This window comes from Rhinopithecus roxellana, chromosome 4, assembly GCF_007565055.1.
Source record: "Rhinopithecus roxellana isolate Shanxi Qingling chromosome 4, ASM756505v1, whole genome shotgun sequence".
Lineage (NCBI taxonomy): Eukaryota > Metazoa > Chordata > Mammalia > Primates > Cercopithecidae > Rhinopithecus > Rhinopithecus roxellana.
In genome coordinates this window covers 24,348,378-24,409,325 of record NC_044552.1, presented here as the reverse complement: position 1 = coordinate 24,409,325, position 60,948 = coordinate 24,348,378, and the positions used below count along the sequence as shown (strand labels likewise).

The window sequence follows — 60,948 nt, the reverse complement described above, 5'->3', positions numbered from 1 at the left end:
GAAACATTCTAGAGGTCTCTCTGGGAGGCTGAGATCAAGGAGCTGAGACCAAAAGGAGAATGGGAGGGAGGAGACGATACAATAGAGTTGGAGCCGAGGCCCTTAGAGGTGGATAGATGGATTCCTGAGGGAGGAGGAAGGGGCTGAGGTTGCTGGAGCCTGGCAGCTTCCTCCGGAGCCATTGGCAGGACTTATGCAAACAGCTCTGGGTGGGAAGAGAGAACCAGGATATCCTCCTGTGTCCTTCCTCTTCTGCAGTCATCCTGGATGACTCCCAGATGGAATTTCTTGGATGTCATTGCTTGGAGGTCCCCTGCATGCCTGAAGAAGGACATGCTGGAGAGCAGGATGCCTGGATCCCATGGGTGAAGGGAAGTGCCCAGGAAAGAACGAAGTCCCAGGGGGAGCTTTTAGTGTGTGGGTGAGTGGGGAGGCTGGGGTAGTAGCTGACACTGTCCCAGCTGCATCCCAGGTTTGAAAGGCACCTCCTCCCCCAGCGCAGGCATCCTGCCTCCCAACCCTGTAATTACCATGCTTCCCAACGCGTGGTTTGCTCCCATTCTTTGGCTTCCAATAGTTGGAAGGGATGAAGGTGGACATCTCTGTGATTACAGAGATGCCAAGTGAGTATTGACTGCTCCAGGGTGTGGATGGAGGGTTGTGAAAACCAGGGTGGGGTGATGCAGGGCAGGGTCATGATAGGGAGAGCGGGCAGCTGCCTGGACAGGGGGACTAAAATAAGGGACGCCATCTTCAGAGGTGACACATTAGCCCAGGCCTTCCCAACAGGTTTGACCAGTTCTGTTCTGATGGTATTCCTGTGCCACTGGCCTGGCCCCTCCTCCCCTCCTCCCCTATAAAGCCTCTTGGGGTTCCCAGGCACCCAGACTCAGCCCACCCCAGCTTTGGGGGCCAGTACACAGCCATGATGCTCAACTGGAAGCTCCTTGGGATCTTGGTACTTTGCCTGCACGCCAGAGGTGAGGTGGGAACAGAGGCAGGGAGTGCAGTTTAGGGAGAGATGAGGGATGCTCAAGATGGGGGAGGTGAACTGGACACATGGGGTTGGGGATAGGAATTCAGGGGATGCAGAAGGTGCAGTCTGGCTCACCAGAAATGGCTTTCTGTACACAGTGGGTGGGGGACAGGAGTTCAGGGGTGCAGAAGGTGCGTTTGGCTCACCAGAAATGGCTTTCTGTACACAGTGGGTGGGGGACAGGAGTTCAGGGGTGCAGAAGGTGCGTTTGGCTCTCACCAGAAATGGTTTTGCTGGCTCCATGTGGCAAAGTCAGTCAGGATTAACTGCGTGGGGGACCGAGTTTCCTCGGAGCTGGAATTTGTGTTAAGGAGCTGGGGTCTGTGTGCCCGGGGGCCAAGGTGTAGCCCACTTTGGGTTGTAGATTGGCGTGAGGACAAAGTCAGTGGGGTACCCCAACCAGGGGTGGATGGAGCTTATTTGGAGAAGTCTGGTCAGTTTAAAGTGGGTCAAGTGAATGGTTCAGATCCATCGGGGGTAGGGGTTCATGACATTTTATCATCAGTTAAGTATTTACAAACGTACAGAGAGCTCTTTGAGAGGGACTTTTTTGGTCTGTTTGTGGGTCAGTTCAGGTTGTGTCCATCTAGAGAGGCTCCTCCTCCTGGGGCTGGGGCTGGGGCTGGGGTGGGGGAGAGAAGCCCTCACCACCTCTTACCTCCTTCCTCCTTTATAGGCATCTCAGGCAGCGAGGACCACCCCTCTCACCCACCCGCAGAGGACCGAGAGGAGGCAGGCTCCCCAACATTGCCTCAGGGCCCCCCAGTCCCCGGTGACCCTTGGCCAGGGGCACCCCCTCTCTTTGAAGACCCTCCGCCTCCCCGCCCCAGTCGTCCCTGGAGAGACCTGCCTGAAACTGGAGTCTGGCCCCCTGAACCGCCTAGAACGGATCCTCCTCAACCTTCCCGGCCTGATGACCCTTGGCCAGCGGGACCCCAGCCCCCAGAAAACCCCTGGCCTCCTGCCCCTGAGGTGGACCACCGACCTCAGGAGGAGCCAGACCTAGGACCCACCCCGGGAAGAGTACAGATAATGGGGTTCCCCCAGCCGTTCTGCTCCCAGGCATCTCCAGGCACCCACGCCCTCTCCACCCTGACTCCCCGTGAATTCTTCCCAATTTAGCCCGTCTCCTTAAACCTCTTCCTCATTCCCTCGGTTTTATTCTGAACCCAGAAGGTGGTGTTCTCAATATTTCCTGTCCCCTCCTGAGATCCGTACTTAGCCCTCACATTGCCCGTTTTTTCCTCTGACAGCCTAAGCGTACTCTCCTACCTCACCTCCGGGCCTCGGCCCCACCTACCTCCCTCCCCGTCTTCCTGCCCGCGCGATCGCTGGGGCAGGGCTGCGGTACTGTGTTCCCTTCTGCCACCTGGTGGCCGGCGGCAGGAATTATCAGTAGACAGCTGTTGCTTCCATGAAACGGAAAAATAAAAATCACGTTTTCTTAATTCTGAATCTAGGCTGCTTCTTTAACTAACATTTAGTGTTTTTTGTTGTTGTTTGTTTGTTTGTTTTTGAGATGGAGTCTCTATCTGTCGCCCAGGCTGGAGTACAGTGGCGCGATTTCGGTTTACTGCAAGCTCCGCCTCCCGTGTTCACGCCATTCTCCTGCCTCAGCCTCCGAGTAGCTGGGACTACAGGCGCCCGCCACGACGCTCAGCTAATTTTTTGTGTTTTTAGTAGAGGCGGGGTTTCACCGTGTTAGCCAGGATGATCTCGATCTCCTGACCTTGTGATCCACCCGCCTCGGCCTCCCAAAGTGCTGGGATTACAGGCATGAGCCACAGTGCCTGGCCTTTTTTTTTTTTTTTAGACGGAGTCTCACTCTATTGCCCAGGTTGGAGTGCAATGACACGATCTTGGCTCACTGCAACCTCCGCCTCCCAGGTTCAAGCCATTCTCTTGCCTCAGCCTTCTGAGTAACTGGGATTACAGGTGTGCACCACCATGCCGGGCTAATTTTTGTATTTTAGTAGAGACGGGGTTTCACCATGTTGGCCAGGCTGGTCTCGAACTCCTGACATCGTGATCCAGCCGCCTCGGCCTCCCAAAGTGCTGGGATTGCAGGCATGAGCCACCCCAGCCAACACTTACGTTTTTGACTATTTGGTTGCCCTCTTCACAGTCCTAAATTTACAGAGACCTGGAAGTAATCTGAGTTCCTATCTTGCCCATATCCAGTACGTAAGGCTATGAGGCTCAGCAGGAGGAGGGTTGGAAATATCACTATGCAAGTCACAGTAACATTCAGGCCCACATTTCTCCCTTTCTGGGAACACTATATTGAAGAATGGGAAGGCAAGTTTCATCTCTGTTTAATGACCTATGGCTTGGATACCCCTGGTGGCATATGAAAACCTTCCCAGGGGTGTGTTGACAGGACCAGCTTTAAGGGAATCATTTTCCAGATGAATATGTGCCCCTCCCTAGAAAGAATCTCCTGCCTGTCCTGGGCCTGACCAGAGCGCCCTTCCCAGAGCTGCCAAAGGTCAATGGGAAACAAATCAACCCTTCCCCACTTCCCATCTCATTAAGAGATGCATTTTCTTTCTTTCTTTCTTTCTTTTTTTTTGAGACGTATTCTCACTCTGTCGCCCAGGTTTGAGTGCAGTGGCCCGATCTTGACTCACTGCAACCTCTGGCTCCCAGGTTCAAGCAATTCTCCTGTCTCAGCCCTCCTGAGTAGCTGGGACTACAGGTGCCTGCCACCACGTCCGGCTAATTTTTTTATTTTTTATTTTTAGTAGAGACAGGGTTTCACCGTGTTGGTCAGGCTGGTCTTGAACTCCTGACCTCAGATGATTCCCCCACCTCGGCCTCCCAAAGTGCTGGGATTACAGGCGTGAACCACTGCGCCCTGCCTCATTCATTCATTCTCTTACTTCCTCAGTGTGTCCACGAATGCTGGGTGCCACAGGGAGAATATAAGAACATAAAGAGTAAAAATATGTAGTTTCTACTCGGAAACTTAAAATTGAGAGAGGCAGCATTTACAGTTAAGTTTAAATAACATCAAAGACAGTAAAAATGCATATGTCCTAATAATGACATGAGTAAGTACCAATGTAATAGCCTTGGCAGTAAACTGCTGTGAGTTCAGAAGAGTTACGGTAAGCTGGACTAGTCAGGGGAAGCTTCTGGGAGGAGGGCCCGGAGCCAGACCTGAGAGAAGAGTGGGCGGTGTGTCTGGAGGATGGTCCAGGAAGGGTGGACCTGGAGCCTCATGCAGGGCGCAGGTGCAGAAGCTGCCCCTGGATGATGTGCTCTCATGGCCAGACCCACCAGCTGTGGGGACCGGCCCTTGCGCCTATGTGCATCAGCCTTCGTCTGTGCTGTTCCCTATGTCTGGAATGTCCTTCCTCTCCCAAACCAGCTGTATTTCTCCTCAGGAACGCCTCTGCCTACACCACTCCCTCCCGCACCCCGCCCAACCCCTGACACCCTTCACCCCAGTCACACTATGGCAATGATTTATTCATGTCTGACTTTCCCAGGTCATGAACCTCGTGGAGCAGGGACTGTGTTCTATGCATTTCTTCTTGAACCCCTTTACCATTTTTGTGCCTATGGACTCCCAGAGTGCTAAATCACCCTCAACAGCCAAATTACCCACAACAGCCCCGCCTATGCCTCCACTGGGACCTTTTCCAGGGACAGAGAGCTGGAAGCACTTGGAAATTTTTCTCTCCCACATCCTCACATGCCACCACCCTCCCACTCCCCCAGCCCAACCCCAGGCCTTAACCAATGGTGCACAAATATGACGGTGTCAATACCCCAGTCCTCCTTGGGGTCTTAGCTTGGTTCCACTCATGTGCTTGGGTCCACTTTCCCACTCCCTTTCCACTCCTCCCCACCCTCATTACTTTTTTCTTTAGGACAGGGTCTCACTGTGTCACGCAGGCTAAAGTGCAGTGGCACGATCATAATGCATTACAGTGTCGACCTCCTGGGCTCAAGTGGTCCTCTTGCCTCAGCCTTCTGAGTAGCTGGTACTACAGATGCACTCCACTCACCGGGCTAATTTTTTAATTTCTTGTGGAAATGATGTCTTGCTATGTTGCCCAGGCTGGTCTGGAACTCCTGGACTCAAGCAATCCTCCTGCCTTGGCCTCCCAAAGCACTGGGATTACAGGTGTGAGCCATCATGCCCAGTCCCCTCATTACTTCTATTTATGTATTTATTTATTTATTCAATTTTTGAGACGGAGTCTCCCTCTCGTTGCCCAGACTGGAATGCAGTGGTGTGATCTCGGCTCACTGCAATCTCCGCCTCCTGGGTTCAAGCAATTCTCCTGCCTCAGCCTTCTGAGTAGCTGGGATTATAGGCATGCGCCACTACACCTGGCTAATTTTTGTATTTTTAGTAGAAATGGGGGTTTCATCATGTTGTCCAGGCTGGTCTCAAACTCCTGACCTCAGGTGATCTGCCCGCCTTGGCCTCCCAAAGTGCTGGGATTACAGGTGTGAGCCACTGTACCCAGCCTATTTATTTTTGAGACAGGTTTCACTCTGTTGCCCAGGCTGGAGTACAGTGGCACCATCACAGCTTACTGCAGCCTGGGCCCAAGCGATCTTCCCACCTAAGCCTCCCAAGTAGCTGGACCACAGGCACACGTCACCACATCTGGCTAATTATTTTGTAGAGATTGGGTCTTACTATATTACCCAACCTGGTCTCAAACTCCTGAGCGCAAGAAACCCTCCTGCCTCCGCCTCTCAAAGTGTTGGGATTACAGGCGTGAGCCACTGCACCCAACTTCTCATTAGTTTTAAATAAATTTCTTGTACTTGCATCTTTGTCTCAGGGTCTGCTTCTGGGGAATCCAACCTAGGATGCAAAATATTTGCTACACACTATTGCAACTACTTTCTACTGCATATGTGCCATAGGGCACTGTTGCCAAACGCTCTACAGCTTATGCTCTCATTTATTTTGCATAACAACGCTATCATGATCACTTCACAGAAGACAGAAACAGGCCTAGAGAGGTACAGTGACCCATGCAAGGTCACACAGGGGACAAATGGAAGAATCAGGATTTGAATTCAGGTCTGTGCTATGCTAACAACACTGATTTTAACCACTACATCATTCCAGCTATTTTTTGTTTGTTTGTTTGTTTAATTGTTTTTGAGATGGAGTCTTGCTCTTGTTGCCCAGGCTGGAGTGTGATGGCACCATCTTGGCTCACTGCAATCTCTGCCTCCTGGATTCAAGCAATTCTCCTGCCTCAGTCTCCCAAGTGACTGGGATTACAGGCGCCTGCTATGATGCCCGGCTAATTTTTGTAGTTTTTTAGTAGAGACAGGGTTTCTCCATGTTGTCCAGGCTGGTCTTGCACTCCTGACCTCATGATCCACCAGCTTTGGCCTCCCAAAGTGCTGGGATTACAGGTATGAGCCACTGCGCCTGGCCCATCCCAGCTCTTTATTAATCTGTGTAACCCTGACACAGAATACAGTGCCTGGGCCGTCATGCACACTTAATGTGTGTTTTGTGAAAGGCTAAATTATTTAATGACGGGCCCAGTTAACAAAGAGTAGATCAGAATGATTGGAGTAAAGTAACCCGGAGAAGAGAGAGACAAGTTGGAGAGAAAAGTCGGGGGAAAATTAGGGAAGATCTTGGTGCCACGTGTGGGAGCTCATATCTGAAAGTCTCCCTCCTCTATTAGAACTGTGCCTGGGCCCGGACAACATAGTGAGATCCTGTCTCTGAACAAACAAAATTAGTTAGCTGAACATGGTAGGGTGCACCTGTAATCCCAGCTATTCCAGAGGCGGAGGTGGAAGACTGCTTGAGCTCAGGAGGTCAAAACCAGCCTGGGAAACACAGCAAGACCCCATCTCTAAAAAAAATAAAAATTAAAAAAGGGCCAGGCACAGTGGCTCACACCTGTAATCCTAGCATTTTGGGAGGCCAAGGCAGGAGGATCGCCTGAGCTCAGGAGTTTGATACCAGTGTGGGCAACATAGTGTGACCTCACCTCTACAAAAAGAAATGTTTAACAATTAGCCAGGTCATGGTAGTGCATGCCTGTAGTCCCAGCTAATTTTTATAGTTTTTTTAGTAGAGACAGGGTTTCGCCATGTTGGCCAGGAAGATCACCTGACCATGAGAGGTTGAAGCTGCAGTAAGCCATGATCGTACCACTGCACTCCAGCTTGGATGACAGAGCGAGACCCTGCCTCAGGGAAAAAAAAAAAAAATGTGTCCAGTGTGGGGAGAAACACATACATCTCTGGGTATACTGTGTCAGAGAGCTATGGCTAGAAAGGAAGAAGGAAGTCTGGACCCCTCAAACTGACCCTCAAGCCAATAAGGTGGAGTTAGTTAGGAGGAAAACATTAATTAATTAATTTTTAAATTTTTTGAGACAGGGTCTTGCTCTGTTGCCCAGGCTGGAGTGCAGTGGTGCAATTACGGCTCACTGCAACCTTCACCTCCTGGACTCAAGGGATCCTCCTGCCTCAGCATTCTGAGTAGCTGGGACCACAGGCATGTGCCACCACATCCATTTAAGAGAAATTCTTTTTTTTGTTTTTTTTTTTTGTTTGCTTTTTTGAGACGGAGTCTCGCTCTGTCGCCCAGGCTGGAGTGCAGTGGCCGGATCTCAGCTCACTGCAAGCTCCGCCTCCCGGGTTTATGCCATTCTCCTGCCTCAGCCTCCTGAGTAGCTGGGACTACAGGTGCCCGCCACCTTGCCTGGCTAGTTTTTTGTATTTTTTAGTAGAGACGGGGTTTCACTGGGTTAGCCAGGATGGTCTCGATCTCCTGACCTTGTGATCCGCCCATCTCGGCCTCCCAAAGTGCTGGGATTACAGGCTTGAGCCACCGTGCCCGGCCAAGAGAAATTCTTAAAGAAGACAGAAAGTGCGGGAAAGGAACTGAGCCCCTCATGTTGCCTAGGGAAGAAGCTGGGGCTCTTGACAGCATGCCTGCCTTCTCTAATTCCACAGCACTGTGTGGGTTTCCATGCCCTTACTTCCTTGGAAAGTATGAGCTTCTTGAAGACAGTAATGGTGCCTTGTCTTTCTTTGTATCCCTTACTTCTCTCCTAGTACCTGGCCTAGAAGGCACTCAATAAAACAAATGATTAGCCCCATTTCACAGATGAGGAACCAACACTGAGAGAGGTAACTCACCTGTGCAAGTCATATCACAAGTGCCAAAGTCAAGACTGGATGCAGGACTGCCTGGCTGCAAACCAATTCTTTCCAGGCTGACGTGGCAGGTAGGTGAGTGGGAAAGAGAAGGGGGAGGCATGAGGCAACTGGAGATTTTAGTACCTATTAATAGGCAGTGGATCTTGGCACTCAGACAGGTTGTCTTCATTAGCTGGGGAGGAGACTGAGTGGGCCTGGATGGTATGGAGGTATTTGCACAGGGAAACCCATTGTGCTGGCTTCTCCATTCAGATTAGACAATGCTGGTTCCTCTCTACCTGCCTTGGCTAAGCTCACCTAGGAGTAAATGCAGCAGGGACACTGTCACATCTATGTCAACACAGAGTCATGGAATTAAATAACAGAATAGGATCACGGATTTACAGAACAATAGCCCAGAACCTTGGACATGACAGATAGTTATTAAATGCTTGGCCAAGAGAAAAAGAAAGAACCTAGATCTAGTATCATGGTAAAATCTATTATACAATCTGAGTTACCTTGAGAAAGCACCAGGCACAGCCCTCAGCCTTTGGGCAGCGAATGACGTCTTTGGACTAGACAGAAGAGATGGTTGTCTGCTCTGCTTTGAAGCTCTCTGGCCAGGGAAACTCCAAACCATTCATTTGTTCATCCATTTGCCCACACAATCAACAGTTTATTGAGCATCTGCTGTGTGGGGTGCTAGGTGATGGTGACAGTCCCAGGAAGCAGTTTCAGTCCTCCCTGCCCTCAAGGGGCTCTGTGTTTAGGAACGACAAACATATACATTATGGCAATAAAATTTGATAAAAAGTTAAAATTTGATAAAAAGTTAGAGAGGGGCACACCCTGACGTAGGAGCCCAGGAGGGACTCCTAACTTCTCTGCCAATTTCATATTTCAAAATCGTTTGACCTGAGACTCGCTTTGGTATAAACTTAAGCTTTCTTACTGTACATTTTTTTTCTCCTGCTAATCTTTAATGAAGTGCCCACCAGGTGCCTTGCACTGACTCAAAAAACTTGCTGAATTAAACCAAATGCACCTCCTGTGGGTTTTTCCCCCTAATATCCTCAGAGGCATTAATCAACTCCCTCCGGGAAATCCCCAGTCCCCACCCCATTCCCACCTTTCCTTTTGCAGCGTAATTCAACTCGTGCGATGGGGGCAGGCAGGATAGCATGGTAGTGAGATCAACAGATTATGACTTGGGTTCTTGTCCCTACTTTGCCGTTCGTTCTCTGTGTGACTTTGGGATGGGGCTTTAGGGGGATTTCTTTAATAACCTCTAAACTCGCAGGCAATGCTGAGAGCCAAGGTAGCAGCTCTCAGGTCTTGTTCCAAGAACTGCCACCAGAGGGCAGCCTAGAGACCCCTCTCAGGTGTTTTCCTCTAGAGCTCTTTCCCTCACTAATGTCATCCACTCCCTGGGGCCATCATCAAGGCACACAGGTGTCCCCTTAGCTGCCAAGGCAACCATTCTGAGGTGAGCCAGGCATGTGAGATGAGGCCAGACAGGGTCTGGAGCCCTCAGGAAAATTCAGGCACAGGCTGCTTGTCCAAGTGGACCTCATGATCATCATTTACACATTCTCTCCGTGATTATTTCATGAGCCGGTCTACAGGAGAGGATACCACAGCCAGTCAAAGGATCAGGGCCCTGCCCTCAGGGAGCTGCTTTCCAGTGGGGAAGGAGAGAGATACACAGATGCTTACAAGGTATCTGTAGCAGAATGTCACCTAGTGATGAATGGTGTGATGCAGCTTAGGCATAGCAAGGAAATAGGGATGGTCCAAACATGTGTGTGTATGTTTTGTTTTTTTTTTGTTTTTTTTTTTTGTTTTTTTTTTTTTTTTTTTGAGACGGAGTTTCGCTCTTGTTGCCCAGGCTAGAGTGCAGTGGTGTGATCTCAGCTCACTGCAACCTCCACCTCCCGGGTTCAAGTGATTCTCCTGCCTCAGCCTCCCAGGTAGCTGGAATTACAGGCATTCACCACCACGCCTGGCTAATTTTTGTATTTTTAGCACAGATGGGGTTTCGTCATGTTGGTCAGGCTGGGCTACGAGCGAAACTCCATCTCAAAATACTAATACTATTACTACTAATAATAATTCCTGTCTCCTAGGGTCATTGAGAGAATGGAGATCAGTCCTGCACGGGCAGATGTTGGCACCAAGCTGAATGTTACAGACTGCCAAGGAGTTGGTGCTGGTCTCTGGTGAAGATGTTCTAGTCTCAGGGCCCAAGAGAACAGAGTGGGACACGAGATGCCTCTCTAACAGGAGTCTGTGTTTGCTGGTCACCTCTGTGTGCTGGGTGATGCCTAGGTGCCAGGGAGACACTGGGCAGTAGGAGATGCTCCCTCCTGTGAGGAACTCTCACCAGAGGCACTCAGACAGCCCAGAACACAGGAGGGAAGATGGGCCGCAGCAGTCCCATTCCCAGGCGCTCCAAGGGCCAGCTCACCCTAGAAGTCCCTGCTGGTACAAGTCTTTCTGGCCTCTCCTCTCCTGAGAGCACGTTCAGACTGCACCTTGGCCCTCTCTTTCACCCTCTTGAGGGAGTTGGGACTCTAATTCTGGGTGACCAGTAACAATAAAAACCACTAATAGCCCTAGTGGAAAGAATGACTATTTAATAGGTGCACATAATGAGCAGACAAGGAGCGCTCTTTTCCCTCACACTCACTCTGCAGAACAGAGAGGGGAACAGTCTTGTTACTGTGAGAGCTAAACACAGCCTCTGTGGTCTCCCTCCTTGCAAGATAAGAGGGGTGGCCTCAGGGTGTGACTGAAACAGCCATGAAGGCTTCGGCCCAGGGACCAGGCACCGACTGTCCCTGCAGCTGACTCCCCGCTGCTTTTGGGAAGTGGGGGTGAAGGGAAAAGACTCGGGGGAAGATAGCTTGGTGGGAAGAACTCCACTTGCCGAATTCTTCCTTTTTCAGGATTCATTGCCCGAAGGTGCACCTGGCTCTGGCCCCAGTCCTTACTCCCATGTGCCAGCTGCAGTGCCCTGGGCCCCTCGGAGCTGGCAGGGCTGCTGGGAGGGTGAGGACAGGCATGGGAAGAGTGGAAAGTGGGGCCTGACCCAGCCAAGCTCCAGGAGGCTATTCCATAGAGGAGAGAGCCATGGACCAGCAGCCTAGCAGGGAAGAAAGAACGAAGGGTAGAGCCAAGCACTGCCCATACCTGGAATAATCTCAGGGAGAGGATGGTGTGGACAGACCCCAGGAATGGGCTTCTCAGCTAGGGGCAACTCGTTATGCTGCAGTGGGGGCACCTAACAGAACCCCCTAGGGTTTTTTTTAAAGTATACAGCACGATCCTGCCCACCCCTGGCATCAGATTAATGCCATGTCCAGGGGAAACCCCAGTATGTCCTCATCACAGCCATGTGAACTCTGCTGTTTGTTCATAAAAATGTGTTACATCCCCTGGGGGAAAAAAAGGAGCTAATCCAATAGAGAGAAGAGTGGCTCAGGGGAGACAGTCACCTGTGAGGAATGAGGGCAGGACACACAGGCCCAGGCTGAGATTGCACAGGGTGTCGCATGAGTGGCTGTGTCAGAGCCAAGTGCACGTGCCCACTGCCATCTCCGCCAAGGCCATCAGTGAATCCCTCCAGCACCTACTGGGGCTTTGCACATAGGAGCTGTGCTGGAGTCAGGGGCACAGGGCAGGAAGCCAGACAGGAGGGCACCATGTCCCTGCATAAGGTGGAAAGGGGAAGCACAGCCTGGACACATTCATCCATTCCTTTATTTCTAAATATCACCAAGTGCCTGCCACAGCTATGTGCTGGGAACTCAGTGAACACACCTGTGCTTTGCCTACTGGCATGGAGCCCACGGTCCGGGGAGGGGTGATGGTTTCTGTTGCATTTCAAAGCCATTGGGGCACTGCATAGATGGCTGGCTGCAGAGTCTATTTGAGAGAAAGGCAAGAAGTCAGGGCCCATGGACTGTGGATTCCACCCTTGATCGTCTACTACATGAAAGAAGCCACAGAAGTGAGGGGCATTCCCAAGAGGAAGGCAGAAAAGTCGAGATTAAAACTGAGTCAAGAAGTGTAGCCAGTCCCATGGGAGCACCTGGGCTAAGGAGGGTCTGTCCCCACAGAGATGTTCGGAACGCCTGACTGGGGATGTGCCCTCTCCTTCTATGTTCTCGGTCACCAGAGGATCCAGGTGAAGAGTGTGGATGACTCAGTCCACCCCTCCCCGCACAGGAAAAACAACTCAGAGGACATCCCCTACTGGGAGGGGGCCAGGAGCGTCGGCTTCCACCCGGGGAGAGGAGGGTGGTGTTGTGGCTGCAGAGGTGAGTCCACAGGGAAGCGTGGGTGTCATGGAGAAAGAGAGAGGAGGAGAGGAAACGGCCTCTCGCTGGAGCCAAGCAGAGAGAAACAAAGGAGGGGAGGAACCCACAGGCCCTGGAGCTCCAGAGCAGCTCCGGGTGGCCCCCTTCCTTTTCTCCCCAGCACAAAATAAGCTGCTTTTTCGGGCTCTTTCTCTTCCTTGTTCTCATTCCGTTTTCCTTCTTCCAAGCCTAAGCCCTGGTCTACCAAGGACCCCTATGGGAAACATTTATTCTAGAACTTCTGTCCTGACTCTCAGGTCCCCAGAGGAGGAAAGCTGTGAAGGAGGGACCTCTTAAGCCGGTAACCCTCACTTAGGAATTCTTAACTATTTTTTTTTTGGGACAGAGTCTCACTCTGTCACCCAGGCTGGGGTTCGGTGGCACGAAATCAGCTCACTGCAGCCTCTGCCTCCCCGGTTCAAGCGATTCTCGTGCCCCAGCCTCCCGAGTAGCTGGGATTACAGGTGCTCGCCACCACACCTGACTAATTCTTGTATTTTTAGTAGAGATGGTTTTGCCATGTTGGCCAGGCTGGTCTCAAACTCCTGAGCTCAAGTGATCCACCTGCCTCGGCCTCCCAGAGCGCTGGGATTACAGGCGTGAGTCACCATAGCTGGCCAGCTTTGAGAGTGGAAATCTCTCTAGAAATACTCATATATATAAGGAATTTTGCACACATCCTTACAGGGTTTAGGGAACCTCTGAAGCCTGTCCATGAACCTCTGCCACCCGTTTATAGCATGGTGTCAGCTGCAGAGTAACAGGATCTATGTGGGCCTGGAAGTCCAACAGGCCTGGGTTTGAATCTTTTTCAAACATTTTTGCTTGTTAGCAGCTGATTTGGACAAATAATTTGAACTTAGTTTTCTCATCTGGGAAACGGGGGAAAAGCACTTACCCTGTAGGGCTATTGTGAAGATTGAACAAGACAATACATGTTAAATACCCAGGCACCGTGTCCGCCTGCAGCAGGCTGTCAGTACACGGTGGATCTCGTGCCCCAAGCCTCCTCTTTATGGAGTCCCTCATGTTGCCCCAGCTGGCCTCGGATTCCTCCCACCTCCACTTCCTGGGTAGCTGGGACTACACCACGCCATGCTTCAGCCCTCTTTGTGATCAAAGCCCTTTGGTTCCCTGCACCCTCTCACATTTACTGCAATTCCTGTAGAATCCAAATTCTTTTAACCTGATGTTGTAAGTCATCTACAATCCCGATCCAAGCAGCCTGTCCCTTCTCCCACACCACTGTTCCTCCACATGTATGTCCCACACCAACCCACGCCATCCACTGGTTCTAAACACACCTGAAGCACCGCAAGGCCCTGTGTCTGGCTGCCTGCTCCGTGTTTCTCTCATTCCTCAAGGCCTAGGGAAAGTCCTGCCACCTCCCTGAAGCCAAGTGCCTATCTGCTTCTCCACTCTAGGCTGTGTGTCCCCAGTTGGATGGCAGCTCCTCAGGACAAGGAACAATTCCTCTTCCTTCTCAGTGCAACTTCCAAAGCACAGCAGAGGAGCGTGCACTGGGGGCCAAGCCTGGCACAGAAAACACAGCAGCACAGGGCTGCTGGAGGGTGGAGGGGAGAGTGACCTGCCTGCTTCATAACACATGACTGGGAGCCCCACCTTTTGCCTATGGAAGGCATGTGCTTTGAGTTTGATTTTCTCAGGTGCGGGGTGTCTACGCCACCCACACGTTCTCACCTGGTCCAATGCACGGGCACGGGCAGGGGCAGAATCTGTTGCTATAGAACACAGCAGAACTGCCTGCACTACTGTGGACATCACCAAAGTGGCAGCTTCACTGAAGGTGACCCTGGCCTGTGCGGGCACTCAGCTGATGCCCTTCTCTACCCTCCTAAGCCCCATTAGCTTTAGGTCTTCACCGCCTGTGCTGAGAGGAAGATTAATGGTGAGCAGCAGAGTAAAATCCAGCACTGAAGACAGGGTTTCAGTAAAAAATCAAAAGCGCAGCAGATTGGAGTTTGAGGGCCCAGAGGTGGGCAGGACAGTAGAGGAACTGGGCAGCCCAGAGTGGCAGGATGGAGTGGACAGGAGTGGACAGGAGAGAGTAGCTAGGAGGAGGGATGTGGCTGCACCACCAACCCACGTGGGCGGCTGGAACCTGGCAGGAGGCCGGGAGAGACTGTGCCTCCTCCAGCCTGGCTGTCTTGGCCAAGTTCTGACGGCAGCTGGAGGAATGTGAGAAAGAAAACAAGAAAAACTTTGCTACCTCTGGCTGGTCAGGGGAAGTTTGTGTTGGAAAAGAAGAAGCCACAGGTTCTGCTGTTCCGCTGCCTTCTCCCCTCCCAACCTGAGGAATGGCCCAGCACCTTCTAGTCCACGCCTCCCTGACCTCTGCCACTCCCCTCGCTGCCCCAGAGCCCCCTGCCTGCTTGCCCAGGTCCTCCAGGGAGCCAAGCCTGAGAGTCTAGGGAGGCCCACAGGAAGAAATGATGTTTGGAAAGAGCAGCATCACTTAATTTATTTATTTTTTATTTTTTGAGACAGAGTTTCCCTTTTGTCACCCAGGCTGGAGTGCAATGGTGCGATCTTGGCTCACTGCAACCTCCGCCTCCCGGGTTCAAGTGATTCTCCTGCCTCAGCCTCCTGAGTAGCCGGGATTACAGGTGCCTACCACCAAGCCTGGCTAATTTTTTTTTTTTTGTATTTTTGGTAGAGACAGGGTTTCGTCATGTTGGCCAGGCTGATCTCCAACTCCTGGCCTCAAGTGATCTGCCCACCTCGGCCTCCCATAGTGCTGGGATTACAAGCGCCACCACGCCCGCCGAACAGCATCACTTTAAATGGTATCTGTGTCTCACATTTGTGCCTGCAGCTCTGCACAAGGCAGGAAGGGAGCAGAAGAGACTCTGCTAGCATTGGCTGGGCTGGAGACTCAGGAAAGGGAGCCTGGGGCCGTGGGGGTGAACCTGGCCTATTTGTTTCCCCCAGTGGAAGGATGAAGACAGGAGCACCTGCAGGGCTCCATTTGCTGGGCTTTCTACAGGGGGACTGCACCCCTTGTCCCATTTAACCTTTCTTTTTTTTTTTTTTTTTTTTTGAGATGGAGTCTCGCTCTGTCGCCCAGGCTGGAGTGCAATGGCCGGATCTCGGCTCACTGCAAGCTCCGCCTCCCGGGTTCACGCCATTCTCCTGCCTCAGCCTCCTGAGCAGCTGGGACTACAGGCGCCCACCACCTCACCCGGCTAGTTTTTTGTATTTTTTAGTAGAGACGGGGTTTCACCGTGTTAGCCAGGATGGTATCGATCTCCTGACCTCGTGATCCACCCGTCTCAGCCTCCCAAAGTGCTGGGATTACAGGCTTGAGCCACCGCGCCCGGCCTAACCTTTCTGATAATTTCCCATTTGATGTTCACAAAAACCTCGCGAGTTAAGTGTTATTTAAAATATCCCCATTTTACAGATGAGGAAATGGAAGTTCAGAAAGGTTTGAAGAGTCGCCCAAAGCCAAGAGGTTAGCTGGGACCTGAACCCACGTCATCTTCATTCTGAAGCCAGTGTTTTTGTTTTTCCCAAGGCATTAGCCCCCTTCAGGCGACCCTTCCTATCCCTTCCTCTCTCCTCGGCTCCCTCAGCCCCTCTTTCCTCCCACTCCCATTCTGAGTGTCACCAGCAAGTCAAGAGCAAGACTAGATGGTAGCCACTAGCTGCACGTGGCCAACCACATCATTACAATTAATTAAAATTAAAGTTCCAAATCTTTGGTGGTTAGACTAGCCCCATGTGGCTAGTGGCTACTGTATCAGACAGCACAGACAGGAAACATTTCCATCCTGCTGGTCTGGACTTAAAGGCTGGTCAGGAGGTAGAGGGAATGGGAGAGACCAGCCCAAGGGCTCCAGGGATGGACCTGCCTTTGTGAGGAGATGAGGTTTTGGAAGTGAGTTTGGGTGAGGGGAGCAGGGGTGTCTGAGGCCTGGCAGGGGAGAGGGCAGCTTGCTGAACTCCTAGGCACCTCCCTCCGATACTGATACTCCGGCAATACTAGTGAGCAATTAATTGGCTGGGGCAGGGCCGGGGCCAGAGCAGGAGTGAGGCCAGTGCAATGGAGGAGAAGCCACCACCCTCTCAGCAGATGGCAGGGCTCTGGTTCTCCTGGCCTCCTTTCATCCTTTGAGGACCTGGGAGCCTGCCTGGCCCTCCTTGACCGGCCCAGAGTTGGCTGCTGCTTCCTGCTCGCTCATCCAGCCCAGGGCCAGCAGATGGGATATGGGGCCACCACCTTCCCAATTAGCCTTCTTAGCCTCTTGCTCACCCTTGAGGTCTGGGTTTCCAGCCATGGGGAGGGGCTGTGAGTGGCCTGTGAGTAACCAAGGCCCAGCTATGACAGAGGTCATCAGCCCAGGCCCCTCCCCTGGCTGAGCCCTGGCTCCCAGCACCCCCCCCCCAACCCCCATCACCATGCCATCCCCAGAGGCCCCCAGAAGGAACAGGTCAGGGAGTTGGTTTTGGGAATGTGGTGCCCCATTTCTGGGAAGGAGAAGGTTACCCAGGTGATGGAACATGTAATAGGTGTATGGCTGGCCTAGTACTTGGGGAGTGGTGGGAGGGGGAGCCTGGGGGATGGGGGCAGAACTCATATTTGAAGGAGGAAAGTGGAGGTGGAGTGATGGGGTCCCAAGGAGCAGATTGGGGGCTGTGAATGGGACCTCACTGGGGTTGGGCAGGTGGGGCTGGAACAGGCACCTAAGTGCAGAAAAAAAAGCTGAAATGCCCACATCTGCGAGTGGAGGGCAGATGGGGAGACAGGCCAAGCCAGGGTAGGCAGGAGAGTTAAGGAGCCAGGCGGCTGTGTCCCGTGGCAAGAGTGGCCGCCCCAGAGTGGGTGGCCGTGGGGCAGAGCGCCTGGTTCCGGGTTAGGCAATGAGGAGCCGGGGCCAGGCCTGTCAGGTGGCAGGATCGTCAGGGCCCCGTGGCCATGGGTACCCCACACTGCAGCCACTGCTGCTGCTGAGTAGGCAGATGCACCGGGCTGATTACCACGCTCCTCCCGGCCACACCAACTTCCCCTAGGGCACCCACCCCCTCCACGTCTCCTCCCCTCCCCACAATGACTCCTGCCCAGGGAATGTCCAGCTCTGGCATAAAGGACCCGGGTGTCCTCGAGCTGCCGTCAGTCAGGAGGCTGTGCAGTCCGAGATGGGCTCGTCTCGGGCACCCTGGATGGGGCGTGTGGGCGGGCGCGGGATGATGGCACTGCTGCTGGCTGGTCTCCTCCTGCCAGGTAGGAGGCTGGGGGCGCTGGGAACAGGAGGAAGGTGGGAGGGAGAGTCCAGGAGAGGACCCAGTGACGGGGACGGGCAGGGGCTCTGGAATCTGCCTGTTGAGTCTGGGGGTTGCTCCTCGCTGCCTTGTCACCTTAGGTAAGTTTCTTAAACTTCCTGAGCCTCAGTTTCTGAAATTCTGAAGTGGGGTTAATGACACCTATCTCTAGTCTGTGTGTCTCAAATTAAATAATGTATGTGACACATGCTTTGGAAATTCTAGAGGTTTATATAAATGGTGGTGGTGGTGATTTTTGTTATGGGAGCACTACATGATAATGATTGGACATTTAATAGTGATATCATTTTTAGAGCCTTTTAATATGCTAGGCTCTGTTTTAAGCACATTTGGATTATATATTAGAACCTTTTTTTTTTTTTTTTTTGTGAGATGGAGTCCCACTGTGTCTCCCAGGCTGGAGTGCAGTGGTATAATCTCGGCTCACTGCAACTTCCACCTCCCAGGTTCAAGCAACTCTCAAGCCTCAGCATCTCAAGTAGCTGGGACTACAGGCGCCCATCACCACACCCAGATAATTTTTTTTGTATTTTTAGTAGAAACAGGGTTTCGCCATATTGGTCAAGCTGGTCTGGAACTCCTGACTCAAGTGATCCACTCGCCTCGGCCTCCCAAGGTGCTGGGATTACAGGCGTGAGCCACCACACCCGGCCTACATTAGCACTTTTGATCATTACAAGAATGGTATGAAAGGAGATTTGCTATTTCCACTCTACAGATGAGGACACTGAGGCATGAAGAGGTTAGGAAACTAGCTCAGGATCATGCATTAGAAAGCAGCAAAGCCAAGATTTCAACCCCAGGCCAGGAGACCCCTGGACCTGTGTTGTTGACCACCGGGTACTTACAGCGCTTGAGGAATTCCTGCGACCTTCCCACGGTCTGGTAGGTGGTGGTGTCTGAGGGAATAGAGAAAGAGAAAGGCAATGCTTGGTGAATTTGTGCAGAGTACTGAAGGGAATTGGCACAGAAGGGGTTTGGCGTGGAGGTGCATGCAGAGAATTTCTTTCTGAGGAGAGAACAGTGACATCACAGAGGATGGAAGTCTGGTTGTTAGTGGAGGGATCAGGATGAGTGGCAGTAATAAATCATAATATATAATGCTTTACACTTTCTAAAACATCTTCTGGCCAGGCACGACTGGCTTGCGCCTGTAATCCCAACACTTCGGGAGGCCAAGGCAGGTGAATCACCTGAGGTCAGGAGTTCGAGACTAGCCTGGCCAATATGGTGAAACTCCATCTCTACAAAAAATACAAAAAATTAGCTGGGTGTGGTGGCGGGTGCCTGTGGTCCCAGCTACTTGGGAGGCTGGGGCAGGAGAATTGCTTGCACCTAGGAGGCAGAGGTTACAGTGAGCTGAGACCGTGTTACTGCACTCCAGCCTGGGCAACAACAGTCAAACTCCATCTCAAAAAAAAAAAAAAGAAAAAAAATCTTCCAGATGGATGATCTCATTTAGTCTTCTTCATAGTAATGCTGTGAGAAGGCAAGACAAATTTGGCCCCTCTGAATGTATAAACTAAAGTTCAGAGAGGTTCAGTAACTTGCTATGTGGCTCTGTTTGTGTCACGTGGGACCTGGAGGGACTAGGGAATGCAGAAGAAATGCAGGTGAAAGAGTCATGGAGGAACCACGGGGTAAGTTGGGCCTGGGGTTTTGAGCAAAGGAAAGGAAAGATAAGGAAAGATGTGTTCCCACATCCCAAAGGGAAGCCAAGGCAGCAGAACTCAGATGAAGGGCTGGATGGAGGCAGGTGTGCTCAGAGAGGGAAGCTAATCACAGCCAGGAGTCTTTGAGGCTCTCGGGGTTTCGTCCTGGGCTGGGCCAGTGAGAGCAGGGCTGGCTCAGGGTGCGGTGTCCTGCCACACTGGTACCAGCAGGTTCTGAAGCAACAGATAGTGACCCCACATCCTGGCCCCCACCCAGCCTTACTGGCATGGCCAGTGCTGGGATGGGAAATGGGGTTTCCATTCCTGACCACAGCCTGGGCTCTCATGAAGAAGCTGGTGACCAAATCTTAGTCCTCGAGTGCTCTTTCCTTTATTTCAGCCCCTCTGCCCCAGCTTTATCTTTTTCCAGTGTCTCCTTCTATGTTTTTCTCCGCTTCTCAGCCCCCCATTGTTTTGCCTTTTGTCTTCTCCTTCCCTTTGGTCCCACTGTCTGGCCCAGGGTTTTTCTCCTTAAGAATTTATGCCTGGACTTCTCAGAGCCTCAGTTTCCCCAGTTCTCTGTCTCTTCAGGGTCCTTTCTTTTAGACCTACTTGTTCCTGCCATTTTTTCATTCCCTTTTCTTTTAAAACATTTTTTAAATTAAAAAACAAAATACAGATGGGGTCTCACTATGTTGCCCAGGCTGCTCTTAAACTCTGGGGCTCATGTAATCCTCCCACCTCGGCCTCCCAAAGTGCTGGGATCACCGGTGTGAGCCACTGTGCCCAGCCCCCTCTTAGCTTCAATGTTTTGCTTTGAGGCCCCTCACTTTGGCACCTAATTTTCTATTTTTCTGGTTGGTGTTTGCCCACCCTTCCCAAACAATGAAACTGCTTTTATTCTGCCACCTCAATCTCCTTTAGAGACAATAGCCAGTTCTTCCTCCTTTCTGCATCCCTAAACTCTCCCTGGGCTCCACTTGGGAGAAACCTGAGAGGCCAATGACTGAGATAGGACTGAAAGGTGAGGGAGGAAGCCAAGCCTCCCTGGCCCTTACTAACCACTGCTTTCCTCCACAGGGACCTTGGCTAAGAGCATTGGCACCTTCTCAGACCCCTGTAAGGACCCCACGCGTATCACCTCTCCTAATGACCCCTGCCTCACTGGGAAGGGTGACTCCAGTGGCTTTAGTAGCTACAGTGGCTCCAGCAGTTCTGGCAGCTCCATTTCCAGTGCCAGTGGCTCCGGTGGTGGCTCCAGTGGATCCAGCGTTGCCCAGGGTGGTTCTGCAGGATCTTTTAAGCCAGGAACAGGGTATTCCCAGGTCAGCTACTCCTCCGGATCTGGCTCTAGTCTACAAGGTGCATCCAGTTCCTCCCAGCTGGGCGGCAGCGGCTCCCAGTCCGGCAGCAGCGGCCCTCACTCGGGAAGCAGCGGCTCTAATGCGGGAAGCAGCAGCTCTCACCCAGGAAGCAGCAGCTCTCATTCCAGCAGCAGCAGCAGCAGCAGCTTTCAGTTCAGCAGCAGCAGCTCCCAAGTAGGGAGTGGCTCTGCTCTGCCAACCAGTGACAACGCTTACCGTGGAATACTCAACCCTTCCCAGCTTGGACAAAGCTCTTCCTTTCCCCAGACCTCTGGGGTGTCCGGCAGTGGCCAAAGGGTCAGCTTCAACCAGCGCCCCTGTAGTTCGGACATCCCCGACTCTCCCTGCAGTGGAGGGCCCATCATCTCACACTCCGGCCCCTACATCCCCAGCTCCCACTCTGTGTCAGGGGGTCAGAGGCCTGTGGTGGTGGTGGTGGAGCAGCATGGTTCTGGTGGCCCTGGAGTGGTTCAAGGTCTCCCCTGTAGCAACGGTGGCCTTCCAGGCAAGCCCTGTCCCCCAATCACCTCTGTAGACAAATCCTATGGTGGCTACGAGGTGGTGGGTGGCTCCTCTGACAGTTATCTGGTTCCAGGCATGACCTACAGTAAAGGGAAAATCTACCCTGTGGGCTACTTCACCAAAGATAACCCTGTGAAAGGCTCTCCAGGGGTCCCTTCCTTTGCAGCTGGGCCCCCCATCTCTGAGGGCAAATACTTCTCCAGCAACCCCATCATCCCCAGCCAGTCGGGAGCTTCCTCAGTCATTGCGTTCCAGCCAGTGGGGACTGGTGGGGTCCAGCTCTGTGGAGGCGGCTCCACAGGCTCCAAGGGACCCTGCCCTCCCTTCAGTTCTCGAGTGCACAGCAGTTCTAGCATTTCCAGCAGCTCCGGTTCACCCTACCATCCCTGCGGCAGTGCTTCCCAGAGCCCCTGCTCCCCACCAGGCACCGGCTCCTTCAGCAGCAGCTCCAGTTCCCAGTCCAGTGGCAAAATCATCCTTCAGCCTTGTGGCAGCAAGTCCAGCTCTTCCGGTCACCCTTGCATGTCTGTCTCCTCCTTGACACTGACTGGGGACCCCGATGGCTCTCCCCATCCTGATCCCTCCGCTGGTGCCAAGCCCTGTGGCTCCGGCAGTGCTGGAAAGATCCCCTGCCGCTCCATCCGGGATATCCTAGCCCAAGTGAAGCCTCTGGGGCCCCAGCTAGCTGACCCTGAGGTTTTCCTACCCCAGGGAGAGTTACTCGACGGTCCATAAGTCAACTTTTGTGTGTGTGCATGCCTTGGGCACAAACAAGCACATACAATATATCCCATATGGGAGAAGTCCAGTGCCCAGGCACAGGGTCAGCTCAGTTTCCCTCCTGCTTCCCAAAAGAGTGGCTCTGCTTTCTCCACTACCCCAAGGTTGCAGACTCTCTCTTATCACCCCTTCCTCCTTCCTCTTCCCAAAATGGTAGATTCAAAGCTCCTCTCTTGATTCTCTCCTACTGTTTAAATTCCCATTCCACCTGCAGTGCCCCTCAGCCAGATCACCACCCCTTACAATTCCCTCTGCTGTGTCTTTGAAATGGTCCATTGAGTAACACACCCATCAACTTCTCAACTGGGAAACCCCTGAAATGCTCCCAGAGCACCTCTGACGCCTGGAAAAGTTATACCTTCCTCTTCCCCTTTACCAAATAAAGCAAAGTCAAACCATCATCTGGAAACAGTGGCCACCTTTCAGTGACCTCTGGTCAACCTACCCAATATGCCACTGGGCTCTCGCTCCCAATTCCAGCCCACCCTCCATTACAGAGCAAACCACGCCCTCCGAGATCACCGTCCCCAACACACCCATTGCCTCTCAAGGCCCTTATCTCAGCCCCTTCCTACGGCCACTTCCCTCAGTGCTCAGATGCTTCCCTAGGTGAGGGAGACACTGGGGCACCCTCAGAGGTTGGAGCAGGCTCCCTGTTGTCTCTGGATCCTGGAGAGATGCTCAGTAAACTGTGGGGACTAGGTGCAGACTTTTTGCCTTCTTGGAGTCCTGGGTCTCCTCTGAGAGCCTGGCTGGTGCTCTTCCTACGCCTCTAGAGGTCTCTGTGTCTCTCATTTTCCTTCAAAAGCTGGCCTGTATTTCTCTTCTACCTTCCAGCTCCTCCCATAGAGGAGGAAGACAATAAATATTTGTTGAACTGAAAGCAGAGATTGCCTGGCCTCCCAGACCCTTCCTCCATTTCCGTCCTCTCTCATTGCTCCAGGAAATCCATTCTCTTCCCATTCCTCATTCACCATGGGGTCCTCCTTCTCCTTATTTAGGGCCCTCAGTGTTTCCTCTCCCTCCCCTCCCCACCCAAACTCCTTTTCTTCCACCATTAGCATGCCTCACCTTCTAGACGCCATCCTCTCTGGGAGTCATGAGTCTCGATTTCCTGGGTTTCTGGGATACCTGGAAGCTTGGGAAGGCTGGGACACAACAACTCCAACCAGATTCCTGTCAGCTGAGTAGGAGCCCAGGTGGGCGTTGTTCCTGGAGCTGGGGGTGGAGAGAGTAAAGGACTGAGAGGATGGGAGAGGGGCAGGGAGTGCAGCCAAGCAGGGTGACTCACTGGCCTAGATCAAGAGGCCCGGCCTGTGGCAGAACAGAGCTGCCAGTGGTCTCTCCGTCTTCACACTCGCTGCTCTGCTGGGGTCCAGAGTGACAGTGTGAGTGACATGGCTCTCAGTTGAGGGCTGAGAGGGCAGCGTGCCCCAGTAGGGAAGAGGAGTCACCTCCACTGGAGAAGAGACAGAAAGTGGAGTACGCGGTGGGGTCCATGTGACTTAAGTCCTGAGACAGGCAGGGAGCGGCTGAGGCAGATGGAGTTCCCGCATCCCAAGGAGGGCAGAGGGGGTCGTGCTTGTCCCTGTAGGAGCCCCACCCCCACCCCAGGCCACCTCTCGGAGCCTCTGCTGGCTGCAAAGGAATTCACCCCTACCCTAGCACTTAACCCATTCCCTCCTATCAGGATGGTGCTGTCTGGTCCTGAATTTATAACTGTTGAAAGTCCAAGTCTGGAATCAGCAGAAATGTATTACATTGACCAGAAAGGGGCTGAATCACCCTTGGTCCAGCATCTGGCCCCTGATCTGCAGCCAATGGCAGGAATCGAGGTCCTCAGAAGCTTCATGGATGGGAATTGCAGGGAGGGAGGCCCTCGGATGCGGTGATTCCTCAAGTCTTCTGCTGTGCTCCAAATTAAAAGCTTGCGTAAAACTCATGCATGTCATCCAAAAGGCCTCTGGGCTCCTCCCACTGCCAGTTCTGGAGAGGAGCTCTTCGCTCCTCCAGTGGTTAAGCCAGCAGGGGCTGGGGGTGAGGACACAGCAGTAGAATCAGCCAACAGCTCGTGTTTAGACCTCAGGACAGCCAGAGAAGCCTACTCCTGAGGCCTCCAGGAAGCCATGGAGAGAACAAAGGCATTGTATTTTTATGATAAAAATAAAACATATTTAAAAGACAACAAACAGTTAATGAGTCTCTACATTCCCCACCTAGCTTCAACAAGGATCAAGTCCTGGCCATTCGACAGCAGCAGTTAAAGATCCTCCTCTACTGTTACTGGGAAATAGCCACTTTCTCCCAGTGTTTCTTACACTCTATGGCACATCTGACCACCTGTGGCAGGCAGAATGATGTCTCCAACCCCAACACCATCAAAGATGTCCACATTCCTAATACCTGCAATGTGGGAATTAGGTTACATGGCAAAGGGAAATTAAGATTCCAGATGGGATTAAGGTTGCTAGTCAGCTGACCTTAAAGAGATTATCACGGATTATCCAGGTGGGTCCAGTGTAGTCACCAGGTCCCTTAATGTGGACGTGGGAGGCAGAAGAGGAAGTCTGAGTGATACAGTGTAAGAACTGGCTAATTTTGGCTTTAGAGATAGAGGAAGGGGACCATGAGCCAAAGAACACAAGTGACCTCTAGAAGGTGAAAAAGTGGGGAAAGGGAATCTGCCCTAAAGCCCCCAGAAAGAATCACAGCCCTGCTGACACCTTTATTTTAATCCACTGAGATCTGTTTTGTACTTCTGATCTCCAAAACTGTAAAGTCATAAATCCATGTTGTTGTAAGTCATTCGGTTCATGGTAATTAGCCAGCTTCTCATAAGGATGGCATCCAGGCCCATTTCCCTAGCTAGATCCAGGGTCCCATCTAGGAGCAGCTCCTCAGATGGGGCCACTTCTGCACCCCAGAACCTCCTGCAGGTTGAGGCCAAGGTGAAGGAGATATGAGGATGCACGAGAAAGGGGTGCTGGGAGGGAACAATCCAGATCCCAAAGAGAAACCAGTGTTTCTGTTGCTGAGAGAGGCAATTAACAGAGTGGGACCCCAGGGTGGAGGTCCTTGTGTGTAGGGAAGCAGGGCTGGGGAGGTTGGCAACCATGTATGAGCTGTGAGCCAGGACACCTAGGCCAAGGAGGGGCAGGGAGGTCAAGGAAAGGAGCCAGGGCGGGGGACACCCAGCTTCCTCTGGGACACTCATTCAAGTGGCACCTGTTGCCACAGACCGCATTAGGAATGAGGGTGGAATGTGGAGGTTTATTGTCTCCACAACCACTAGCCCAGCCTGTTTCTGCTGTCCCCCACCCCACTACCAGGATAAAGGGCTGGCTGTCTTGGGGCTGAGGGAGATTCGGGTGCTGAGCAGGATGCAGGGCCGCATGGCAGGGAGCTGCGCTCCCCTGGGCCTGCTTCTGGTCTGTCTTCATCTCCCAGGTACGGAGGCCATGATGCCCTTGGGCAGGAGAGACTGGAGGTCCCCCAGGAAACAGGAATTAAGGAAAAGGGTAAAGGCAGGAGGGTACACATTTAGGGAAAAGGAAGAATAGGCACAGGGGAAGCAAAGGGAACCAGGAATCGGGGAAGGGAAACCATTGGCTGCTTTATCTTCCCTTTCCTCAGGCCTCTTTGCCCGGAGCATTGGTGTTGTGGAGGAGAAAGTTTCCCAAAACTTGGGGGCCAACTTGCCTCAGCTTGGACAACCTTCCTTGACTGGTCCCCCTAACTCTGAACATCCTCAGCCCGCTCTGGACCCGAGGTCTAATGATTTGGCAAGGGCTCCTCTGAAGTTCAGCGTGCCTCCATCAGATGGCTTCCCACCTGCAGGAGGCTCTGCAGTGCAGAGGTGGCCTCCATCCGGGAGGCTGCTTGCCGTGGATTCCTGGCCGCCTGAGGATCCTTGGCAGATGATGGCTGCTGCGGCTGCCGACCGCCTGAGGGAAGCGCTGCCTGAAGAACTCTCTTACCTCTCCAGTGCTGTGGCCCTCGCTCCGGGCAGTGGCCCTTTGCCTGGGGAGTCTTCTCCTGACACCACAGACCTCTCACCCGAGGCTTCACACCTCCACCAGGACTCGGAGTCCAGACGACTGCCGCGTTCTAATCCACTGGGACCCGAAGGAAAAATCCTTTCCCAACGCCCTCCCTGGTCTCTCATCCATAGGATTCTGCCTGATCACCCCTGGGGGACCCTGAATCCCAGTGTGTCCTGGGGAGGTGGAGGCCCTGGGACTGGTTGGGGAACAAGGCCCATGCCACACCCTGGGGGAATCTGGGGTATCAATAATCAACCCCTAGGTACCAGCTGGGGGAATATTAATCGGTATCCAGGAGGCAGCTGGGGGAATATTAATCGGTATCCAGGAGGCAGCTGGGGGAATATTAATCGGTATCCAGGAGGCAGCTGGGGGAATATTCATCTATACCCAGGTATCAATACCCCATTTCCTCCCGGAGTTCTCCACCCTCCTGGCTCTTCTTGGAACATCCCAGCTGGCTTCCCTAATCCTCCAAGCCCTGGGTTGCAGTGGGGCTAGAGCACATAGAGGGAAACCCAACATTGGGAGTTAGAGTCCTCCTCCCGCCCCTTGCTGTGTGGGCTCAATCCAGGCCCTGTCAGCATGTTTCCAGCCCTATCCCCACTTTTCAATGCCTCCCTTGCTCATCTCCAATAAAATAAAAGCACTTATGGAATTTGCTTCTTCTTGGTGTCTTTGTTTCTGGGCATAAGCTGAAGTGAGTCTGTTCACTCCTGTTTTCTAGCCATCTCCACGGCCCTCTAGGGGCCCCTGCAGACGCTCTCTTGCTATACCCATCCTTTGCAAACGATCAACGCCCAAGTGCTTGAGGGTGGAGCCTCACCCTGGCCAGGTGGGAGAGTCTCAGCCAGGTGGGAGAGCTGTTCCAGAATTGTGCTGGAATCTGAAAGGGGGAGGAGGGACAGCAGGACTAATTGAGACGGCACCTGCAGCAGGAGGAAGGCTGGCTCCAGGGCCAGGTGGACAGGATTCCTCGCAATTCACAGAAACAGGAAGCCAAAAGTCACAAAGTCTATGCTTCACTTGTCTTTTCTTCCCCGGAAAGTCAAGCTTCTTGGAAGTGGAGGATACATTGATCTCCTCCCTTACATGCATCACTTAGCACATTGTGTCCCAGAGAACCACAGACTTTGAACATTTGCTGAGTAAATAGCAGACCTGGATAAAGGAAAAGAGAAAAGGGAGAAAGGAAAGGGAGAAAAAAACCTTGGAGCCAACAGTCCCACCTGGGGTGGCATTTGATGCTTTCATGCCCAAGTGATGACGCAGTCTCAGCCTTTGGTCACTGTATTGTCTCTCCCGCCCTCCCTTTGGTTTTCCCAGGAGCTCAGCATCCTCACACAGGAGTTGGAGTGAGGGCAGCCAAGGGTCAGGCTACAAAAGCACAGAAGAATTAGCAGGTGCGGTTGGAGGTGATTTGGTTCTGGATTTGCTCTCCCCTGTGCCGCGCCTGCAGTGTTCCAGGTGTATGTACTCTCCATTCAGCCAGGTCCCTGGGAATTGAGCAGCTTGTGGGAGGGGAGAAAGGAGTAGGAAAAACACCAGAACTCAAGGGATAGGGAGCTGCCTGCCTGCCTGAGTGGGAGAGGGGCGTTTCCAGAGAAGATGTCCAGTCCCAGCGTCTGCCGTAAGGCTCCATCCTACACTGAGAAGTCCTCCCTGGAACACCTTCCTCAGAGCCCACCTTCCGCATCACCAAGCACACGCCCTTCTTCATCACCTCAACCTCTTCACCTGATTCTTTTCCCATCTCGGACTCTCTTGGTTTCTCCCTGCCCTAGGGTGAGGGATTCCATGCCTGTTTTCGGCACCTGCCTCTTCCACCAGCCCAAGGTCATTCTCTCAAGCCTGGAGTCTCATTTCTCTCTGTCCCTCCTCCTGGTTGCCTCTTCTCCATAGTTATTCCTATTCACACATTTAAATTTGGTGTCAACAGTCCCCTGGTCTGTTCCCCAGACTCACTGGAGCATAAGCACCATGAGGACAGGGGCTTTGTCTCTTTAACTCACTGCTGCACCCCCCCAACACCAAGAACAGGGTCCGGACCAGGGCAGGCACTCAGCACGCACTGAAGGAATGCTTGATCCTCTCTCTCTGTCCCTGCCCCTCTCTTATCCTCTCTCTACTTCCACTCAATTCCTGAGCCACACTGGCTACACCCGGAGTCTAATCTACACTCCTGCTGTGGCCCTCCCAGAGCCTCACTGACATTTTTCACCAACCTCATGAAGTCCATCTCAGCATTAAAATGCTCTGTGCGTTTCATTGTTTAACCTTCATTACTCTCTGTGAGGAAGGTATTATAAGATTTTTGCAGCCGGGCACGGTGGCTCACGCCTGTAATCCCAGCACTTTGGGAGGTCGAGGCAGGCAGATCACCTGAGAAGTTTGAGACCAGCCTAGTCCAACACTGGGAACATGGTAGAACCTCATCTCTACTAAAAATACAAAAATTAGCCAGACGTGGTGCCAGGTCCCTATAATCCCAGCTACTTGGGAGACTGAGGCAGGAGAATCGCTTGAACCCAGGAGTTGGAGGTTGTAGTGAGCTGAGATCGCACCACTGCACTCCAGCCTGGGTGACAGAGTGAGACTGTCTCAAAAAAAAAAAAAGATTTTTACAGATGGAGGAACTGAGATTTAGAGAGATTAAGCAACTCACGCAGGGTGACAAGTGACAGAGGCGGTGACTCAAACCTCATTTTTTCTCATTATCTGTCCAGGGATTATTCAAGTACAATATGCAATTAACAGAAATAACAACAAACTTTTATTATATTTACATATAGGCCAGGTCCCGGACAAGGCACTTCCACACACACCCTTCCAGCAAATCCTCACAACAACCCCACTGGGTGGGCACTGCTGGGCCCACTGCACAGGGAAGACACTGAGGCCCAGAGAGGATGGGGAGCCGAGGCTCACACACAGGCAGCACTGAACCAGGGCAGTGAAGTCCATCTGACGCTTGGTGCTGGTGGCTCAGGGAAGATGGGCTGCAACAGTGGAGGGTCCCTGGGGGATGTGGCCAGTGCCCTCAGGGTGGTCTTTGGCTTAAGGTTAGTTGTTGCTTAAAAAGTGGTGGAACTGGGCATGGTGGCTCATGTCTGTAATTTCAGCACTTTGGGAGGCTGAGGCAGGAGGATTCCTTGAGCCCAGGAGTTCTAGACCAGCCTAGGGCAACATAGGGTGACCTCATCTCTACAAATAGTAATTTAAAAATTAGCTTGTGCACTTAAAAAAACAAATTAAGAGTAGGCCGGGTATGGTGGCTCACACCTGTAATCCCAGTACTTTGGGAGGCCAAGGCAGGCGGAGACCAGCCTGGCCAATGTGGTGAAACCCCATCTCTACTAAAAATACAAAAATTAGCCGGGCATGGTGCTGCATGCCTGTAATTCCAGCTAGAGGAGAGGTTGAGGCATGAGAATTGCTTGAACCTGGGAGATGGAGGTTGCCGTGAGCCAAGATTGTGCCACTGCACTCCAGCCAGCTTGGGCAACAGGGTGAGACTCTGTCTCAAAAAAAAAAAAAAAAAATCATCATCATAAGAGCAAAAAAAAAAAAACAAAAAAAAAATATTAGCTTGGCACGGTGTTGTGCCTGTGGTCCCAGCTACTCTTGAGAAGCTGAGGTGGGAGATCACCTTGAGCCTGGGAGGTGGAGGCTGCAGTGAGCCATGATCATTCCACTGCACTCTAGCCTGGGTGACAGGGCAAGACTCTAAAAAAAAAAGAAAGAAAGAAAGGCAGCTCACACCTGTAATCACAGCACTTTGGGAGGCTGAGGAGGGTGGACCACCTGAGGTTAGGAGTTCAAGACCAGCCTGGCCAACATGTTGCAACCCCATCGCTACTAAAAATAAAAAATTAGCCAGGTGTGGTGGTGGGCGCCTGTAATCCCAGCTACTCAGGAGGCTAAGGTAGGGGAATTGCTTGAACCCGGAAGGCAGAGGTTGCAGTGAGCTGAGATCACGCCATTGTACTCCAGCCTGGGTGACGAGAGGGAAGCTCCATCTCAGAAAAACAACAACAACAACAACAACAACAACAACAAAAACCCAAAAACCAAACAACAACAACTACAACAAAAGAGAGGGAATGTTTTCAGTAATCTGCGATACAAGAAAGGTCCTAATGTTTGCAACAGGGACTACCGGCACACTGATTTTTACATTTTGATTAGTGGTTAATTGGTGGAAGTGGTGGCTGGAGTAGCAGGAGTCATTCATTTCTCCTATCCTAGGAGGGCACTTAACCAGAAGTTAGGAAACCGAGGTTCCCCTTCTGCCACACAACTTTCTGTGCCAGGTCACCTCAGGCAAGTCATTGACCTCTGTGGCCCTTTGTTTTCTCATCTGTAACATGGGATGAAAGCAGATGTCCAGCCTCTCTCACAGGGTTGTTAGGAAGTTTAGGTAAGATAACGATAAGGTGCCTTAGAGACTGAAAACCCTGAGCCATGGTAAGGGATAGATCCTAATGCAGTGCATTGTCCCAGTGAGGCGGTCCACACGATAGTTCTTAATCCCACAGAGGAGGGCTGGTCTGGTGCAGTGGCTGTCGCTGACATCACAGTCGATTGATAAGGTTGATGTGATGCTTTGCACTGGGAATTACACTCCAGAGAATGACTCCAAGTTCAAAAGGAAGAGTTGAGTGGCTTCTCATTTAAATATTTCATCCCGCAAACAAACTGCATTCACTCAGCCGTGTGTCAGTAAAAAAAGACATTTTTCACGTACACATACACTGTTGGGTGATGATAATAATAATATCATGTATTATTTCCTTTATGTATTTACCATGAATTAAATGTTACAGGGTTACTTCAATTCTTAGAATTCTATGATGTGCTTACTCTTTTTTTTTTTTTTTTTTTTTTTGTATCGATAGAGATCTCGCTTGTTGCCCAGGTTGTCTTGAACTCCTGGCCTCAAGTGATCCTCCTGCCTCGGCCTTCCAAAGTGCTGGGATTACAGGCGTGAGCGACCATGACCAGCCTAAGTGAATTAATGTTTGATTCTAGATAATCTCTAGCTAGACAAGCCCCACTGTGGAAAGGTGGTAGCAACAAGTTGTGAAATAATTTTGAGACCATTTAGTTCTTCTTGGCCTCGGCCTCAGGATGGCAGTTGTGACTGATGGAGCAGGTGTTTTTTTTTTGTTTTGTTTTTTGTTTTTTTTCTTACTTTCTGTTTTTTTGTTTTTTTGTTTTTTGTTTTTTGTTTGTTTGTTTGTTTTGTTTTTTTTTTTGAGATGGAGTCTCGCTCTGTTGCCAGGCTGGAGTGCAGTGACGTGATCTCAGCTTACTGCAACCTCCGACTCCCTGGTTCAAGAGATTCCCCTGCCTCAGCCTCCCGAGTAGATGGGATTACAGGCGTGCGCCACTATGCCCAGCTAATTTTTGTATTTTTAGTAGAAACGGGGTTTCACCATGTTGGCCAGGATGGTCTGGATCTCCTGACCTCGTGATCTGCTTGCCTCAGCCTCCCAAATCCCTCGGCCTGGGATTACAGGCGTGAGCCATCATGCCCGGCCAGAGGGTGGTTTCTTTAGCACCTCTTCCTCTATCCCTCCTTTCTCTGAATCCTGTGCTTAAATCACTCCCTGGCTACTCAGGACCATAATCCCTCTTGCCTCACGTAGTCAAAACCCACTTCTCTTGAGTCTCTCTGTCCACTGTGACATTGTCATATGATGAATTCAGGAGAACTAACTCTGTTAGTGATTACTAGGTGCAAAGATGATGAGTCTAGGAAGATAAAATCTATCTAGTATGTTGGTGGCCCCTTTAACATCTGTCACCAGCCTTCAAGCTCAGGTGCCCCTCTGTTTCCCTGGGACACCCTCTCAGTATCTAAAGGACATTAAGGTATTTCTACTTAATGTAATTTTGTTTCTCTTATGAATTTATTAAACAAACAGCATTTAAGCATTAAATAATATTCTTCTATTTATATACTATCTACACAACTAATACATATACATTTATGGATTTAATAATCCAAACTGATTTAAACATTAAATATTGATTTTAGACTTAAACTCATTTAAGCATTTAATTAAAATCTTGCATTTAGCTGGGCACAGTGGCTCATACCTGTAATCCCAGCACTTTAGGAGGCCGAGGAGGATAGATCACCTGAGGTCAGGAGTTCAAGACCAGCCTGACCAACATGGTGAAACCCTGTCTTTACTAAAAATACAAAAATTAGCTAGGCATGGTGGCAAGTGCCTATAATCCCAGCTACTCAGGAGGCTGAGGCAGGAGAATCACTTGAACCCAGGAAGCAGAGGTTGCAGTGAGCCGAAATCATGCCATTATACTCCAGCCTGGGTGACAAGAACAAGACTCCGTCTTAAAAAAAAAATTGCATTTAATATATAGGATTCTCTGAAATGTCTGAAACCCCCTAAGAAGCAAACAAATGCATTTTTTTTTTTTTTCAGATGGGGTTTCGCTCTTGTTGCCCGGGCTGGAGTGCAATGGCGCAATCTCAGCTCACTGCAACCTCTGCCTGCTGAGTTCAAGCAATTCTCCTGCCTCAGCCTCCCGAGTAGCTGGGATTACAGGTATGCACTACCAGACCCAGCTAATTTTTTATTTTTAGTAGAGACGGGGTTTCACCATGTTGGTCAGGCTGGTTTCAAACTCCTGATGTCAGTTGATCCACCCGCCTTGGCCTCCCAAACTGCTGGGATTACAGATGTGAGCCACTGAACCCGGCTTACAAATGCAATTATTCTTATTATTTTATTTTTATTTTTTGGAGACGGTGTTTTCCTCTATCACCCAGGCTGTAGTGGAGTGGCACTATCAGGGCTCACTGCAGCCTCAATCTCCTGAGCTCAAGGAGTCCTCCCGCCTCAGCCTTCCAAGTAACTGGGACAACAGGCCTGCACCACTGCACCTGGCTAACTTTTTAATTTTTATAGAGATGGGGGTCTCACTGTGTTGCTCAGACTGATCTTGAACTCCTGGCCTCAAATGATCCTGCCACCTCAGCCTCCCAAAGTGCTGGGATTACAGGTATGAGCCACTGTGCCCAGCCTGGAACACTAATTTTTTTTTTTTTTTTTTTTTTTAAGATGGAGTCTCACTCTGTCACCCTGGCTGGAGTGCAAGGGCATGATCTTGACTCACTGCAACCTCCGCCTCGCAGGTTCAGGTGATTCTCCTGCCTCAGCTTTCCCAGTAGCTGAGACTACAGGTGCGCACCACTGCACCTGGCTGATTTTTTTGTATTTTTAGTAGAGACAGGGTTTCACCATATTGGCCAGGCTAATCCTGAACTCCTGACCTCGTGATCCGCCCACCTCAGCCTTCCAAAGTGCTGAGATTACAGGCGTGAGCCACCGTGCCCGGCCTTGGAACACTAACTTTTAACAACTATCTGCACACAGAAAAGCATCATCACAAGAACCAAAAATCAGGTGAGCAATCACAGTAACTGGATTTAACTTCACATCACTAAAAGAGACTGGAGGAGGGCAGGACAGTCTTGAATTGTGATGCCCCCTTCCATCCTCCCTCGGCAGTGTCCCTGCAGCATGGAAAGAGAATCTTTGCACTTTGGGGAGGGAGGGCACAGGAGTGAGGGGACTTTACATTGAAATCACCGCTGCCCTGTCATAGCAGAGAGCAAAGTCATGCTGGGCTCGGCCAGCACCTGCACATGGAGGGAGCATCTGGACCAGCCCTAGCCAGAGGGAAATCGCCTATCCAGTGGTTGGAATTTGAGTTTCTCGGCAAGCCTCACCACCATGGGCCAAAGTGCTCTAGTGTCCTAGGTAAACTTGAAAGGCAGTCTAGGCTGGACACAGGTGGCTCACACCTGTAATCCCAGCAGTTGGGGAAGCTGAGGCAGGAGGGACACTTGAGCCCAGGAATCTGAGACCAGCCTGGGCAACATAGAGAGGCCATATATCTACAAAAGGCAAAAAAGGAAAGGCAGTCTAGGACACAAGGACTGGAATTCCTAGACAACTCCCAGTGCTGGGCTGGACTTACAGCCAATGGACTAGGGCTGCACTTGACCTAGGGAGACACCAGCCGGTATGGCTAAGGGAGGGCTTGTGCCACCCCTTCTCCAATCACAGGCAGTGCAGCCCCTAGCAACAAAAGTGACTCCTTCCTTCTGCTTAAGGATTGGCGAGCAACGAGTAAAGAGGACTTGGTCTTGCACCTTGGATACCAGCTCAGCCACAGTAGGACAGGGCACTGGGCAGAGTCATGAGGCCCCCATTCCAGGCCCTAGCTCCCAGATGACATTTTTAGACACACCTGGGCCAAAAGGGAAGCTGCTGCCTTGAAGAGAAGGGCTCACTACTTGCAGGATCCATCACCTGCTGACTAAAGAGCCCTTGGGCCCTGAATAACTAGCAGCAATAACCAGGTAGTACACTGTGGGCCTTGGGTGAGACTCTGAGATGTGCTGGCTTCAGGAGTGACCCAGCACATTCCCAGCTATGGTGGCTATGGTGAAAGACTCCTGAGGTTCCAGAAAAGCGGAGGGAAAAGTAAAGGGGACTTTGTCTTGTACCTTAGGCACCAGCTCAGTCATGGTAGGGTAGAGAAACAAGCCATCTCTTGGAGTCCCCGAGTCTAGGTGTAGATTCTGTCCTGGACCTGCCCCTCTGGCTCAGGGCAGGTCCAGAGGGGAGCCTGTTGCCCTGAAAGGTAAGTCTCAGGCTTGGCAATATTCACCACAAGCTGATGGAAGAGCCTTTGTGCTTTAATTTTAATTTTAATTTTTTTTGAGACGGAGTCTTGCTGTCACCCACACTGGAGTGCAGTGGTGCCATCTGGGCTAACTGCAACCTCTGTCTCCTGGGTTCAAGAGGTTCTCCTGCTTCAGCCTCCCAAGTAGCTGGGATTACAGGCACCCACCACCACACCCGGCTAATTTTTGTATTTTTAGTAGAGACAGGGTTTCACCATGTTGGTCAGGCTGGTCTTGACCTCCTGACCTCAAGCGATCCACCTGCCTCAGTCTCCCAAAGTGCTGGGATTACAGGCGCGAGCCACCATGGCCGGCCGCCTTTGGGCTTTAAGTGAACATTGGTGGTGGCCTGGCAGAATTGCTGTGGACTGGTGGTGGTGGTCGCCGTAGGGAGAGGCTCCACTGCCTGAGGAAAGGGGAGGGATGAGTGGGAGGGATTTTGTATTGTGGTGTGAGTGCCCGCTTACCCACAGTAGAGTAGAACAGAACGTCAAGTAAATTACCAAAGTTTTTGACTCCAATCCGTGGCTCCCAGACAGCATCTCTGGACAAGCTCTTGGCCTAGAGGAACTTGTTGCCCTGAAGGGAAGGCCCTTGGCCAAGATCCAGTGCTGTGCTGGCTTCAAGTCTGACCCAGTGCAGTCCCAGTGGTGGTGGCCACAGGGGTGCTTGTGTCACCACACCCCCAGCTCCAGGTGGCTCAGCACAGAGCGAGAGAGACTGTATGTTTGGGAGAAAGTAAGCAAAAAGAACAAGCATCTATGCCTGATAATCCAGAAAATTCTTCCAGCTCTTATCCAAGACCACCAAGAGAGTACTTCTAAGAGTCTGCGAAACCACAGTATTATTGGGTTTCCCAAGAAGGACAAGCACAAACAAGCCCAGGTCTGTGAAGACTACAATAAATACCTAACTCTTCAATGCCCAGATACCAACAAACGTCTATAAGCATCAATACCATCATGACCTCATCAAATGAACTAAATAGGCTATCAGGGACCAAGCCTGGAGAAAAAGAGATACATGATCTTTCAGACAAAGAATTCAAAATAGATATTTTGAGGGAACTAAGAGAAATTAAAGGGCCGGGTGCAGTGGCTCATGCCTGAAATCCCAGCACTTTGGGAGGCCGAGAAGGGCGGATCATGAGATCAGGGGATCAAGACCATCCTGGCTAACACAGTGAAACCCCATTTCTACTAAAAATACAAAAAATTAGCCAGGTGTGGTGGCATGTACCTGTAGTCCCAGCTACTCAGGAGGCTGAGGCAGGAGAATTGCTTGAATCCAGGAGTCGGAGGTTGCAGTGAGCCAAGATCGCGCCACTGCACTCCAGCCTGGGTGACAGAGCGTGACTCTGTCTCAAAAAAAAAAAAAAAAAAAAAAAATTCAAGATAGCATGGAGAAAGAATTCAGAATTGTATCAGATAAATTTAACAAAGATTGAAATAATTAAAAAGAATCGGCAGAAATTCTACAGTTGAAAAATACAATTGACATGCTGAAGAATGTATGACTCTTTTGAAATTTTTTTTTCTTTTTCCTTTTCTTTCTTTTTTCCTTTCTTTCTTTTGGGGCAGGGGACAAAGTCTTACTCTATCACCCAGGCTGGAGAGCAGTGGCACCATCCCAGTTCACTGCAACCTCCGTCTCCTGGGTTCAAGAGGTTCTCCTGCCTCAGCCTCCCGAGTAGCTGGGATTAAAGGTGCCCACCACCACGCCTGGCTAATTTTTGTATTTTTAGTAGAGATGGGGTTTCACCGTGTTGGCCAGGCTGGTTTCAAACTCCTGATCTCAGTTGATCCGCCTGCCTTGGCCTTTTAAAGTGCTAGGATTTCAGGTGTGAGCCACTGTGCCCAGCCTTTTTAAAATTTTATTTATTTTAATCTTTCAGAAAAGACAGAATCTCTGAATAGTAGAATTAGTCAAGCAGAAGAATTGTGAGCCTGAAGACAGGCTACTTGAAAATACAGAGTTGGCGGGGCGCGGTGGCTCAAGCCTGTAATCCCAGCACTTTGAGAGGCTGAGACGGGCGGATCACGAGGTCAGGAGATCGAGACATCCTGGCTAACATGGTGAAACCCCGTCTCTACTAAAAAGAATACAAAAAACTAGCCGGGCAAGGTGGCGGGCGCCTGTAGTCCCAGCTACTCGGGAGGCTGAGGCAGGAGAATGGCGTAAACCCAGGAAGCGGAGGTTGCAGTGAGCCGAGATCGCGCCACTGCACTCCAGCCTGGGCGACAGAGCGAGACTCTGTCTCAAAAAAAAAAAAAAAAAAAAGAAAGAAGAAAATACAGAGTCAGAGGAGACAAAATAAAAAATAATAAAAAACAATGAAGCCTATAAGATCTAGAACACAGCCTCAAAAGGGCAAATCTAAGAGTTATTGGCTTTAAAGAGAAGGTAGGGAAGAGATAGAGGTAGAAAGTTTATTCGAAGAAATAACAGAATTTCCCAAACCTATTGAAAGATATCAACATTCAAATACAAGAAGGTACTAGAATGCCGGGCAGATTAAACTCAAAGACTACCTCAAGGCATTTAATAACTAAACTCCCAAAGCATCAATAAGTCTGGCAGCAGATTCTTCAGTGGAAGCCTTACAGGTCAGGAGACAGTGGCATGACATATTTCAAGTGCTGAAGGAAAAAACTTTTACCCTACAATAGTATATCCAGTGAAAATATCCTTCAAGCCTAAAGGAGAAATAAAGACCTTTTCAGACAAACAAAAGCTGAGGGATTTCATCAACACCAGACCAGTCTTACAAGAAATGCTCAAGGGAGTTCTTTAATCTGAAGGAAAAGGATGTTAATGAATGAAAATAAATCTCATTACAAAACTCATGGGTAATAGCAAAGTATACAGAAAAACACAGAATAGTGTAACACTGTAATGGGGCAGGTAAACTACTCTTGTCTTGAAGTAGAAAGACTAAATGATGAACCAATAGAAAATAATAACTATAGTTTATTGCAGCACTGTTCACAATAGCCAAGATTTGGAAGCAACTAAAGTGTACATCAACAGATGAACAGATAAAGAAAATGTCCATATACATAATGGAGTACTATTCAGCCATAAAAAGAATGGTATCTTGTCATTTGCAACAATATGGTTGGAATTGGAGGTCTTTATGTTAGATGAAATAAGCCAGGCATAGAAAGACAAACATCACATGTTCTCACTTATTTGTGGGATCTAAAATCAAAACAACTGAACTCATGGACAGAGACAGTAGAAGGATGGTTACCAAAGGCTGGGAAGAGTAGAGGGGCTGTGGGGGACACGTGGGGATGGTTAATGGGACAAAAAAAAATAGCTAGAAAGCATGAATAAGACCTAGTATTTGATAGCACAACAGGAAGATTATAGTCAATAATAACTTTTAAATTTTTTTTAAATTTTTTTTTTTATTTTTTAGATGGAATCTCCCTCTGTTGCCCAGGCTGGAGTGTAGTGGCACCTTCTCAGCTCACTGCAGCCTCCGCCTCCTGGGCTTCAATGATTCTTCTGCCTCAGCCTCCCAGGTAGCTGGGATTACAGGCGCCTGCCACCATGCCCAATTAATTTTTGTGTTTTTAGTAAAGATGGGATTTCACCATGTTGGCCAGGCTGGTCTCAAACTCCTGACCTCAGGTGATCCACTTGCTTCGGCCTCTCAAAGTGTTAGGAGTACAGGCATGAGCCACTGCGCCCAGCTGATAATAACTTAATTGTACATTTAAAACTAACTACAAGAGTATAATTGCATTGTTTGTAACACAAAGGATTAATGCTTGAAAGGATGGATACCCAATTTTCCATGATGTGATTATGACACACTGCATGCCTGCACCGAAATATCTCATGTACCCCATAAACATATATACCTACAGTGTACTCACAAAATTTAAAAAAATTTAATAAAATAATAAAATGAGGCCAGGTGTGGTGGCTCACTCCTGTAATCCCAGCACTTTGGGAGGCCAAGGCAGGTGGATTACCTGAGGTTGGGAGTTTGAGACCAGCCTTGCCAACGTGGAGAAACTCTGTCTCTACTAAAAATACAAAATTAGCCAGGTGTGGTGGCGCATGCCTGTAATCCCAGCTACTCGAGAGGCTGAGGCAGGAGAATTGCTTGAATCCAGGAGGCAGAAGGTTGCAGTGAGGGGAGATTGCACCACTGCACTTCAGCCTGGGCAACAAGAGCAAAACTCTGTCTCAAAGTAAATAAATAAATAAATTAAATAAAATGAAATAAAAATAAATAAATGTACAACACCAGGGAGTAGTTTTTAGTATACTCATGGAGTTACAAAACCAACACCATAATCAATTTCAGAACATTTTCATCAACCCCAAAAGAAAGCCCAAACCCATGAGCAGTCACTCTCAATTTCCTGGCAACCCTCTCGTGCTCCACCTCGGCCCTAAGCAGCCACTCATGTACTTTTTGTCTCTAAGGACTTACCTATTCTGTACATTTCATATAAATGGAATAATACAACATGTGGTCGTTGTGACTGGCTTCTTTCATTTAGCACAATGTTTTCAAGGTTCATCCATGTTGTAGCACATATCAGTACTTTATTTCTTTTTATTTTCAAATTCATTCGTATTCTAGTGTATGGCTGTATATATCACATTTTATTTTCCATTCATCAGTTGATGGACATTTAGGCCATTTCCATTTTTGTTGTTGTCATTGTTGTTGTTTGGCTATTTATTATGAATAATGCTGCTATGAACATTTGTGAACAAGTTCTTGTGTAGACATAGATTTTCATTTTTCTGGGCTATAAACCTAGAAGTAGGATTGCTGAGTCATACAGTACCTCCATGTTCAACCTTTGGAGGAACAGTCAGACTATTTACCAAAGTGCTGTACCATTTCACACTTCAACAGCTGTGTATGAGAGTTCCAATTTTTCCACACCCTTGTCAACACTTATTATTATCTCTCTTTTTACTATAGCCAGCCTAGTGGGTGTGAAATTATATCTCATTGAGAAATATAACTGTTTTTAGTTAGGTACACATCTTTTACATAAATTTTAGAATTTTGCGGGCCAGGCACGGTGGCTCACACCTGTAATCCCAGCACTTTGGGAGGCCAAAGAGAATGGATCACCTGAGGTCAGGTGTTCAAGACCAGTCTGGCCAACATGGCAAAACCCTGTCTCTACTAAAAAAAAAACAAAAATTAGCTGGGCGTGGTGGCACGCACCTGTAATCCCAGCTACTCAGAAGGTTGAGGCATGAGAATCGCTTGAACCCAGGAGGTGGAAGTTGCAGTGAGTGGAGATCAGGCCATTGCATTCCAGCCTGGGCGACAGAGCACGACTTCGTCTCAAAATCTTTAATAATCTCTCTTGACCATTATTACATAATCACTTTTTCTCTCATTATGATATATACTGACTTGATCTGTTAGCAGTATTAAATCTTATGCATATCTTATTTGTATTTTATTATAACTAGTAGGGCAATTTAAATATTCAATATTCTAGAAGATGAAGAATTGGGTTCACTTGGTTAGCTCTTCTTTTTAGTGATATTTTTGGTTAATTTATTGTCTTGGTAACTACTATTGAAACTCCCTTCTCTTTCATTATTGCCTCTGACATCATCTCATGTCAGACGTTCTTATTTCTGCTAACGTTCATACTTATAGCAGGGCTGTTACTGGCAGTGAATCCATAGGGGTCTGCAGCAACCTCAGTTCTTACCTCCTCAGAAGAAAGAATTTGACTGAGGGGCATAAGGCAGAAGGAGAGACCGAGGCAAGTTTTAGAGCAGGAGTGAAAGTTTAATTAAAGGCTTTAGAGCAGGAAGGAAAGTACATTTGGAAGAGGGCCAAGTGAACGACTTTAGAGATCAAGTGTGCGGTTTGATCTTTTGACTTGGATTTTGTTTTGTTTTGTTTTTTGTTTTTTTTTTTTTGAGATGGAGTCTCAGTCTGTCGCCCAGGCTGGAGTGCAGTGGTGCGATCTCAGCTCACTGCCACCTACGCCTCCCGGGTTCAAGCGATTCTCCTGCCTCAGCCTCCCAAGCGGCTGGGATTACAGGTGTGCACCACCAAGCCAGGCTAATTTTTGTATTTTTAGTAGAGACAGGGTTTCGCCATGTTGGTCAGGCTGATCTCAAACTCCTGACCTCAGGTGATGCACCCACCTTGGCCTCCCAAAGTGCTGGGATTACAGGGGCGCCACTGCGCCCGGCCTGACTTGGGGTTTTATACATGGCATGCTTCAGGGGGTCTTGGTGTCCCTTCTCCCTTGATTCTTCCCTTGGGCTGGGGTGTCCACATGTGCAGTGGCCTGCCAGCCCTTGGAAAGGGCTGCATGCACAGTGTGTTTACTGGAGTTGTACGCACGCTCACTTGAGGCGTTCTTCCCTTGCCAGTCTAGCATTCCTAAAGGAAGGACATAATACCAGTTAAACTCTGCCGTTTTGCCTCTTAGTGAGCACGCTTGAGTCCACTCGCCCAACTCCTGAGATCTTATCAGGAAGCTGCTGATCACCAATTTCAGGTCTTTTCTATCTATTGGGAGGCTGCCTGTCCCTGGCGCCAGCTGTTACCAGTTATTATTTTAGAGAAACAGTTAATAACCGCCTGGCCATCACCTGATGCTCGCCTGACATTCCTGGTGGGTGTGTGTGTGGCAGGGAGCCCTGTGCTGCTCTGCTCATGCCTGACTAGCTGCCCTACTATAACAGGGCTACTGGGCTTTCTCAGCATTCTCTGTGGGTTTTCTGCTTACACAGACGAAAGCAAGCACCTATCTTTGCTTTATAAACAGACATATAATTAATAGAAGAGACACAATGAATAGTTCCCTTTTTATTAAAATAAAATTTTAAAACTCAATTCTTCTCCATTACAGTCATCTTTTGTGCCCTTTCTGTGAATTTTTATCTGTTATTATTGTGATTTCATGGCCTGCCACAGATTCAATTTGCTTCAATTAACCATAATTATCATTCCTCCCCCCAACTTCTTTCTTTCATGCCCAATTGTCAACTTGAATAATGGGAGCTCTTTTAAGTTGGCTCCTTTGTCCTTTTTAGCACTGTCCTTGACTTTCCTTCTTTCTTTTCTTTTTTTTTTTCTTTTTTGAGACAGGGTCTCACTGTTGTCCAGGTTGGAGTGGCACAATTCCGGCTCACTGCAGTCTTGACCTTCCCAGGCTCAGATGATCCTCCTATCTCAGTCTCCCAAGTAGCTGGGACTGTAGGCACGCATCACCATGCCCAGCCACTTTTTGCATTTTTTGTAGAGATGGGGTTTCACCATGTTGCCCAGGCGGGTCTTAAACCCCTGTGCTCAAGTGATCCGTTCGTCTCGGCCTCCCAAAGTGCTGGGATTACAGGCGTGAGCCACTGCGCCCAGCCTGTCCTTCACATTCTTAAAGTCGTCCTTGCTCTTTGGCAACAACAGAACATTCAAGTCCTGTCCTGATTCTTTCCTTCTCTGAGACATGGAATCAGTTGTCATCTAAGCCTTGCATTCTAAGGGTCCTAGTTTCTATAAATGAAGAACAGTATTTGAAACCAAAGGCTAGGTCCTGGGGGTCCACATGACAGTTAGTGACAAAGCTACCTACCTCCCCTGTTGGCCACTTTTTTGTTTGTTTGTTTGTTTGTTTGAGACAGAGTCTCGCTGTGTTGCCAGGCTGGAGTGCAGTGCTGCCATCTTGGCTTACTGTAACCTCAACCTCCCAGGCTCAAGCAATCCTCCCACCTCAGCCTCCCAAGTAGCTGGGCCTACAAGTGCACCACCATGCCTGGCTAATTTTTTTTTTTTTTTTAATAGAGACAGGTTTTCTTCATGTTGCCCAGGCTGGTCTCAAACTCCTGGACTGAAGCCATCTGCCCATCTCAACCTCCCAAAATGCTGGGATTACAAGTGTGATCCACTGTGCCTGGCCGATAGTTGGCGACTTTTAAGATAGACGTTAATGTCAAATTTGCTAACTTAACATGCTATTTGTTGTATCCTACTTGTATTAGAGAGAGTAGGGTAGCACTCATCATGAAAACTTTCCACATCACTGAGAGACAACGAGGGGACCATACCCAGGTTTATGCAGGAATGAAGTGAAGGAACATGTGGAAGTCTGGAGAGTGTGAATTAGGCCACACTCCATGTAAGGTGAGGTCAGCTGGGAAACCAGTCCACTGTAGAGATTTTGAAGTCATAGTTTGAGATAAGATGAAGTGCTTAGTGATTTTTCCACCTGTTATTTTCAACTAGCAAAGACCTGTTTGAGCTACAATCATTCAGGATGTGACCATGTGTCCCCCATCCCCAAAAGATATGCTGAAGTCTTAATCCCTGGTACCTCAGAATGTGATCTGATTTGGAAATAGGGTCTTTATAGAGGTAATCAAGTTAAAACGAAGTCATTAGGGTGAGCCTTAATCCAGTAGAATCTGTGTCTTTATTTAAAAAGCTACTAGCCGGGCATGGTGGTGCATGCCTGTAGTCCCAGCTACTTAAGAGGCTGAGATGGGAGAACTGCTTGAGCCCAGGAGTTCGAGGATGGAGTGAGCTATGATCATGCCACTGACTGCACTCCAGCCTAAGTAACAGAGCAAGGTCTCATCTCTTAAAAAAAAAAAGGCAGGAGTTGTGTGAAACCCTGAGGGTGGAGCCTGGAGCATCTGCAGGACCCAAGAAAGTGTCCACAGAGAGGGGCCCAAGGGGTGGGGGTGCTGGTGCTGACGCTGCAGAGCCTTCTAGGCCTTCTTAGGGATTTGGCGTTTTATCTGTATCTGCAGAACCAGGGTTGCACTGATGGCAAGCCAAGATGCATTGTGTTTGCTAGGGGCTGCCAAGTCGCCAAGAGAGGAAATGACTCTGCAGATGGTTCTGCAGGGCCTGGCACAGGGCGAGTTTCCTGCATGAGGGAGGTGCTTTTATTTAATTGTTAAATTTGTTTCCTGTTTATGCCCTTCTTTCTCATACAGGGATGTTCATGGCCTTCTGCCTGGGTGGTGACAGCAATCTCCTAATTGGCCTCATACTCACAGGCTCTGCCTCCTCCAGCCCATGCTATAAGTCAGCTCATCAGACCTCTCCCCTGCTCAGGTACTGGCTGGCTGCAGAGCCTGCAGCTTGCACAGAAGGTGGTTCCTGTGTGGCTGACTGCCCCTCCAGGCTCTGTCTGTGTCTTGTCCTCACCCTCACCCCTGTTCCTGCCCTCTGTCGGGCAGACACCACTGGTGGAACTCTTGAACATTTGCAGAACCAATGACTGAATGCACCAGGGCCCTGCCAGCCACCCCACCCTGCGCGCGTCTGCAGCTCTTCACCACTCTGCACTTTGGTTCTGCGATTCGCCCACCTCCTCTTTCTCTGACTGTTAAATGGAACATTCATTTGCTAGATTCCAGTTCCAGAAGCTTTTAACAAAACTTAAGGAATCCTAAAAGGGTACAGTAAGAGGAATGGAAGAAGGAAAGAAGTTAAAGTGTGTTTGGTGGCCGGGCACGGTGGCTCACGCCTATAATCCCAGCACTTTGGGAGGCCAAGGCAGGAGGATCACTTGAAGTCAGGAATTCAAGACCAGCCTGGTCAACATGGCAAAACCCCATGTCCACTAAAAATATGAAAATTAGCCAGGCGTAGTGGCGGGCAACTGTAATCCCAGCTACTCGGAAAGCTGAGGCACGAGAATTGCTTGAACCCCAGAGGCGGAGGTTGCAGTGAGCTGAGACCACGCTACTGCACTCCAGCCTGGGTGACAGAGTGAGACTCCATCTCCAAAAATAAATAAATAAATAAATAAATATGATTTGTCAGGGGAAAGACTAAAGCTACTGAATAACCTTTGATGTTAAATAAAATTATAACTTTAAATAGATGTAAGGGAAATCACTAATTAGACCAGAACTAAAGATCCACATTTTAAACTACTGGAAGGGCTGAAACAACAGCATAGAGAGCAACCCTTTCAGTGAAAATCAGGGGAAAAAATGATACTCAGAAAAAATAAAGTAACATAGACATAGAAGTTTATCTCTTTTTAAAATAGAGTATTCATGTTCCATGAAACTGCTGGTGATAATTTTTAAACAGTGTATTCATGGAGAAAGCTCTGATAAGACGTTATTTCGGGGGTTATTTCTTGGTGGTAGAAGCTTTTCAGGACTTTTCAACTTTTTACTTTGTACTTTTACAAAGACCTGTATAGTACTAGGTTTGCAATAAAAACAAAACAAACACACACAAAAGCCCATTCATCTGCAAACAACTCATTGTTCAAGTCTTTCCTGACCCTCCCACTGAACTCCCAGGCCCATGGTGACTTTCTCATGACATTGAATAATTATAGTTATAACTACTGTAACTAATGGGCCAGGCACTAAGCTCTCTAAGCTTCATCTTCCTTATCTGTAAAGTGGGGATAGTCAGAGTTCCCATGTGATAGGGTCCTTGAGATGACTCAACCAAATATTTGTATATGAAATTCTTAGCACCGTGTCTGGCACAGTAAGAACTCAATAACAATTTGCTGCTGTTACCACTATTATTATAATTTATTTTATTTTTTTGAGTGACAGAGTGTCATTCTGTCCCCCAGGCTGGAGTGCAGTGGCATGATCTTGGCTGACTGCAACCTCCACCTGCCGGGTTCAAAGGATTCTCCTGCCTTAGCCTCCTGAGTAGCTGGGACTATGCCCCTGGCTAATTTTTTTTTTATTTTTATTTTTTGAGACTCACTCTGTCGCCCCAAGCTAGAGTGCAGTGGTGCGATCTCGGCTCACTGCAACGTACGCCTCCCAAGTTCAAGCGATTCTCCTGCCTCAGCCTCCCGAGTAGCCGGGATTGCAGGTGCCGGCCATTATGCCCGACTCATTTTTGTATTTTCAGTAGAGACGGGGTTTCACTATGCTGGGCAGGCTGGTCTTGAACTCCTGACCTCGGGTGATCCACCCACCTCAGTCTCCCAAAGTGCTGGGATTACAGGTGTGAGTCACTGTGCCTGGCCTAATCTTTGTATTTTTAGAAGAGAAGGGGGGGGGGTCTCACCATGTTGGCCAGGCTGGCCTAGAACTCCTGACCTCAGGTGATCTGCCCACCTTGGCCTCCAAAAGTGCTGGGATTACAGGTGTGAGCCACTGCACCCAGCCTCTAACTTACTTTAATTCCAAACGTCCTTCCAAAGTAAGCATTATAAACTTTGTAAATGATGAAAATATGGCTCAGAGAAGTTAAGTAATTTGCCTAAAGTCACACAGCTAGTAAAGAATTTCCTGGGACATTACATGAAAGTTAATCAGCTACGAATGAAAGTTGTGGGGAATCTGTGCACAGTGAATGAGAGGCACTATCTGGGAAAGGCACTGTAGATGGTGCTAAGGAAATTGGGGAGTAAATAAATCCAATCAAAGGTAGCCCAGGGGAAGCATGCATGGATAAAGACTAGACCTAAGGAAGCAAAAATCAAATCCATGATACTAGGTTCCAACTGAAGAAAGAATGTGGCTGCAGAAGAGGGTGGCCTTTATGGAATCTAGGAGAGGGGAGCTCAAGGGACAAGAATCATGAGCTGTTTAGTCATTGTTCCCTGCAGGGGAACATGCAGACGGGTATGTTCTGGCCATGAGTATTCTGTTGTAACCTATTTTTATTTCATTTTCTTAATTTTCTTTAATAGAGGCAGGGTCTGGCCATGTTACCCAGGCTGATCTCCTGGGCTCAAGCGATTCTCCCACCTCAGCCTCCCTAAGAGATTACAGGTGTGAGCCACCACGCCCCGCCATAACCTGCTTTTAATCAGCAGCTGCAAAATGGCTGTGACATCAAGTGTATAATAACATTGAACTCACAGTCATGCTTTACATATCAAAAGATGGGTGGAGAGAGACTTCTTACATCAGTTTGATGGAAGAATATGTGTGCCATCTATTTCATGTACACTAGAATCAATCCCTGGATTAAGCCAGACCAGTGGCATGGGCACACAGCATGGGATTGCACTGATCTGACTGATTCTGCCAGAACATGGTGCCACCAGCTGTAACAGGAACACTGGAAGAAATGAATAAATCCTATGAAAACTTGTATTTATGGTAGGGGTGTGGCTGAGATGTTGTTCACTTTATCACACCCCTTCTAGTCAAGGGAGACCAGCGGGACTTTTCCTTAGTTCAGCTAAAGACGGAATTCTTTGTCCCACAGCCATGAAAATTCAGGCTCACAGATAATTTGAATGGTGAGTGAGACAGGATTTCATTGGATGAAAAGAAAAGGGGGAAACAGGGACTCTCACTAGGCCAGAGTCCCTGCTAGAGCGCTTCCCACCCAACATTCAACCCCCAGGTTCCACACACGAAGAAGAGGGGCCAGGCTGCTCCCTGCTGCAAAGGGTGCAAACTTCCTGAGGCTCCACCTCAGTGGGCAGGCTGGTTGGAGTTTCTCCCTGGAGCCCCCTCCACCTGGCTGTCTCACTACTTCTGAGACTTTGGTCTCTTTACCTTCTGGACACTGGAAGCCATGTAATGGTTGTGCTTCCCTCTTTGAATTGGCTTCTAGAGAGCTCATTTCCAAATCTGTGACCCCCACCCACAACACAGCATGATGTTTATAGTAATCTCACTGGTTTTATCTGATTTTTCTAACTCTTCACTTGCCTTTGTATTTTTTTTTCTTTTTCTTTTTTTTTTTTTTTTTTTTTTGGAGATTTTGGGGTCTCACTCATAGCTCACTGCAGTTTCAAACTCCTGGGCTCAAATGATCTTCCAGCCTCAGCCTTCCGAGGAAGAAGCTGGGACTACAGGCATGTGCTCCAACAGCCTGGCTAATTCATTTTATTGTTTTTTAGAAATGAGATCTGGCTATGTTGACCAGGCTGGGCAGTCTCAAACTCCTGGCCTCAAGCAATCCTCCTGCCTTAGCCTCCAGAGTAGGTGGAGTTACAGGCAGGCACCACCAGGCTCAGCCCTAGATGTAATTTTTCATTCTATTATATTGTGTTTAAGCTATTTTAGATTTTGTTTAAAACAAGGCTGGTATAGATACATACAGTGTTTTATTCCTGGACTGGGTTTTACTATGACCTGGATGAAATACTCCTAAAATACCTACCTCTCTTAACTTTGATTTATTGGTCACCCAGCAACAGATTTTCATTGGCAGTCAACTTTGCTTTTCAGGTATCTTGCTACTCGTTTATTTATTTTGTCATTTCACTGGTTCCATTCACTAGTTTCCATATTTCATTGCATCCTTTTTTGCTCTTGCATTTTGTTTTTTTATTTTTATGTCATTCTTTTAATTTTATATCACATTTATGTAATGTGGTTTTTTCTTAACTTTTGAAACTGTTTTGAAGTAAATTTCATTAAAAAGTCCTTTTTTTAGCCAGGCGCGGTGGCTCACTCCTATAATCCCAGCATTTTGGGAGGGTGAGGCGGGCAGATCACCTGAGGTTGGGAGTTTGAGACCAGCCTGACCAACGTGGAGAAACCCCATCTCTACTAAAAATACAAAAATTAGCCAGGCGTGGTGGTGCATGCCTGTAATCCTAGCTACTAGGGAGGCTGAGGCAGGACAATCGCTTGAACCTGGGAGGTGGTGGTTGCAGTGAGCCGAGATCACACCATTGTACTCTAGCCTGGGCAACAGGAGCAAAACTCTGTCTCAAAAAAAAAAAAAACAAAAAAACAAAAAAACAAAAAACTATTTATTTATTTTCTGAGACAAGTTCTGGCTCTATCACTCAGGCTGGAGTGTAGTGGTACAATCATGGCTCACTGCAGCCTGGACCTCCTGGGTTCAAACGATCCTCCCACCTCAGCCTCCCAAGTAGCTGGACTAGAGGTGTACACCAATATGCCTGGCTAATTTTTATATTTTTAGTACAGACAGAGTTTCGCCATGTTGCCCAGGTTGGTCTCAAACTCCTGAGTTCAAGTGATCTGCCTTCCTTGGCCTCCCAAAGTGCTGGGATTATAGGCATGAGCCACCACGCCCAGCCTAAAATTTCTTTTACTGTGGTAAAAAGAAATATATATATATAATTCAGCTATAAACAAGGAATTACATTCTGATACGTGCTACAACATGGATGAATATTGAAAAAAGTTATGCAAAATGAAATAAGCCAGACACAAAAGGACAAATATTGTGTGGTTTCACTTACAGCAGACATTTAAAATGGGGAAATCTGGTTTGTCAGCACAGCAGGGAAAAACAAAATACAAATAAAATAGGAAAATCATAGAAGTGAAAAGTCAATTTGGCCAGGTGTACTGGCTCATACTTGTGTGTATATATATGTGTGTGTGTCTATGTATGTATGTTATATATATGGAATGTGTATAACATAAAATTTGGCATTTTAACCATTTTATATATTTATTTTTATTTTATTTTTTATTTGTATACTTTTTGAGATGGAGTCTCGCTGTTGTTGCCCAGGTTGGAGCGTAGTGGTGCTATCTTGGCTCACTGCAGCCTCTGCCTCCCGGGTTCAAGCGATTCTCCTGCCTCAGCCTCCCCAGTGGCTGGGATTACAGGTGTCCACCACCATGGCCGGCTAATTTTTGTACTTTTAGTAGAGATGGGGTTTCACCATGTTAGCCAGGCTGGTCTTGTACTCCTGACCTCAGGTGGTCCACCCACTTCAGCCTCCCAAAGTGCTGGAATTACAATCATGAGCTACCGTACCTGGCCCATTTTATGTTACTTTATTTTCTCAAGACGGACTCTCGTTCTGTTGCCCAGGCTGGAGTGCAGTGGCACCATCTCAGCTCAGTGCAAGCTCTGCCTCCCAGGTTCAACCAATTCTCCTACCTCAGCCTCCTGAGTACCTGGGATACAGATGTTTGCCACCATACCTGGCTAATTTTTGTATTTTTAGAGAGATGGGGTTTCACCATGTTGGCCAGTCTGGTCTCAAACTCCTGACCGCAGGAGATTTCCCCCTCTTAGCCTCCCAAAGTACTGGGATTACAGGCATGAGCCACTGTGCCCGGCCTAACCATTTTAAATGTATAATTCATTGGCATTAATTACATCTGACATTGTTGTGCAGTTGTCAACCACTATTTCCAAACTTTTTCATTACTCCAAACAGAAACTCATTACCCATTAACTCCCCATTCACCTTTCCCTCCAGCCCCTGGTAACCTCTAATCGACATTTTTCTTTCTTTCTTTTTTTTTTTGAGATGGTGGGGATGGATGTCTCACCATGGTGCCCAGGTTGGTCTCGAACTCCTGGCCTCACGCAGTTGTCCTGACTCAGAGTGCTGGGATTACAGGCATGAGCCACGGCACCTTATTGACTTTTCACCTCTATGATTTTCCTATTTTACTTTTATTTATTTTTTTCCCTGCTGTGCTGGCAAACCAGATTTCTCCATTTAAAATATCTAATGTAAGTGAAATCATACAATATTTGTCCTATTGTGTCTGGCTTATTTCATTTTGCATAATTTTTTCCAATATTCATCTATGTTGTAGCACGTACCAAAATGTAATTTCTGCTGGGTGCGGTGGCTCATACGTCTAATCCTAGCACTGTGGGAGGCCAAGGCAGGCAGATCACCTGAGGTCAGGGGTTCGAGACCAGCCTGGCCAACATGGTGAAACCCCGTCTCTACTAAAAAAACACAAAAATTAGCTGCATGTGGTGGCGCGTGCCTGTAATCCCAGCTACTCAGGAGGCTGAGACAGGAGAATTGCTTGAACCTGGGAGGCGGAGGCAGCAGTGAGCCGAGATTGCGCCATTGTACTCCAGCCTGGATGACAGAGCAAGACTCTGTATCTAAATAAATAAATAAATAAAATGTAATTTCTTTTTTATGGCTGAATAATAGTACTTTGTAATATTTTCAGTATTGTGTACTTTTTAAAATTAATTTTAACTGCTTACTTTTTCTTTCTTTTTTTTTTTTTTTTTTTGGTAGAGATGGGGACCTCACTATGTTGCCCAGGCAGGCCTCAAACTCCTGGGCTCAAGCGATCCTCCCCTTTCAGCCTCCCAAAATGCTGAGATTACAGGCGTGAGCCACCTCGTTCTGCCACCATTTTATTTTTTAAGTGATTTCTTATTGTCTTAATTTCTTGGGTGACTAACAATGATGTTGATAGTATCACCCTAGCATAATGATAGCATCATCCTTAGCAAGGGAGTTGGGCGCTGTTACCGGTAGACGGCGCTGTCGATCTTTTAAAGAGCGAGATCTCCTGCTCTCCCACTTGGAACCCGCTGAGTCAAAACACAGCCTGAATAGTTTAGGAGCTCCAAAGGCCCGCATATCTCTCCACTTTCCAAATTTTCTCTCATTAAGAGCAACACAAATTTTACCTTTATTATTAGTTACATGACCTGCTAAGACAATTTATAACACTTTTTATTATTGAAATTTTCAAACTTACACAAAAATAAAGAAAATGTCTCTATGAACCATGCAACTTCAACAATTATTAGCATTTACACATCTCGGAACAATGTTATTTTCTCACATTATGTTCTATCTCATCCCTCTTAAAGTGTTATGGGATGGGATTCGAGACCAGCCTGACCAACATGGTGAAATCCCATCTCTACTAAAATACAAAATTAGCCAGGCATGGTGGCGTGCCCCTGTAATCCTAGCTACTCAGGAGGCTGAGGCAGGAGAATAGCTTGAACCCGGGAGGCAGAGGTTGCAGTGAGCCAAGATCGTGCCATTGCATTCCAGCCTGGGCAACAGAGTGAGACTCCGTCTCAAGAAAAAAACAAAAAAAAACAAAAAAAAAACCATTTATGGAATGGGAAATCCATGCTCTAGGCTCAGTAAAATCACTCTACATTAGGAAAGTCTTGGAAACAGACTGCATTTCAGCAGGGAGAGGAGGGGAATTGATTATTTCATTCAAGAAAATAGCCTTAACTCACCGCCCTGACCAATAACCAGGTAATGTGGAATCTGCCCATAAGATTCCTCGTGGAGGCCGGGCGCGGTGGCTCAAGCCTGTAATCCCAGCACTTTAGGAGGCCGAGACGGGCGGATCATGAGGTCAAGAGACTGAGACCATCCTGGCTAACACGGTGAAACTCCGTCTCTACTGAAAAATACAACAAAAACTAGCCAGGCGAGGTGGCGGGCGCCCGTAGTCCCAGCTACTGGGGAGGCTGAGGCAGGAGAATGGCCTGAACCCGGGAGGCGGAGCTTGCAGTGAGCTGAGATCCGGCCACTGCACTCCAGCCTAGGCGACAGAGCGAGACTCCATCTCAAAAAAAAAAAAAAAAAAAAAAAAAAGATTCCTCGTGGACAGCAAAAATAGAGCACAACTGGGCTTTTGAATACCTCTTACATCTGCCTGCCTTTGTCATGTCTATTTCCAATCTGATTTCACCCCCTTCCTATCAAGATCTTAGGATCTCAGGGTGCAGCTGATCTCAGCTCCCTTCCTTATAGTGAGACCAAGATAAGTTGACTGGGCCTGGAAATATTCTCAAGAGAGGTTTTTGAATGGCGTCTACTGAATTTCCACTGAGTCATGTCTGAAGATAAATCACAGGGCATCTATTCAGCAGTCCAGGCTGGTGTCTATCTTACTTCCTGAATGTGGGTCTTGGGTATCCCTCAGAGCAGCTGTCTGATATCAAGAAGGGAAATGTGTGCTAGAGATGGTTTACTGTTATAAGTCAAACAAATAAGTTATTGAATAAACCATGTTCAGCTTTTGTCCTGATAAATATACCTTCATCCTGATCTTGAAGGCTAGTGTAGCAGATACTGTTGTGTGCCACCCAAATCCTACCTTCACTATTGTCACTCATTCCCCAGCTGCCCGGAGTGTTGGTTGTGACAGTGCCCTCTCGGCTGAAAAGAGCTGCCTTGCCCAAGGTTACGCCTCCCCTCCCTGGGGCAGCCACACCCAGTGACTGGCAGATAAGAACATACAAAGTCCTGGTTATCTTGCCTCTAGTTTGGCCAATTTTAAAGGACTAGCCCAATGCCAGAGGCCTCCGCAACCCATGAGATCAGCTCAGTCCTCTTTACGGCTTCATTACAGTTCAACTTCTCTCTTTCCCTGTCCCGTTTCTCTCAGCCTTTAAAGATGTTTATCCCAAGATTGTTCCCCAATAAACCTTCTGCAGACAAATCTATCTTAGAATCTGTTTTCTGGGAATCCAAGCGAAGACAGCCAGGCTGGAATTCAGAATTCTGAGACTCCCCTAGGTCCCATGGCAGAATGTGGCTGAGTGAGGAAAGCTAGCTCTGGGTCCTCTGCCTGCATCTGCCCTACTTTCTTTCCTGAAAATTCAAGTCCCCTGAAACCTCCAGACCCATATCCTTCTCTGAAAACAGCCACCCTTTGGGGCCTCAGAGCACGCACAACAGCAGCAGGGCATACCCACGGGAGGATGGGCCCCAGGAGGAGGCCCATGCAAGCCTGGAAGCAGGCGTGGGGGCCATTTGTGCCAGGAATTCATGGGTTCCCAGTACCTAGACTGTAGTACTTGTAGAAGAAATGCAAGCTTCATGGGTAGGCCTATCCCTTTGGCTTCTCAGACTTTTTGTCCTATAAGATGGGGGAATGATAGAGCAGGTCCCTCTAAATCATGGAGCCCAGGCAGGGTCCTCATGTGCGTGGATCCAAGGGTGGGAAAACTTTTTCTACCTAATTTAAGCTAGTGGCATTTGTGTCTCTGTTGCAAGCAGCCAAAAATTTATATTTTGACACATCTAGTTGACTTCCTGCACTTCTATGCCCATCTTCCTAAAAGAGAATAGTGTATCTCTCTAAAAGGGATTTCATTCTTTACTCTCAGGTCCTAGAATATACTGATGTTTCCTATATTTTAATGATGTTTTCTACAATCAAAATCTGATTTCGTTAGGAAATCTATTCATGCAAGAGATGTCTCTAATTAAAAACTATCCAAATAACTTCTCCAATAACCAACCACAATGGCCTTTTGGCTCTCCTCCCTGCTGAGGGCTTATGTCCCCAGATATCCTTTGACATCCATCAGCCCTGCTCTCTATAGTGACAGTCTGCAGGAACATTTCCATTTATTGCCTCTGCAGTGATTCTCAGCCCTTTGCAAACAAAATTCCATCCAGTTCCTTCACAGGGCAGTCCTTTGAAAACGATGAGCTTCTATTGTTAGTCATGATATGCAGAGATTGTTGAGGGTCTCAAGTATCAAATCCACCTACCGCAATGCATTGAGAAAATACGCATCAATTGCTTGTTCTGATGATGTACTATAGTGTGTAAGAGCTTACCATTGGGGAGCTGCATGAAGAATGCACAGGACATCTCTATACTAATTTTGCAACTTTTCATGCATCTTTAATTATTTGAAAACAAAAAGAGAAGAAGAAAAAAAAAGAGGAGGAAAAAAAGAGCAGGTCATTAAAAAATATGTCCTTATGGATGGGCTTGGTGGCTCACATCTTTAATCCCAGCGTTTTGGGAGGCCGAGGCGGTCGGATCACCTGAGGGCGGGAGTTCAAGACCAGCCTGACCATCATGGCGAAACTCCATCTCTACTAAAAGTACAAAAATTAGCCAGGCGTGGTGGCAGACGCCTGTAATCCCAGCTCCTTCAGAGGCTGAGGCAGGAGAATCACTTGAACCTGGGAGGCGGAGGTTGCAGTGAGCCAAGATCTCCCCACTTCACTCCAGCCTGGGCAACAAGAGAGAAACTCTGTCTCAAAAACAAACAAAAGAACAACAAAACAAACAACAATAACAACAACAACAAAAAACTCCTTATTCAAAAATTGAGGCCATTCCAGATAAAGGAACTCTCTTTATTCATACAGTTTTGGCTCCAAACTTTACTGTGGCTTCCTACCTTAGTGAACTGGATTAATGAGCGTGTGTGATTGCAGTGACTCTGCCTAGACAGGACGCAGGGCAGCCTGCCCTGTCCCATGAGTCCTTCCCCTTGGGCTTCCACAAAAGGGGTGAGGTGTCTTTCCCCAGCAGCAGGAGGCGTTGAGTAATTCTCATGACACCAGCCTTAAAAAAGGACTTGGCCTGCAGTCTGCCACACACATCTCCCTCAGGGCCCCAGCAAGGCCACTGCAGCTGGTAGGTGCTTAATGAAGGATTTCAGGATTTTGCATCTTGGTTATCTCATTGTTGAGGACTCGACCTGCATCTGGCATAGTCTAGGAGATGGAATTGAGGAAGGCCTGTGCACAGAGTACTGGGAATTAGAGAGCTGAGTCACCAGAGAGTCTTGAACCTCAGAGCAGCTGCCTTTCTCTTGGACTCAGGCCAAGATTGAGAGAGACTGATGACATATTGCATCTCACAGGTTCCCAGGGGCACAAGGTTATTTGCAACCACAGCAGCTCCATTGGCTAAGGAGGCCTTGGGTTTCTGCAGGGATAGGAAGAATCAGAGCAGAGAAGAGCAGATGGAATGGTGATCGACGTAGGGCCCTGAAGTTTACTTGGTTGTCTTCTAGAATTGTGAGGTGCTGTGTTTACAAAAAAAAGCATAACTTGCACTGTTCTCAGTCTCAGGATCCCGGGAAAAGGGCTAAATAAAGACAATCTGCAATGCATTGGAAGGAAAAACTGAGAGGCTTATACATTTATGAGAGGTATCCCCACTATATATTTGTAAATTTTCCACAATGTAGGAATGTCCAGATGCCATTAAAAAAATAGATTAAGTGTATTTATTCATTTATCTATTTTTATTGACATTGTAATTGTATATATTCAGATGCCTTTTTTTTTTTTTTTTTTTTTGAGATGGAGTGTTGCTCTTCTTGCCCAGGCTGGAGTGCAATGGCATGATCTAAGCTCACTGCAACCTCCATCTCCTGAGTTCAAGCAATTCTGCTGCCTCAGCCTCCGGAGTAGCTGGGGCTGGGATTATAGGCATGCACTGCCATGCCCAGCTAATTTTTCTGTGCTATGTAGAGACGGGGTTTTGCCATGTTGGCCAGGCTGGACTTGAACCCCTGACCTCAAGTGATCCTCCTGCCTCGGCCTCCCAAAGTGCTGGGATTACAGGACTGAGCCATCTCGCCCAGACTTTTTTTTTTTTTTTTAATGGAACCCTTCACAAATGTGTGTGTCATCCTTGAGCAGGGGCCATGCTAATATTCTCTGTGTCAGAAGCCACTTTTTTTTTTAGACGGAGTCTCACTCTGTTGCCCAGGCACCTGCCACCATCCCCAGCTAATTTTTTTTGTATTTTTAGTAGAGACGAGGTTTCACCATGTTGGTCAGGCTGGTCTGAAACTCCTGACCTCAGGTGATCTACCCGTCTCTGCCTCCCAAAATGCTGGGATTACAGGCATAAGCCACCGCACCTGGCCTCAGATGCCACTTTTAAAGAGAAAAGGCAGTCTGCATGGATGGTGGAGTTCTTTGTTTTTTGTTTGTTTGTTTGTTTTTGTTGTTGTTGTTTGTTTTTTTTTTTGAGACAGAGTCTCACTCTGTCACCCAGGCTGGAGTGCAGTGGCACAATCTCTGGTCACTGCAACCTCCATCTCCCAGGTTCAAACAATTCTCCTGTCTCAGCCTCCCAAGTAGCTGGGACTACAGGTGCCCGCCACCACGCCCGGCTGATTTTTGTATTTTTAGTAGAGGTGGGATTTCACCATATTGACCAAGCTGGTCTCAAACTCCTGACCTTAGGTGATCTGCCTGCCTCGGCCTCCCAAAATCCTGGGATTACAGGTGTGAGCCACCACGCCTGGCCTCTTTGTTTTTTAAACTCAGTACACATCTTAGTATTCTAATATATTATCTCCTAAATGAGTTTTTATTTAACTATTTAAAATTTTTATCAAATTTATGCAGATAAGTAATTTAAAAAGTCAAATAGTTCTAGAAGACATAACAAAAACTATAGTCCGGTACCAATCCCTAATTCTCTGTTCCTAGAAGTAAAAGCATTTCGATGCTCAATTAGTTTTCTTCTTCCTGTTTCTTAATAGGAAGTTATATCTGTCAGGGTTCAGTGCAGGAACCAGAGATTATGCTAGGTAAATTAACAGGAAGACATTTTACAAAGGGTATTAAGAGCTTTTGAAATCTTTAGAAAGGCTGAGGGCGCAGGTTCTAAGCTGGGCTTTATGGAATGATATCCAGAACTGTACAGATCTACTAGGTTTTCTTTTGATCATTTGTCTATGAATTTATCACAAATCTGTCAGCAAATTCTACAGAAGTCTATTTTTTTCTCTGCAGTCTAATGTATTACAATTAATCAATTCCCTCTTTTTCTTGGTAATATCTTTCTGTAACCAGGTAAAGGAATTTTCTTAATTCCTGAGGTTTTGGCCCCAAGTCTTTTTTTTTTTTTTTTTTTTTTTTTTTTGAGATCCACTGTCACCCAGGCAGAAGTGCAATGGTGCAATCTTGACTCATTGCAGCCTCTGCCTTCTGGGTTCAAGTAATTCTCTGCCTCAGCCTCTTGAGTAGTTGGAATTACAGGTGTATGCCACCATGCCCAGCTAATTCTTTTGTGTGTTTTTGGTACAGACGGGGTTTCACCATGTTGGCCGGGCTGGTCTCAAACTCCTAGCCTCAAGTGACCCACTCACCTTGGCTTCGCAAAGTGCTGGGATTCAAGCATGAGCCACCGTGCCCGGCCTCCAAACCATTTTGATCTGGACCTGTGGATCCCCACTTCTCCCACACAGCAACCTCCTAGGGTGTCTCTTCAGCATCCTCCTGTGATTTTCATTCTCTTTGCTCTTTGGAGGATCCCACATCTTTATCTCTCTTGATCTATTCCCTTACTTTGATGGAACTTCCTAAGGTAAGGGGCAAGGGAGGGTAATTTTTGAAATTTTGTCTGAAAATGTCTTTTATATTATTATTACATCTGATTAACAGTTTTACTGAAAATAAAATTCCAAGTTGTAAAATTTACACCTAAATTAGGAAAGTACTGCTCCACTATCTTCCAGCTTCCAGAGCTACTGCTGAAAAGCCCTCAGCTAAGTGTTATGGTGCACACCTGTAATACCAACACTTTGGGAAGCCAAAGTGGGAGGACTACTTGAGCCCAGGAGTTCGAGATCAGCCTGGGCACCGTAGTGAGATTTTGTCTCTACAAAACATAAAACAAAATTTAAAAATTAGCTGGGCATGGTGGTGCACGTCTGTAGTTTTCAGGAGGCTGAGAAGGGACGATCCCTTGAGCCCAGGAGTTCAAGGCTGCAGTGAGCCATGATTGTATCACTACACTCCAGCCTGGGCTCAGTATTTTCAAAATTATGATACTATGCCTTGGATTTCATTCCTTTTGTTAGACACTTCTGTTAGACACTTCACGTCTATGTCTGTCTCACTTTGGAATCATATCTCTCAGTTCTGAGAAAAATTCTTGAATTATTTCTTTGATAATTTCATCCCTTCTGTTCCCTCTGTCTATTCTTTCTGGAAATCCTCCTATTCATCCAGATTATCTAATTTTCATGTATTTTCTATACCATCTGCATTTCTTTTCCTTTTTTTTTCTTTTGAGACAGTGTCACCCAGGTTGGAGTGTAGTGGCGCTATCTCAGCTCACTCCAACCTCCACCTCTCCTGGGTTCAAGCGATTCTCCTGCCTTAGCCTCCCAAATAGCTGGGATTACAGGCGCACGCCACCGCGCCTGGCTAATTTTTGTATTTTTAGTAGAGATGGGGTTTCACTATGTTGGCCAGGCTGGTCTCCAACTCCCTAATCTCAAGTGATCAACCCACTTCGGCATCCCAAAGTGCTGGAATTGCAGGCCTGAGCTACTGTGTCCAGCCCCATCTACATTTCTTTATCCTTTGCTTCTTTTTAGAAGATTTCTTCAATTTTAATTTTTTAATTTAACAATGTGTTCTTTTACCATGGAGAAAATATTGTCTCTTACATTTATGAAAATATTAATTGCAGGGGATTTTATTATTTGGCTCTTTGTATTCTCTAAATTTCCTCTCCCTTTTTTTTCTGACAGGGTCTCTCTGTTGTGATCGAGGGCAGTGGCTTAATCACAGCTCAATGAAGCCTCAACCTCCCGGACTCAAGTGATCCTCCTATCTCAGCCTCCTGAGCAGCAGAGACTACAGGTGCACGCCACCGCGCCTGCCTAATTTTTGTATTTGTTTGTAGACACAGAATCTCGCCTCGTTGCTCAGGCTCTTCTTGAACTCTTGGGCTCCAGCGATCCGCCCAGCTTGGCTTCTGAAGGCATTGAGATTACAGGCGTGAGCCACCGCACCTGGCTTTCTATTCCTTAATTCTTGTGTTTTCAATACATGTCTTTCATGTCAGTGGTTTTCATCCCATAATGACTAGGTTCTTATCAATGTATTGACTCTCAACCGTAAATGCATCCTCTTAACTGCTCTGTATTAGTGACTTAGGCGGTTCTCCTTCGCAGCCAGCACAATATTAAGTTTTCTCAGTAGAGGGCGCCGGAGGGACACTGCCGGAGGAAAGCATTTCTTCTCTCTCTGGTTCCGGGAGCTACGGTTTGTGATTCTTGTTGCTCCTGCGGCAGGGCCCATCAATGGCCAGGTGGCAACATCCGGTGGCCTCTGCCCCAGCTGCGTGCTGACAGCATGCGTTCCCCCAGCGAGCTCGCCCTGACGCGGACGCTGCATGCCCCAGGCCTTGCATGCAGTGAGTGGGCTCCCGATGCGGCAACCCCCCCCAGTTTCCCGCTTGCTCACGACAGTGCATAGCCTTTGGCCTGGGCATCCCAGGGAAATAATCTAGCACCCGGTGGGCACATGCACACTTTCTGCCGCGAGTTCTGAATCCAGCTTTGGGGTGGGGATGCTTTCACGTGTGTCCTTCTTTTGGTACTCGCCCTCGGCCCTATAGCATTCTTTGGAATTCTCTGCACGTCTTTTTAGCTACTCCCCATTACAGTCAATAATTCTTTCTAATAATAGACTTTCTCTGCTCAGATTGGGGCTTGGGCTTTGTGAATGATACAGTAATCCTTGGCTTACTTACATCTTAAGCTGTTTGGAAACTCCAGATGTGTGTGGTGGGGTGGGGGGAGGTTTCAGTGGGCTTCGCCATAGTGCAACTGGGCTGAACTGTTTGTCCGGAAGACCCTTGCATTAGGGTCCAGTCAGGTGAAAGAAAAAAAAATCCAAATATTTAAACAGAGGTAATTTTGTTTTGTTTTGTTTTGTTTTGTTTTATTTTATTTTATTTTATATTTGAAAAGGAGTTTCACTCTGTTGCCCAGGCTGGAGTGCAGTGGGGCGATCTCGGCTCACTGCAATCTCGGTCTCCCAGGTTCAAATGATTCTCCTGCCTCAACCTCCCAAGTAGCTGGGATTACAGGCACCTGCCACCACACCCAGCTAAGTTTTGTATTTTTAGTAGAGTCAGCGTTTCACCATGTTGGCCAGGCTGGTCTCAAACTCCTGACCTCAGGAGATCCACCTGCCTCGGCCTCCCAAAGTGCTGGCATTACAGGCATGAGCCTCCGTGCCCAGACAGAGGTAATTTTGTATAAAGGATTGTTAACCACATATTAAGATCTAAAAAGACAAAAAGGGCACTGAGATACCGCAGAGGTAGAATGCGTGGGAATCAGGAATGGGGCAACTGCCTCTCCCTCAGGCTTGGGGAACTGAGGGAAGAGGTCAGGATTATTCAACGGGAGAGTCTGGGAGGATGGCCCCACGGAGTTAGAACTCAGTTCCCTAAGGAGGAGCCTGGCCAGTGAGCCGGTATCACTGAGGCTGTGGGAAGAGGCCCTTGCTGAGAGTAGGGAAGAACCGCAGTTTGGGACCTGCTACTGCTGCTGGACCAGCTGTTGCTGCAGGGCTGAAGATCCTTGGCTGTGGTGATGCCCGCAGGATTGGGAAGCCAACAAGGGAAGGGGGTCCCTTCTTCCTCCAGTGCTAAAACCTCCCTCAACACCTAAGGGGGAACCAGCTGGAAAGGAGAGAGTGGAAGAGGGTTTTGAAGTCAAGTGACAGTAGCTTAGTATCTGTCTGAACCCCTTACCCCTGTGGTCCTAGGTGTTTTTCCTTGTCTGGTCAGTCTCTCCAGAGAAGGTTACTCTATTCATCGGCCTGGGGCAAGTC

General features: G+C 48.6%; 3 protein-coding genes and 1 non-coding gene across 4 annotated transcripts; 3 read left to right on the top strand and 1 right to left on the bottom strand.

Annotated features, from left to right (window-relative positions):
- The first annotated feature begins 846 nt into the window (after positions 1-846).
- Positions 847-2,484, top strand: PSORS1C2 (psoriasis susceptibility 1 candidate 2). The gene is given in 3 exon segments (XM_010368245.2): positions 847-980; positions 1,713-2,041; positions 2,043-2,484. Coding segments are annotated over 3 exon segments (411 nt in total). The 5' UTR covers positions 847-925; the 3' UTR covers positions 2,070-2,484.
- A 15,175-nt stretch (positions 2,485-17,659) lies between these two features.
- On the top strand, positions 17,660-23,059 carry CDSN (corneodesmosin). The gene is made up of 2 exons (XM_010368244.2): positions 17,660-17,794; positions 20,586-23,059. Exons 1-2 carry the CDS (start codon positions 17,710-17,712, stop codon positions 22,124-22,126), a joined length of 1,626 nt encoding a protein of 541 aa, XP_010366546.2. The 5' UTR covers positions 17,660-17,709; the 3' UTR covers positions 22,127-23,059.
- Positions 23,060-25,534: 2,475 nt separating this feature from the next.
- Positions 25,535-26,872, top strand: C4H6orf15 (chromosome 4 C6orf15 homolog). Its single transcript, XM_010368243.2, has 2 exons — positions 25,535-25,618; positions 25,805-26,872. Exons 1-2 carry the CDS (start codon positions 25,552-25,554, stop codon positions 26,713-26,715), a joined length of 978 nt encoding a protein of 325 aa, XP_010366545.2. The 5' UTR covers positions 25,535-25,551; the 3' UTR covers positions 26,716-26,872.
- A 29,078-nt stretch (positions 26,873-55,950) lies between these two features.
- Positions 55,951-56,052, bottom strand: LOC115897140. Its single transcript, XR_004057075.1, has one exon. It is a non-coding gene; the product is annotated as a U6 spliceosomal RNA (small nuclear RNA).
- Between the last annotated feature and the right edge of the window lie 4,896 nt (positions 56,053-60,948).

Excerpts from the sequence above, each read along its gene's own strand:
- CDSN (XM_010368244.2), top strand. The coding sequence starts at position 17,710 with ATGGGCTCGTCTCGGGCACCCTGGATGGGGCGTGTGGGCGGGCGCGGG. Across the intron at positions 17,795-20,585 it reads GGCTGGTCTCCTCCTGCCAG|GGACCTTGGCTAAGAGCATT; the intron begins GTAGGAGGCTGG and ends TTTCCTCCACAG.
- C4H6orf15 (XM_010368243.2), top strand. The coding sequence starts at position 25,552 with ATGCAGGGCCGCATGGCAGGGAGCTGCGCTCCCCTGGGCCTGCTTCTG. Across the intron at positions 25,619-25,804 it reads GGTCTGTCTTCATCTCCCAG|GCCTCTTTGCCCGGAGCATT; the intron begins GTACGGAGGCCA and ends CCCTTTCCTCAG.